This window comes from Hippopotamus amphibius, chromosome 1 (genome assembly GCF_030028045.1).
Source record: "Hippopotamus amphibius kiboko isolate mHipAmp2 chromosome 1, mHipAmp2.hap2, whole genome shotgun sequence".
In the NCBI taxonomy this organism is placed as follows: domain Eukaryota; kingdom Metazoa; phylum Chordata; class Mammalia; order Artiodactyla; family Hippopotamidae; genus Hippopotamus; species Hippopotamus amphibius.
The window spans coordinates 105,733,841-105,805,929 of NC_080186.1; the positions used below are offsets into that span (position 1 = coordinate 105,733,841).

The window sequence follows — 72,089 nt, forward strand, 5'->3', positions numbered from 1 at the left end:
TGCACCTCTGACCCTTGGAAATTCACAGGCCCTTGGAGACAATCCTCCCATGTGTCACCTGAAAGGAAAAGAGGGTGCGGTAGGACCAATCCAAGTTTTCCTTTGTTAATCCCTCCCAGAACTGATGTGCCTTCCTATCAGTGAGACCATCCAATGACCCAGACAATAAAGGCAGAAATCGTGTCCATGAAGGAGAGGTCATGTTTCTGGCTGTACCTGTGGATGCTGAGATGGCAGTGCTAGGTGCCAAGGTCCGTGAAAAGAGGAATCACCCACTTGAGTTTAGAGGGTTTTGGATGGCACATGAGATTGCATCTACTATTCAGTTACTAGCCTTAGTCCTGTAGCCGAGTGAAGAGGTTCTAGACAGGCCTCAAGGCCTGGGACAGAAAGAGTTGTTGATATCTACCCACAAGAATAATAGAACAAGGGAAGGAATATGGCCTAATGGCTTCAGGTACCACTAGAAAAGTGAGTTGGGTAACTAGAGTACATGGACCAGTTAAATGATTCCTTCACAGTTCTGGAGGCTTTTGAACTTGCTTGAAATTTTTGACTACAGTTCCACTCACCCATACATGTATATATTCTGTTGCCACATGGGGCAGAGTGGGGGTGGATGGTATCAGCAGATAGAAGCAGTTGTAGCAGAGGCCCGAATCCCTTATTGGAAGCTGAGGTACAGAAGGACTACAGAATCAGAGTGTTTGCTTCTTTAGGGACAATGTAACACAATGCACAATCCTTATATTACACTCCCCTCCAGTGGGGTCTGGGCAGTGCCTGTAACCAAATGTGTTGCTATTTCTCCTGTGAAATGAATACATATTCTCAGAACGTGGGCTAAGCAAAGATATCAAGTACCCTCATCCAGTCCAGGTCAGGCTCAGGTGGGGTTGTGCCCCACAGGACCTGCTCCACATTGCTGTGAGGCTCCCGTCTGGCCTCTCTCCTATACATCTGCATCCTCAACAAGGTTTGTTTAACTGTTTCTTTAAAGTGTCTCTCATGTATCTGTTACCACTGAGTCTTCCAGAGAGCATCTATGTCTGACTCTCATCAGTGATTCAGCCAATCTCCTTCTAACTGCTTCTCTGATTCTGTCCTCTCCACACCGTCAAAGGTCACCTGTCTTATTACCCCCAAATGCTGTTTCACCGCATGCTCCTCGGCTTGTGGAAATCCATCCTCCCTTCTCTAGTACACGAGCTCTACACTCCTCACCTGCCTTTGTAGTCCTCCTGTCATCTGGCTCCTCTCTCTTCTGCAACATCCCTTCCCACAACTGCCTTCTACAAATCCTCCCGGACTCAGGCTGGCCCCTCGTTGACCCCAGCCCTGCACCAGGAGCCTCTTTGAGCCTCCAGGGCTTTTTCCACAAGCACTTCACTCAGCCTGCTGTGCCCTTCATATTTCCAACAGGCAGAGTTTTTTAATCATTAATCATCAATTTTAGGACACTTAATCAGATTTTATGGTAATTCACATTTCAGATAGGTAAAACCTCTTAAATCAACAAATCCTGTGGGTGAAGGATGTAACAAAACCAGGTATCCCCATTCTCCAATCTGATTTTCAATCAAGATCTAGGATTGTTTTTAATGATCACTCCTTAATTTCATCATATATATTTAACCCTCTTCTCCAGACTAATGGGCTTTACTAAATGAATGCTTTGAATATTCTTTGCATGTGCATGGGAAAAGGACAAAACATTTTATCAAACATCGACACTATTGCCCAATATTATTAGTTTGGCATGTTGGGAAGAGCCCCTAAGAAAACCTCATGTTGTAATTTAAAAATATAGTGTTTGCACTGTTTCCACAGGGTTTCTCCTCATACAGAGAGAGGGTGGGGCAGACGCGACCACCTGTGCCCACACCGCTGCATCACAGCTGTCCACACTCTTATATCCACACTGTTCTCAGGGTATCATCAGAACCCAGACACAGGATGGATCCGTGGATTATTTAGATGTTCCACTCATTCCTCTCAGCCCATCTGTGTGGGTGACTTGGCCTCTCCGGGGCCGTTCTGAATGAGGGCCTGGCAGGGCTGGGCCACATCACACACATCTCACTTGTGAGACCTGTGTCTGAGCATCACTCATTCCTGTCAAGGACACTCAGCCCGGCTGCTGGTGTTTCTGAGACAGAGCTCTGCAGCTTTCTGAGGGCACCAGCACAGCCAAATTCAAGGCCTCCCTGCACCCGGAGTGAGAGCAGATAACCATGGCAGCAGGAGGTGGAGAGAGGCATGGACCCTCACCCTGGCTGATTTTCCCTGGAGAGCCTTAGGCAGCTGCGGCTCCGCCTGGAGGGGCTGGATGAGCCGCTGGCTCTGCTCACAGGACAAAGTGCACTGATGGATGAGGTGCTGGGATCTGAGCGAGGGACCACAGCGGTTCTCTGCATGTCTGGCAACTTTGTGTGTAAGATTGATAGTTTCAAATCATTTGGTTCAGGGCAAAACGGAAAAGGTGTGTGACATCCTCTCTTAGGCACTGACGGGTGCAACTGCTGAGAGGAGTGAACAGACCTGAGCTGTGGAGTCAGGCCAAGGAGAGGCCAATGTCCCACCTCCCAGTGGCTGGGAGTCTTGGGCAAGTGAAGTAACCCTGCTGAGCCTCAGTGCCCTTGGCTCCACCGTGAGCACCACACTTACCTGAGAGGGTCCAGGGAGGACTGAATGGGTTATGGCGCACATGGAGCTCACTTAGTAAGGGGCATGGTATACAACAGGTGCACAAGAACTGTGTGTTCCACTTCTGATTTGTGAGTTACTATGAGCCTTTGCTTCTTTGCTCCTCAGGGAGGAATGGGAAACAGGAATGAAATGGTTTCCAATGTGAAAAGGCACAAACTGACCAAGAATGACTGAGGGGCAATTTTTCACACCCAATTTCACTATTAAATAATGAGATTGAATCAGGAGCATCATGGAGTTTCTTGCACTTTCTACAAGATGATTTTATGAGTAAAGCTCCTAACAATCCAAATGTGTCTCCTACAATAAAAGTTCAAAAAATAACCTGAGAAGGAAAGAAAACTGGCCTTACATTTACAAACCCTATGAACTGCTGCCCAAGGGGATCTCGGTCAACAATTAGGCCAGTATCCCCATCAGGTGTGCAGGTTGTGGATGGTTTCTGTGAGAGGATACCACTGAGCGTACACACACGATTGCAGCTGTAACCCATCATGGGAGACTCATGATTGCTGCACAAAGGAGGAAAAGCAGGGCTGTTTCTGGAGGATGGAACACCAGAGGCCGATCGTTGGCTTCGTGGAAACCGCAGGGCATGGGCCCATTTTTATATTCAGGATCTGCTATCTAAATGCTTCACAGGGAGGTGGGCAGCCCAGAGGGAAAAGCCTGGAGCTGGGGAACCATAACAGGGAGCAGACTGCAAACAGGAATGCAAAGCCAGAGAGTTTGTAAGAACCTATTCAAGAAATAAAATTAGCAACATAATGTAAAGAATATAAGGATTCTTATCTTGGAAAAAGAGGTCTGTTACACAAATTCCTGCAGGTGAGATGGTGGCAGCCGAGATGTCGCCCTTATCCCTCCCCTTCCCCACTCTGGCCTGACCATACCAAATGCCTGCACTGGTGAGGGGGTCCAGGTGACAGAGGGTAGCCTGGGGCAAGAAGAAAGGAAAGTTATCTGACCCGCTTGATGCCTTTTAAAAATTAAATCCCAGAATCTAGTTCAAACCAACACAGGTCTGAGGGCCTGTTTACAGGGATGCCGCTCATAGCCTGTCCAGGTTGTTGGATACAAGCAATAGAAAGGCTACCTGGGGGCCCACTGGGAGTCGTATGCCCTTTACAAAGGAGTACTCACCATGTGCATCTGGAGCCGAGAAGACTTCCCGGTTATCCGATTGGAGTGAGGCACTTCTCTGAGGCCTACAGGAGTCTGACAGATGATGGTCAATAGAACCCACCAAATAACATTCGTCCAGTGAGTCCTGCTGGACTTCATTCTCTTCTCCCACCGGCAGCTCCATCCTGAGGCAGGTGGGATCAGAAGGACTGGTGATTACACAAGAGGGATTAGTGAACACAGAGTCCTAGGCGGTTTGGATGGGAGTTAAGGAACTAGTCTCAAAAAGCAAATGGGAAGTCCCCATAAAGGGAGACACAACAACCCTCCCCTATCTGGGGCTGGAGGGTGCTTGCAAAGGGAAAGGGGGGGGGGGGGCAGGGGAGAGTGAGGAGGAGGTACTTCCAGAACGGATCAGAAAGGAGCTCAGGAGGAGGGAGGCTGAACCACCCCCGTACACAACAGTCATCTCACACACACTCTCAGAAACCATAAAGGCAGCTTCAGCTCTTTTGCACAAGTCTTGTTGAAATTTACATGCAGCAGCCAAGTGAACACAGGCTCTGGCAGCATAATGGACTTCTAGAAATCCTGTATCTTCAGGGCCAGTTTCTCTAATACTGGGATGTGACCTGAACGTTTTTTTCTCACTGCTTTCCTTGCCATGAAACACCCGCTAGTGTGGTAAGGCCAAGCAGGCAGAGGCAGAGATGCATCTCATGCTGCTTTTAAGAAAAAGGGAGAACAGGAGCATGCAAGAGACCCTGTGACTGATTAGGACCCCTGCAGCAACTGACTGCAGGTTACTGTAACTGAGAGGGATTCACAAAGGGGCCCATCCAAGCACCACAGCAAAAGCAGACGACATCGTGAAAGGGACCCTTTGTGGTTGTCTGAGTGGAAGACACAGGCATATTCAGCACTTTCTGATTCCCCTGCAACTGAGAGGACCAGATGTCACCACTGAATTCAGACCCACACTTCTTTGAAGTTACCTAGAACAGATGAGGTCTTGGTCTTCCTCTTCCTCAAGAACAGTATGATTTTCTATGGATAAATTCAGAAACATTAAGCCGATCGTCCTGTGTACGTTAATAATCCAGTATCCAATACTACCATGGGGACCAAATGATCCCCAGTGGGACCGTAGGGTATTTTAAGAAGAAGATTCCAGGAGGCCTCAGGTTGGGTCTTGGGTACCTGCCTTGATTTGCTTTCCTGAGCCATCAGGCAAGCTCTCCCTGACCTGGCAGATCCCCACCACAGCATCCTCTTCCAATTCTGAGTAAAAACTTAAAAACATCTCAGACAGATGCTGGGCAACAGCTCACCTGCCTTCTAACAGAATCATATTCAGGCTTTTCTCATCATATGCTGGCTGGTTTAGCTGAATGATGATTGGAATCTACAAAACCTTGAATCCAAATGAATCTTTGCAGCTACTTTGAATCTTTGGCCATTCACCGGGTGGGGAAATGCCAGGACTCTGCCTTGGTTCACGGAAACATACAAGCAAGGTGAGGGTAGGGGTCTTCGTATCCTCATATCCAGATGATGGTTTTGCTAAGAGGACCAACTTAGAGGAGACAGACACTGGGGATGACAGCAGTGACACCAGGGAAACAACAAATCCAAAGATGGAGTTAAGGCTGTCAACATCGCTGGAAAGGCACAGACATCCAGGGATGTTTGGGGGTATGGAAATGGGAGCATTTGGGGTAAGAAGAGACATTTCATGGGTATCAGGAAAGAAGACAGTCATCTCTGCGTACTTGCACATTTGCAACTGAGTGAGTTTGTCACACCTACCTCGGGTCCAGTGATCTAACTCAGGGCCTGACCCACAGGCTCGGCCAGGATGAAGAAGAGACACTGCTCTCTGACCCACCTGATGTCTGTGCTTAAAACTCTATCATAAAGCCTGATTCAGATCACTCTGTCTACGGAGCTTGTACAGTGGGGAAAAATCTCAGCACCACCTGAGGCGTGGGGTACAAGGAATTCAGAGTGTACCTGGGAGTCCAGTTGGAGTTTTATCACATCGGCAAGAGAATACTCACTGCTTACATCTGGAGCATAGGGGACATCCACTTCCTCACATGAGAAGATGGCGGTGCTCCTATAAGGCCAGAAGGAGTCTGACCGACCAGGAAGCACTGAGTAAGTCAAGTGGTATTCATCCAGTGAGTCCCGTGGGACACCATTCTCTCCCATCTGCGGCAGCTCCCCGCTGAGCCTGGTGGGGGAGGGAGGACTGACGATTAACCCAAGAGGGATCAGCTATCCTAGAGTCCTATCTGGTTCTGATGGCATGTTTACGGGAGTGGTGAAGCAAGCCAAGGACCTGATCCACTAAAGATGGAGCAACTCCCTTTTGGGTGTGGGACAGAGTGTGTTTCTACAGGGGCAGGAGCTAGAAAGGACAGCAGGTGCTCAGTGCTCTGGCCAAATAACAAGCTGGTGAAGAAAGAGACTGAGTTATCTCCAGATGGTACAGCCATGACTCACAACATATAGGGTCACGTAACAGTGCCTTTCACCTTCTCGTTTACATTGCATTGAGTGTCACATGCAGGGGCCACGAGCATACAGCTTTTGGGGCATTCTGCTATCCCAGACATCTCATGCCACCAAGGCCTCTCTAAATATTGTAGCATTATATAATAATATTATTATCTATTCAATTTTCTTACTGTGACATACATGTCAACGTGCTAATACCAAACAGGCAGAAAAGAGCTATGCACTCACTCTCTAAACCATCCTGGAGATAACAAGTCTATGCAAGAAAATCACTCTCATTTAGTTCACCTGGGTCAACCGACTTGGGTTATGAACTTGAGATGTTACAAAGAAATGGAAAACAGTGTAAGTACCACAATGAAAGCAGAAGACATTATGATAAAGGATAATTCATGGTTGGCAACATTGATGATACAAAATATTCAGCACTTTCTGCTTTCCCCTGGATCAGAGGTCTGCAGATGTCATCAGTGTATGAACAGCCCACAAATATTCATAACTACCTGGGGGCAATAGCCTCTGGTCCTTCCAGGTCATCCTGATCACTTTGGTTTTCTGCAAATAAATTAACAGGACAATTACATGGGGCAAAACCCTTTCACAAAAGCCCAATTCGATGCCAACCTTCACACTGTCCTAACAGGCTTTGAGGGAAATATCCTAAGAGACCCCAGATAGAGCCTCATAAGAAGGCGCTGGGTTTCCTTCTTGAGCCATTGGACAAATCTGCTTGATATGACAGGTCATCAGCACAGTATCCTATGTCCTGAGTCTGTGCAAACAGCTAAACAAATCCTTTCCCTACAGATCCTGCGGAACTACCGAGCTACCTAGAGCACTGCTGTAACATTCAGGCTTTTTCTATCTGAAATGCTGTTTGTTAATGGGTTAGAAGAATTATACTTTGAGATTAGGTGGGAGTGGAATCCATACACCATCAAGTCAAAAGAATCTTCAGAGCTACAAAGAAACAGTGGCCATTCGTCAGGTTGGGAATTTCCAAGGCCCTGCCTTGCTTCAGAGAAACATACCAAAGATGACAGTGGGGCTTACGTTCTGGTTTCAGAAAACTCTGGACAAGATAATACAAATGAAAGGAGCTGGAATATGGGTTGACAGAAGTGAAACCAAGGAGTGGCAACTCCATAGATATAAACAAGACTGCCAACAGCCTCGGACAGGTAAGGGAACTCAGGGACATTGCTCAGGAATGAAAATTAGAGCATTTCATGTGATATAAAAGATTCATTCAAAATTAGGAGGCCTGAAAGGTACTTCCTATGCCACAATTGTAGTGGTACATGTGAGTCTGGCAGGACCACCTTGAGTCCAGTGATTTGCCACAGGGTCGTACATGACTAGCAACTGAGAAAACTTCACTGACCTGTGGAATGTCTTGTTTTAAATGCCATTGTAGTGCCTGGTTTGAACTTCAATATGTTCGTATACTGTCTATCTAAGGAGATTCATTCTCTCAAGTAGACTAACAAAGAGGATGCAGATTACCTGGAAGACCAGTTGGAATTTTATCCTCTTTAGCATGGGAGCAACCACAGGCTCCTTCCAGAGCAGACCCCACTTTCCCTTCATCAAATGCACATTTTCCATCACTGTAAGGCTGGTAGCAGTTAGCACCTTCCTGGACACTTGAAGGAGCCAAAACACATTCATCTTGGGATTCCTGGAGCACTTCCTTCTTTTCAACCTCCTGCAGCTCCACTCTGTGTCAGGTGGGAGAGGGGTGACAGAAGATTAAATGAAGAGGATCAGACACCAAGCCATCCTGGCCGGTTTTGATGGGAGGCAAAGGGAGTGGTCACAGAAAGCAAAGGCGAAGTGGTCTTAAAGACGGAAATGACTATCCTTCTGTGTGTGCAGTGGAGTGTGGCTTCCATGGGGTGGGAGAGGGAGAGACCAGCAGATGCTAAGTGCACTGGCCACACAACCAGCTGTTGAAGGAGGAGAATGAATGCTCCCTGCACGCTCTAGTCATGACCCCCAGCACACACGAAGAACTAAGACAGTGGTTCCAACTCTTTTGCATGCTTTGTATTGATCTGTACTTGCAGTGTCAAAGTGATACAGCTTTTGAGGAATTACAGACTCTAGATATTCTCCCTTCAGTAACTATTTTCTCAATATTTGGTTATAACATGAATTTTTTCTAGCTTCTTCACTTGCAGTCAAGTATTTACCAACATGCTGACGCCAAACAGGCACAAAGTAGGTGACTCTCGCCCTACTGTTAACCACACGGGGAAGAACACTTGATTACAGGAGCTCCCAAGTTTGCCTGTTCCACCTGGGTCAACTCACTGTACCTCACTGTACCTGAAGGATTAAGAAATTGAAACACACACAACTTCTGAAGTGAAAATAGACAATATTCTTAAAAGGGATATTTCGCTGTTGACTGAGTGGATGAGAGAGTTATATTTAGTAATTTCTCCCCCCTGGATCTGAGGTCTCCTGATGTCACTCTTGACATTCACAGCCCACAAATCTTCAGAATTACCTGGGGGACACTGGCTCTTGTCCATCCACTTGCACATGATCATGCTGATTGTCTAGTAAGAAATTCAGACACAGTGGGTCACAAGAAACAAATTACACCTCACACGTACCAACTCAGTGAACACATTTACCACAAGGACATTCATACTCTCAGTGCAAGAACATAATACGATATTCCAGGACACTTAACTCCTAGAATCAGGGGGGACCACTTCCAGACCCATCAGGGAAATTCTCAGGAGCGCTCTCCCAATATCCTTTGTTCTGAGTCTGTGGAAATAGTTAATTTTCCCCAGTGATCCTAGGAAGTGAGCTGAATTATTTTCTAGAATTGTTTCTACAATATTGGTTAGGCCCATCAGATTTTGTTGCTGTTGATACTTTAGAGAAATTTATCCTTAACACTAGAGTGATGGATGAATTTTATAAACCCTCAAACTAAAAAGAATCTTTGGTGCTACAAAGAAACCATGGCCATTCAAGGCTGGAGGGACTGCCAGAGGCCAGCCTTGCTTCATGGAAACATCCAGGCAAGACAATGGTACAGTTGTTTCTGTCCTGGTTTTCAGATGACTGCTTAGCTAAGAGAAGCCAACATAGAGAAGATGGAGACTGGGGCTGAGAGCAGTGATACCAAAAAGAGAAATCACCTCTCCTAAGGTATAAGCCAGTCTGCCATTGTGTTTGGATCAGAAGAGAAAGGCCAGGGACATTTACAAAAACAAAGTTAGATCATTGCAGGTGACAAGGCATATCTGATCTAAAGCAAGTCTGACAGACACCTCCTGTGGATGTCCACCCAAGGTGGGTGAGAGTTGTCACACTGATTTGGGTCCAAATGCCTGACACTGGGGCCAGGGTGACAGAGGCATGACCAGGGCCTAGAAAGGGGTGAAGGCTCCCTGGTCCACCCGATGTCTGTGTGTCTTAATAGATCCTTTTCCCTGGTTTAAATCAAGATGTGTCTATAGGGCCTGTCTTCAGAGACAAGCTTCCTCAGTCTACACAGGTTGTGGGGAGCAAAGAACATGGAGGCTACCTGGCAGATCGGTTGGCATTCCATCCTCTGCAGCATGGGAGCAACCACAGGCTCCGTCCAGAGCAGGGCCCACCTCCCAGGCATCACATGTGAATTTGCCATCCCTGCAAGGCTGGCTGCAGTCAGAACTTCCTGGGAGACGCGAAGGAGTCAAAACACACTCATCCTGGGATTCCTGACGCACTGCCTCCTTTGCAACCTCCTGCAGCTCCAAGCTGTATCAAGTGGGAGAGGGATGACAGAGAAGTAAACAAAAAGGATCCGACCCCTTGCCGTCCTGGTTGGTTTTGATGGGAGGCCTAGGGAGTGGTCACAGAAAGCAAAAGGGCAGTCCCCTTAGAGAGGGAAGGAACTATCCTGCTTATGTGAAGTGGAGTGTGGCTGCCATGGGGTGGGAGACGGAGACCAGCAGGTGCTCCGTGCACTGGCCACGTACCCTCTGATGAGGAATGAGACTCAACCCTCCCAGGATGGTACCTTCAGGAACGTGAAGCACAAATCAGCTTCCACGCCAGGTGCTACCCCCTGGTCCTACGCCATGTTCAATGTAAGATCAAGTAGTCAAGTGAATACTGCTATTAAGGCAGTATACACTCTCAGAGACGTTAGGCCTTCTTTTTAGGAATAGAAAGGCCTCCAAGGCCTCTTTCTCTTACTCTTGTGAAATAGCAACCAATGTTTTGTCTAGATAGTTTTCCTGATCTTTAGTTTCTCTAGTTACTTCTCTGCTAATTCCTTTGCTAGGTACCTTCCTCCCAAGGACCTAAAACAACTGTGTAGGAATAGATATTCATCTCCCCTTGGAGCTCCTTTAGGAGAGAACAGCTATCCTCTGTGTGTGCAGGAAATCCTAGGGATGGTGCGTTCAGCTTGGGTCACACGTACAAGTAGCACAGAGATCACAGACAACCAAGTTACCAGGCCATCTCCAGGTGGGTTGAGTGAAGTAACTCAGTACAGCCTGCAGGTTTGCTTATGCTTGCATCTGGCATCTGTGACTCTCTTGACCTCACTTACTCTTTCTGTGACCCTGTCCATATGTTACCTACACATTACCTGCTCCTGACAGTTCATTGGTACCTGGGCGTGAGTGTTTCTTCTGCTGGTTCATCTTCCTCATCTTCATCAGTTTCTACAAGCAAATTCAGAAATATCCAGTCAGCTTCTTGCCACTTCACCCACGACAGACACAGCAATCCGTATGGTCGTAGAGTCATGACTGTCTGTGTGTGAACTGGTACTGTGTGGAAGTTCTAGTGCCTTGTCTTTACACACCCCGCCCCCAGCATGGATTTCTGACCCATCAGGACGTCTGACTCTAGACCAGAGGATCACCATTGTGGCACCTTCTGCCTGCAACTGGGCAGACATTTAAAAGGTCTTTTCTTCCTTATATCACTGCACACTTGTCCACCTTCCATCTCGACCTCTACATCTGCATCATCCATCCTGCCACAAATTCTGCCAAAGACACAGGCTCTCTAAACCTTCTCAGCTCTCCCAAGATCCCTTCCTTCCTCTGAGGAGAGCAACCACGTCCCGCATCCCTCCACCTGGGAACATCCTGGGCTCTTCAAGGTGGCTTCTGTGTGTTATCAAGGGAAAGTCTCTCTATGGAAAGGGGTCCAGTCTAAACAACATTCCCAGCACCAAGGCTGACTATATCAAGTACCTTATCGGACACCACACAGTGAAGGGCTTCTTTTTCTGCTGTGCATTCATACATATTTCCTCATTTTATCACTAGAGCTACCATCAACAGATTATTTGATCTATTTTACAGAGGAGGAAAGAGACGCTAAGAGAGGAAAAGTCAATCACTCGCTCGCTGTTACTGAAGGCAGCACTCAGGCTAAACCTGGAAACTTGCATGCTTAGTCCAGGGCTCTTTCCACTCTCACAAGCTGCCTCCTGTCACATCGTCCTTTCTGTGCTTTAACACTGGGCGGATGCTGCCTCCTGCCCCAAAGGCCATGGTCCATCAGGAAGGAATCAGTTGCAATACTATGCCCTCTACCCTGTACATTTCTCCCCGTCCTCCCACTCAGCCAGTCCTGCTCCTCTCAGAGCCCCAAATGGGCCATGGAACAGGAAAGCTGAGAAAAAAGAAAACCACATCCTAGTCGAGGTGCAGAGTCTCTTGTGAGTGGCTCAGTGCTATCAGGTTCTGTGGGCCCCTTACCTGGGCTGAGCTTGCGGGCAAGGCGCTCTGCCAGCCTATGTCCCTCAGTCAGCTGCTCTCGGAAGCCCGGCCCCTGGTGGTTGTCAAGGTCATTGTGGGTGACGAGGTCCTTGAGGTGCTGCTTGAGTAGAACAGAGTCATCTTTCCCTTCCCGTAATGTCTGCCGTAACTGGGTCAGCTCTCGCGCCTGACTTCGAATTAGGATATCACACGTCCTAAGGTGGGACAGAAGATAATTTTAAAATGCAAAGAGTTGCATGATGACTGCGAGGGATTCCTGTGAGAACATCCTCAAGGAGCCATCGAAGCAGCATTGTGGCCCATATCTGGTGGCCAGCCTGTGCCAAAGAGAAAGAGGGACAACAAAGGACTCCCCTGAGACAGGGCGTGCTCCTATAAGATTGCCCATTCATCTTGTTCTGTAAACAAAACCTAGGGTCTTTCTAAACCTACATGAAGATGTCTCTTCATTTCCTCACTCAGCCATGCCCATTTCCATATAAAAATAGACAGAGGGCATGGTACAGTGGATGACACACAGCCACATATAGCGTGGACAGGTACAGCAGGTGTGAGTTGGAAAGAACAAGAGAATAACAGGGTCAAAAAAGGATGACAAGCTGTAGTCAGTCAGGAGGACATTGTGATTTAAAGGTCAATGAGGTACTGATTGAACAACACTGTGAAGGTACCAAATGCCACTGAGTTGACTTGTTCACTTGAATTTGGTGAATTTCATGCATGATATGTGATTTCAAATTAATAGTGTTTTTCAAAGCAGACTAACTGGAGCCCTGAATAAAATCAGAGTCCATAATTCACCAGTTGGTGTCCTCCACCTGGTTGATAAATATTGTGCCCATGTGCCTGCCACGCACATCTCTGACCTCCTTACCTCAGCCTCTCATCGAGCGTTGGCTTCTCTGCCAGCTTCTCTGCCAGCCTCAGCGCCTCAAACGACAGCTTCTCGCCCAGCACGGATTCAATGATGTCCTTACAGGCTTCACACTCTGAGGAAAGAGAGACGCTGCCTCAGGGGAAAGCTGGACCTGCTGCTGTGGTCACGGCCTTCAAGGGAGGAGGCAGGGTCCACCCCAGGGGCAGATGTAACTCCAATACCAGGCTCTATGCAGCGATCTCCACATCTGATCCCTCAGCCTCCCAACTGCGTGGCCTTCGGTTACTTCTTGTTTGAGAACTGAGGAAAGAGAAGCTCCAAGGCCCAGAAAGTAACTAGACAAGATGAACTGGCATTTGGCAAAGTCAGAATTCACATCCCCTGAGACTGACTCTGAATCCTGGGCCACTTTACCAAGACCTGCAGCCTCTTGGGTGACACGCGGAACAGGGCCATGAGGTGGCGATTGCTGTGTGGTTGGGAAGACGCCTGATGGGGTCCATGCAACTATAGGCCTGATGGTTCCCTTCTGCTGGGATTTACTAATGAACAAGTGTCTCAAAGGTTTTCACCTTTGAGTAAAAACTCACCTGGATGCACTTGTGTGAAATAGAATATGCGAAAGTATAAGGACCTAGAAAAAAATGTGCCCAAACACTATGAAAGCTTTTGTTATTAGAAATAGTATAGTGTGAATGTACTGTGCTTACACTGTGACAGGCACTATTTGCAGAGCTTTGACAGAATTTCTTCATTATTCATTACAACTGAAACAAGTAGCCCATAGTTTCAGTGAGGAGCAGCCCCCCCCTAAGCTCCTTTAAAGCAGATACTATCCTCTGCTTTCCCCAGTGTGTAACCACCACGTGACCCCAGTGTAACAAGCACGGGGCTTTGCCAGTGGGACCTCAGGGGAGCTGGGACTGATGCAGTTCATTAGTGCCAGACGTTCAGCCAACAGTGATGCAGGATCAGATACAGCACAGAAAAGATTCCAGGTGACACACTTTAGCTTGTTGCTGAGAGAAACAGGCGGTTCTGTGACTGCATCAGGAATCAATGTCTAGAATTTTAACTTGATGCTCACCCTACAACGCACCGCAAACTTGGAAAAGGGACTACACTCTTTGTACCTCAGTTTTCCCATCCTCAGGCAACTGAGGGTAAAACAGCCACTTCTACCTTTCCTGGACTGTGGTCAGAACGAAATTCAAAATGACAAAGGAAATAGGAGATAAAGTCTAGAGAGTTTAGTTTCTTGGAGGGAAGACGGTGATCATTCATCACTTTGGTGACCGTGACCCCTAGGACTTACTGTATTTCTGCAGCTGGTTGGCCAGGGAGTAGGCAGTTGCTTGGGATACAAGGAATTTCTCCGTGAGGTCTCGGAAGTCCTGCTTGTTCTTTGCCAGCTGCAACTGAAGCTCCCGGTTGATTTCCGTCAGTGTAAGTTCTGCCCTCGGATCAGATAAAGGGCCAAGAGATACTGCCATGGTGATGTGTGGTAGAAGGGGTAGAGCCAGGGGCTGGGGAAAAGAAAGCCAAACATATGTTGGATTAAAATCAGGTGAAATCACATAGGTTTACTCAGGACTGAGGGACGACAAAAACTGGCGTTCTTAACTTACTGTTGGGAACAACGGAGGGTTCACAACTGCAAAAATAAGGTTCAAGATGCCAGAGCTCAGAGCCAGAGGTACTGCCTGTAGCTCAGACTCAGACAGGAGTGACGGAAGGGGACCCAGTGTGCCAGGTAACCATCTGGAGTTGCAATAACAGAACTGGTAGGTGGGGGCGGGTCACGGAATCTTGGGGGCCCCTGCCTTCCAGTTGCCTTGGCCATGCTGGTACACAAGGCTGCCTGGGGTCCTGTGAAGGTCACCCCGGATAGCACCCAACCCCTCAGCAGCCACTCTTCAGTTGTCCACACATGTCCTGATACCACTTACCCGTCTCCTTCCAAAACATATCTAAGCTGAGTTCTCCCTGTTCATTCTTCTGTGCATAAAAAAAATTCATGAGAGAAATAGTTTGCCAACAAGTCTTAATTTCCATAGGGCTGTCATGAAGCCATCCCACCTTCTCTTTACATGGGTCTTAAGGTTTTTCCACAAGTGAGAGATGTCAAACTTTGAGACTGTCATGAAGTTCTTCACTGGGTCTTCTCCAGGTTTGTCTATATCCTGAAATCTGTAGGACAAAAAGCAGAGTATAATGCTATGTGAAAGCATACTTAATTTTTTAAACTGTTTTCTGTCCCAATGTAATATTCTTTTGCTGCATCACAGTGTTGTATCAGATTCTTATCTTCCCTGGGCAGCATGATGGCTTTAGAATAAACTTAAGTTTGACATCCCTACCTTCTAAGCTCCTCCTCTGTATGTGGGTTGCTCTACGTGTGGTTTTTTTTAAATGTCACTAAACAGGACAGTTCATACTTTCGCTTATGGATTTCCTTGTAGTCCCAGAAGAGCTCTTTCCAAGCTGTCAAAGTGATTAAAAGAGTTTACATGTATATCCTTGGCTACCTGGCATGACCATCTGTTTAGGAAAGACTTGGGAGCCTGAGGCTATTGATCTGTGTTGATTAAATTCACCCACATCATGAACAGACCAGGGATCCAGGGCGGAGTTTATGGGACACTGCTTGATAGATCTCTTTGAGTTGTCCTCCTGCCATTGACCTGTGGTTGTACTCCCAAAACAGCATATGGTTAAGTTCAAGATCATGGGTCAGGGATGGCTGATGATCCACAGGGAACATATGGATGTGTTCAGTGACATAAAAGCTGAGGTTGAGGAGAGAGGGACAGGCAGGCCCGAAGGGAGTTATGTTCTGAACCAACTCCACACTTCTTCAGCATCTGCTCCTAGCCGGGTCTTGTGAGCCTGTGACTTGGGAGACCCCTTTGCAACATCCGTCTCTTCAGTTTAGCTGCTGGTCTAACCTGGATTGAGGGTGAAATGGATGTGAGCATGGGTCATATGTGTCAAGGTAAAGGATGGAGGACTGGATCAACCAGTTATGAAAGTTCCTCGTCCCCGCACCCCAAGCCATACTCCAACTATCCTTCCTTTTTTTGTTTTTAATTCTCACCTTTTTACAAAACATATTTATTTATATCTTTTTGGCTGTGTTGGGTCTTCATTTGCTGTGCACGGGCTTTCTCTAGTTGAGGTGAGTGGGGGCTACTTTTGGTTGAAGTGCACAGACTTCTCATTGTGGTGGCTTCTCTTGTTGCGGAGCATGGGCTCTAGGCACATGGGCTTCAGTAGTTGTGGCATCTGGGCTCAGTAGTTGTGGCAAATGGGCTTAGTTGCTCTGAGGCATGTGGGATCTTATGGAGATCAAACCCATGTCCACTGCACTGGTAGGCGGATTCTTAACCACTGCACCACCAGGGAAGTCCCCTACCCTTCTTAATGAGACTGGTTTGTGAGATTAAGCAAATGCATTAAGGAAATCTATTTTCTGGTGTCTGTGGGCCTGACATTCTGTGGGGGAAAGAAAAATGTATCACATTCCTTCATTCAAATAATCATGAAATGGAAGGCTCACAAAAGGTACCTGATGTACTTGAAGTCAAACACGGATTAGCTTTTACAGGGCTAATAAAAGTTATCACAACAGTTCTAGTTCATTGACTGATATTGGGGTCAGGCAATTTGTATAATCCTGTGATTATGATATTTTATTTTCCTTATAATCATCTAAGGTAATATGATTGTGCTAAGTAAATAATAAGAAACGTACAGAAGAGGACATTAAATAATCTATCTGGCCAAATCAAGAATTGAAGAAAATGCTTTTTATTTACCAAAGCAAGTAAGCTATTGCTTTGTGTTTTGTAAGTAAAGGAAACTTGCTTTCATCTTTATCCTTCATTTGTGCCACTTAGTTCTCCTCTTTTCCTCTGTAACCTGGCTTTGTTCCCAGACCCCTACTTTTGTCTTACGAAACCATTTCTATACACAGTCCAATGCAGAAGTGATGGCTGGGCCCTTGCAAAGGCTCCCTGAAGTGGTTACAGGTGTCAGGACACCAAAGTCTGGAGGCAAAAGCAGCCCATCTTTTAGAATGGCTGCTTTCCCACCTCCTTGAAGTTGACATGATGTCCCATGACAGAAAGGGATCATCTCCCTTTAACTTGGGAGCCTCAAATCTCAGGGACTGTAGTCTATTGGGCTGACCTGTGCTGAAACTGAATGCACCTGCTAACGTTCTGGTTTCTTGTTAGGTGGCTAGAATATTTATAAGGTTTTCTAACAAACATCTTTGTAAAAGGTTGCATTTATAGCAATACGATTTATTTGTGTAAAGTGGCAGCTTGAAGAAGACTGGTCCCATCAATAAGGAAAAAGAAAAGGTAAATTGAACTTTCACTCGAAACCAGCCTGAATTTGAAATTAGGGCTCTCACTTTTCTCAAGGTGGGTGGTCAGGTGCCTCAGCCATGTGTCCCCAAGGGCTTATGTCTCCGCTGTAAACTGGACAAGGGTAAAATGGGGTCAGATAGGCCAGGTCCCTTCAATTCTAGAGTCCTCCAATAGCTCTCGTCTGCTTTAGTCACTGGATTGGAAATATCTTTGTTCTTCTGCTCTGTCCTACTTCTGTGTTTTGGGTAAATTTTATGCAGCTCGGTCGGTTCTGCCCTCAAGTTGATCCCTGTAAGAATCACCTGGGAGAGTTAGTACCCATACAAGTTCACAGTCCTCATCTGTAGCAATCCTGATTCATTGGGCTGAGGTGGGACCTGGAATCTATTTGATAAAGTTACTCAGATGTGCAGTTAGATTTACCCACTGATTTCAGTGACCTTCCTCATGATTTGTGGGCATGATTATATCATATATATGAGTAATTCTAGTCTTCACAACTGACTTGTGCAGAGATCATTACTCTCTGCTGCTTTGCAGATGGAGAAACTGAGGCAGAGAGAGGGTCTATCACTGGCCAAGGCCCCCTTGCTGTAAGTGCTGGAGCCAGACCCCAGGTAGAGTGCCCCTCCACCCCAAAATCCCATCCCACATTGTCCAGTTCAATCTTTTGTCAGATCTTTCCAAGTAGATGCTTCCTTCACCTATACTGCATTTCTACCAAAAACTGTCTACATTTACTTTTTGTTTTTTTTCTGATATCTTTCTTCTCAACAGGCTAACAACATCACATTCTGGTCACTGGCTATTAATTTGAGACACTGGTTAATGAAACTACAGGGCATGGATCCTGCAAAGATGCATTGTTGATGATGATGATGATGGCGGCATAATTCATGCACCATAACATTCATGTTGTGTACAAGTCAGTGATTTTCAGTCTGTTTACAAGGTTTGCACCACCACCACTATCTAATTCCAGAACAACTGCATTACGTCCCAAATAATCCTTGGTCCTATTAGCAGTCACTCCCTATTCCCTCCTTCTTCCAGCCCTTGGAAACCACTAATCTCCTTTCTCTCTGTATGGATTTGCCTTTTCTGGGCATATCTTCAAAATGCAATCATCAGACATATGGCCTTTTGTATTTGGCTTCTTCATTACCATAACGTTTTCATGGTTCATCCATGTTTTTGCATGTCTCATTATTTTATTTTTTTTTACACCTAAATAATATTTCACTTTATGACTCTACTGCATTGTGTTTATTCATTCCTCAGTTGGTGGACATTTGGTGTTGTTTCTACTTTTGACGTCTATGAATAATGCTGCTTTGAGTATTCAGGTGCAAGTTTGTGACCATATGTTTTCAATTCTCTTAGGTACAAACCTGGGAGTGGAACTGCTCCCAGTATGTCAGTGTCAACTCTATATTGAATTTGAGAAACTGATAGCTGTTTCCAAGACAATTGCAACATTTTATATTCCCGCTAGCAGTGTAAGAGGATTCCAGTTTCTGCACACCTTTCACATCTTCCTGTGTATGTTTTTATCACAGTCATACTAGCGGGGGTGAAGTGGTACCTTATTGTGGGTTTCATTTCCATTTGCTTAATGACTAATGGTGTTGAGCATCCTTTTCACATGCTTACTGGCCATTTTTAAGTCTTCTAAGGAGAATGATTGTTCAAATCCCTTTTGCATTAATATATTCGGTTTTTTCTCCTTTTCCTCTTGAATTGTAAGAGTTCTTTACATCTTGTGGATACTAGACACTTTGTCAGATATAAGTTTTGCAACACTTTTCTCTGCTTGTGTGGATTGTCTTTGCACTTCCTTGTTAGTATCCACTGAAGCACAAAAGATTTTAATTTTTTTTTTTTTTATAAATGTGTGCTGTTTTAATGTGTTTTGGTTTGTGGTATTCTGTTGTACAATAGATAAAGAACACAAGAGGTATGGCCTCTAAAATCCCCAGACCCGCATCTCAAAATTTGGAACTTGAATGGATCTGAAGGCCACTTTGTCACCTTTCTTGTTCAAAAATCCTAACAGAGGGCTCTGAATGGCCCAGCTTGCATCAGGTTTCCACCCTACTAATTACCAGGGAGGTTGGAATCAGTAAAAAGATAGCAGTCCCATTCTGAATTAAACAGAATATTTTCCAGAATAAGAGCAAGAATGGGCAGGCAGAACAATAGGTGTTCATTGCAAAGGATGAATCATATAAACATGTTATTTTCTCATAATCCAGAGGTAGATATAAATGAGTTAATAGTCTATGAAAATGCAATAGTTTATGGGTTGCAGTTCAGGAAGTACCGGTCAGAAAAGGACCTTTCACACAGGCTTGAGAGTCAGGAAAGAATTTCCAGGCAAAGTGACAACAAGATAGACCCTGAAAACTGAATAAGAGTAATAAATAGGTAAATAAAGGGCAGGTAAGAATGTCTCAGACACAGGGAACATCATGTAGAAAAACCCAGGAGCCAGAGAAAGAATGAAGTGTTTGGTGACTTCAAATATTTTTAATCAGTCAGATCATAGCATGAAGCACGTGGGGAAAGGGCCAAGAGGGAGGCTGAAGAAACTTGTCAGGGCTGGAAAATAAAGACCTTGTATTGGTCAGCGTTCTTATTGACAAATCATACCACTCCCCTCGGTAGCTCACAGGGTTAAGACACCATGAAGCACAAAAGATTTTAATTTTGATGAAATCCTTTGATCTATTTATTCACTGTTGTTTTTGCTTAAGATGTCATCTAAGAAATCATTACCTCATCAAAGATCACAAAGATTATGCCTGGGTGTTTTCCAACGCATTGCTTCGAATGAGAACTTCCTTGGGTTTTTAGCATGGGGGACATGTTTGAATTTTGTTTCCTATCAATGAATATATATACATTGTATATATACAATGACAGACCTGATTGATATCCACAGGCTTGTCACCCACCGCAGTGGAGCCTTCATGTGCTATAACAGCGATCTGGGAAACCGTATTAATATCCTGGCTGTGATTCAAGTGAGAGTTCTGGTGATGTGGTTCAGTTTAGCCTTGACCCCTCCTGGTTTCAAAAATTGTTCAGTATCTTTAGCGTGGAACAACTGATTGTTTTTCTGAGGAACACTTGGGAGTCAAGGTTGTTCTAAAGCTATAGTGGACTTCCTCATTTCATTCCAGACAGGGAAGACTGCAGGGGTGAGCCCTGGTCAAGACTTTCATCTCTCTTTTAGAAGGAAACTAGCCATGCTCCAGGGTTGAAGGATGGCTGTTCAAAAGGCTCTTGTCCCTCTCCAATTCTTTCTACTATTAACAGGACTTCTTTCTAGAAATGGTGGGAAAATAGTTGTTTTAGGACACATTATGTGTTCTCTGCCAATTGCATTCTATCAGTTTAAGGTGAATAAAGGAGAACAAAGTCAAGTATGTTCTTAGCACTTGTTATAGTTCAAGTGATCATATTTAATCCTCTGAACAATCTTATAAGTCAGGTGTTGTTCTTTTCCTCATGACACAAAAGCTCAGAATGGTTATAAAACTTCCTGACATCAAAATTTGGCAAGGAGAGGTTTGATCATTAGAAACCATTTCAATTTGTCCTTCAAAGGCAACCCTGTACCTTTATATTAAACTGAATGGCAGTACTCTTACAAGACTACATCTGCATTTGTTGTTCTAGGGTGATTTTTCCCAAGGGGGCAGTGTGTCATTTTAATATCATTTGGACTTTTAAATTTTATTACTTTTCTCATTAAGTATACTTTTGAGTGTTTGTTTTGTTCAATTGCTTTGGGTTTCTTCTCAAGGGAGCCTGTTATTTATATGTTGAGTATCTCATCTATTTTCTGTCATTTATCACTTGTTTTACCCTTTGTCATCCCTCTTTTCAATGCCTTCAGTTCTACATTGAGGTGTAATTTGCCTAGAACAAAATGCACAAAACCTAGAAGTACAGATCAGTGAATTTAACATACGGATGCATTGTATCATCACCATCCAGATCAAGGTATAGAACATTCCCCACCGTTCCCCAAAGTTCTGTTGCGTTACTTGCCAGTCCATCCCCTTCTGCCAAAGACAAATATGTTTTGATCTCCTCATCAGAGATAATTTTGTTTACTCTTGCACTTCATATGAATGGCATGATGCAGTATGTTCTCTTTTTCCTGGGTTCTTTCACACGATATCTGGTTTTGAGGTTCAATCTTAATTGGCCACGTCGATAATTTGGCTTTATTTTTATGCTAAGAAATATTCTGTTTTATGATTATAGCACAATTGGACTATCCATTTTTCAGGTAATAAACAGATTTGTTTTTGGCTACTCTGCACAAAGTAAGTATGAATAATGGTGCACAAATTATTTTGTCCACATATCCACGTGTTTCTCCTAGGTACATACACCTAAGAAGAGAATTGCTTGGTCAATGAATGGAAACTGACACAGAGGTTGCAAAATAGTTGCGTCATTTTACATTTCTCCCCCCAATATAGAGCTGTTCCAGTTTTTGTATGTTCCCACATACTTTATATATTCAGTCTTTTAAATTTTAGCCATTCTGATGTCTATAGTGGCTTCCCATTTCGGTTTCCAAAAGCTGATTGGTCATTTGGCTATCTTCTACTGAGAAATGCTGCTTCAAATCTCCTGCTCAAAAATACACTACATTGTTTGTAATTTTCTTTGTGATATATAAAAGTTCTTTATATATTTTACAGAAGTCTCTTGTCAGATATATGTATTGCAAGGAATAACTGCGGGTCTATGGGTTGCCTTTTCACTTTTTAAATGGAAATTATGGGAAGTTAAAGATTTAATAATTTATGAAATCCAGTTTATTCAATTTTTTAATCTGTGGTGAGTGCCTTGGCATTTTGTATAAGAAATTTTTGTCTATGCCTTAGTCAAGAAAACATTCCATCATTCTTTAAAAAGCATTGCAATTTTAAAAAGAACATCTCCAATTAACTTTAGTATGTGGAGAGAAGTGATTTTTTTTTTTTTCTGTTATCCTGTCCCATGTGTTGGCTGGAATTCTTTTTTTTTTTTTTTTTGGGGGGGGGTACACCAAGTTCAATCATCTGTTTTTATAAAGAAGTGATTTTTAATATTAAATTATTTCTAAATGAATAGTCATTTGTTTTATCATATTTTGCAGAAAAGCTTTTCATTACTCTGCTATGCATATTGGTGACTTTATTTAAAAAATCAAATAATTGCATACGGATGTGGGTAAATTTTTTACTCTCTACTCTTTCACATTGATATAATTGTGTTGTGTTTACATACACCAATAGTATAGTGTCTTAATTACTATAGTTTTCACCTGAATTTTGAAATCCAGTAGAGTAAGTCTTCCAACTTAATTTTTCTTCAGTGTGTCTTGGCCAATCTACATACTTTGACTTCATATACATTTCATAATTAGCCTGCAAATTCCCCCACAAAATGCCTGCTGCAATATTATTCGGAATAACATTGATTTGACATTCTAAAAATATTGACTCATCTAATTTATGTATATGACATATGTTTCCATTTATTTAGGTCTTTAATTTCTCTCAGCAATGGTTTTCAGGAGTCTTCAGTATATGTGTTCTTAAGCATTTAATGATTATGGATGTGAATCTCTATTATGTTTCACTGAATTTTATTTTCTAAACACTGCTAGTATGAAGAAAGAATTGCAGTAGATTTTTATATGGATCGTCTTGAGATATGATACAGGTAGAAGAGACTGCACCACTTTAAAGTATACAATAAGGGACTTCGTAGGTGGCGCAGTGGTGACAAATCTGCCTGCCATTGCAGGGGACACGGGTTCGATCCCTGTCCCAATAACATCCCACATACTGTGGAACAACTAAGCCTGTACAACACAACTGTTGAGCCTGTGTCCCACAATTACTGAAGCCTGCGCACCTAGAGCTGTGCTCCACAGCAAGAGAAGCCACCACAGTGAGGAGGCTGCACACCACAATGAAGAGTATCCCCCACACACCAAAACTACAGAAAGCCTGTGTGCAGCAACGAAGACCCAACACAACCAATAAGTAAATAAATAAATAAGTAAATAAATAAGTAAATAAATAAATAAATAAATTTTTGCCAAAAAAAAAAGTTAGGAATAGCTCTGTGACTTACTTTGGCCAAAGCAATATGCGTGGAAGTGACATGCTTCACTTCTGGGTAGATGCTGAAAAAAATAAAGTATACAATTCAACGCATTTTGATAGATGTATATACTATTAAAACCACAGCTACAATCAAGATCCAGGGTATTTCCCTTCTGTCACAACTTTCCTGTGCCCCTTTGCAGTCCAGCACTCCCTCAACTCTCAGCCACAGGCAACCACTGCCAGAATAGATGAATCTGCCTTTTTAACAACTTTATATAAGTGGATCCATATACGTACTCTTTTCTGTCTGCTTTCCTTCATGCAGCATAATGATTAAAGTATATCCATCTTACTATATGCATCAACAGTGCGTTCTTTTTATTGCTAAGTAGTATTCCATTTGTATGAATATATCAGCTCTGTTTATACATGCATCTTTTCTTTTTATTGGTTATTTTTTATACACCTTTATTGGAGTATAATTGCTTTACAATGTTGTGCTAATTTCTGCTATACAACTAAGTGACTCAGCTATATGTATACATATATTCCCATATCTCCTCCCTCTTCAGCCTCCCTCCCACCCTCCCTATCCCATCCCTCTAGATTGTCACAGAGGACCGAGCTTATCTCCCTGTGTATGCAGTAGCTTCCCACCAGCTATCTATTTTACCTTTGGTAGTGTATATATGTCAATGCTAATCTCTCACTACACCTCATTTTTCCCTTTTCCTTCTGTGTTCTCTAGTCCGTTCTCTACACCTGCATCTTTATTCCCACTCTGCCATGCTATTCGCCAGTATTATTTTTCTAGATTCCATATATATACGTTAGCATACGGTATTTGTTTCTCTCTTTGTGACTTACTTCACTCTGTATGACAGTCTCTAGGTCCATCCACCTCACTACAAATAACTCAATTTCATTCCGTTTTATGGCTGAGTAATATTCCATTGTATATATGTGCCACATCTTCTTTACCCATTCATGTGTCGATAGACATGACACATGTCCTGGCTATTGTAAACAGTGCTAATGTTTCCACGTACTGGCTATTGTAAACAGTACTGCAGTGAACACTGTGGTACATGTATCTTTTTGAATTATGGTTTTCTCAGGGTATATGCCCAGTAATGGGATTGCTGGGTCATATGGTAGTTCTATTTTTAGTTTTTTAAGGAATCTCCATACTGCTTTCCACAGTAGCTGTATCTATTTACATTCCCACCAACAGTTTACTTTCCCTTTTCTCCACACCCTCTCCAGCATGTGTTGTTCCTAGGGTTTTTGATGATGGCTATTCTGAGCAGTGTGAGGTGATACAGCAGGTTTGATTTGCATTTCTCTAATGATAAGTGATGGGCATCTTTTCATGTGCCTCTTGGCTATCTGTAGGTCTTCTTTGGAGAAATGTCTATTTAGGTCTTCTGCCCATTTTTGGATTGGGTTGTTTGTTTTTCTGATATTGAGCTGCATGAGCTGCTTGTATATTTTGGAGGTTAATCCTTTGTTAGTTGCTTCATTTGCAAATTTTTTCTCCCATTCTGAGGGTTGTCTTTTCATCTTCTTAACTTTCAAGTTTCATTAGGTCCCATTTGTTTATTTTTGTTTTTATTTCCATTCCTCTTAGGAGGTGGGTCAAAAAGGATCTTGCTGTCATTTATGTCATGGAGTGTTCTGCCTATGTTTTCCTCTAAGAGTTTTATACTGTCTGGCCTCATATTTAGGTCTTTAGTCTATTTCAAATTTATTTCTGTGTTTGGTGTTCTCATTTCATTCTTTTACATGTAGCTGTCCAGTTTTCCCAGCACCACTTATTGAAGAGGCTCTCTTTTCTCCATTGCATATTCTTGCCTCCTTTGTCAAAGATAAGGTGCCCGTATGTGCGTGCGTTTACCTCTGGGCTTTCTATCCTGGTCCATTGATCTATATTTCTGTTTTTGTGCCAGTACCATACTGTCTTGACTACTGTAGCTTTGTAGACTCATCAAGAAGGTGAGTCAAAAATTATCCGCGTTCTGGCTGTAGAATTTAGTTTAACTTTTAGAAAAGACAAATACATCATTTTCCAACATAATCTCCTTGCTTTTCAATACACTTTGTCCGTGTGTTAAAAAACTTTCATATTCCCTCATTAAAAAATGTTTTAGGCTGAGCTGCGAGCCACGAATGCACCATTGTCTTCACTTCTTCATCAGAAGTGAATCTTCGTCCTCATAGGGATGTTTTCAGGGGACCAAACAGGTGAAAGTTCAATGGAGCAAGATCAGAACTATAGGGAGGCCACTTTAACACCTCAAAACGAAGTAATCCATGATAGACTTAGGTTTCAAAAAGTGTCTGTGAGATGGGTACCCAAAACAACTCATGGAACAGCATAAACAGAAGTGCTTGGATATCTGCAAAGAAAATTTGGAGCCATACTCTAAGGAAGGTGAAAGTTTCTTAAAGAGAATCATTACTGGTGATGAGCTGTGGATTCATCACTACGAGCTTCAGGGTAAATGGAAGAGGATGGAATGGAAACATCCTCAACCACTGACCACGAAAAAGTTCAAAACTCAACCATCATCAGGAAAATTGATGCTTACAATTTCCTGCAATTCCCAAGGGCCAATATTGGAGCATTGCCAGGAAAAATGTTCAACAATCAACAGTGCTCGTTACAGTGAGATGTTTATTGAAGAGCTGAAGCCTAAACTTCAGATTAAATGCAGAGGACTGCTATCCAAGGGCATGGTAATCTTGCATGACAATGCACATCTGCACATTTCTGCCCACACTGTCGAGACTCTGCAAAACCTTCATATTTCATCAGGTCTTTTGACCAATTCTTTTTATTTATTTATTTATTTATTTATTTATTTATATATTTATTTTAATATTTTTAATTTTTTTAGAGCATTTATTGAAGTACAATAGACACACAATAAACTGTCTTTCTCCTTGGCAGCTTTCCTCCTTCATCCCTCTCAGACTTGCCCCCTGCACCCGCAGGCTGAGGCCGCCTCACTGTCTTGGATGGGGAGCTCAGAGCCGATCCAGGTGGTGCCCTCTTGGACTTTCTAGAACTTTTACCTGGTTCTAAATCCACTGCCAGAAGAAAGGTTTTGAAGAGCAGCCGATTGGAAAACTCTAGGTTCCTCTAGGATGAAAAACTTAGAGGTGGCATAAGAATTCTCGGTGGACCCACCACCTCCGGCCCCTGCGGCGGAATGCATCCTCAGCCAGACATTTATTGGGCACCTGCTGGATGCCAGGCCCTGCTCCGGGTGAGGGGCTGCCTGGGGCGCAAACTCCAGGTCGTGCCTCATGGAGCCCTTCTCTGGAAGCGCCGAGAGGAGGCAGCACGGTGGGGACACAGCCGGTTGCTGTCCTTTCCCCCACGCGACCACCCGGGCCTGCGGGTGGGGTGGGGTGAGGGGGGACCTGCAGTGAGCGCGAAGAGTGAGGCCGATCATGAGTGGGAAACGGGAGACTTGGGCCCGAGAGAGCCTGCAGTCGTCCCGCCTAGAGGGGCCGCTTTTGAGGCAGCCAGGAGCAGGCAAGGATGGTCGTGGGCCCGGCGTTGTTTCGTCAGAGCCCGCAGCTGACTCGGGCTCGGTGTCCACGGCCGGACGTTCCTGAGGGACGAGACTCAATGCCTCTGGCACCAGTGAGGTGGGACAAGATAGAGGCATGTGACTCTCTTTGCCGCTGGATTGGAAGGGACGGAGAATGCATTCTGATTCCAGGATGTTACAATAAAACCTCGCAAGCGCTTGTCTCTGTGGCGCAATCGGTTAGCGCGTTCGGCTGTTAACCGAAAGATTGGTGGTTCGAGCCCACCCAGGGACGGGCTTGGCTTGGCATCTGATTAGCGAGGTCTCAGCCGCCGCTTTTATGCGTCTGCCCTTGCAGTGCCTTCCCCCCGCGCCCCTCTCCCGGAACTCTCCGGGAACCTCCACCCAGCCGATCCCCAACACGCTCTCCTTCCTCCCGGTTTTTAACCCTGGTGCCCAGGTCTCTTGGCACCCCCTGGAGGGCTGCCCTCGCTAACTCATCCACCCTGTGCATTCCAGGGCAGCTGCCAGAGGATGAAGGCACAGGCACACGGGTGGGGGGAATCTCTTACTCAAGCTCTGACGTCGGCAATCAGGCTCTGTGCACCACCTGCGCGGCACCCCCAAAGCGGAGTATTCACCGCCCGGTCTCAGGGCGCCTGCACCCTTTCATTTGGGACTGTGGCTTTCCACTCAAAGTGATCTGCAGAGTCAATGCAATTCCTATTCAAATCTGTGTCTTCTGAAGTTCGTTACAGAAAAACCCGAACCAACTCTTTGGCCAACCCAATATAACTGAGTCCCTGCGTGGTACACCTGAAACTAACACAACACTGTAAATCAACTACACTTAAAAAAAAAAAAATTATGTCATGGCCAATTTGGGAGGCAATGAGAAGAAGCCCTCGCTGGGATCAGGGCACCTGCTGGGGTGTGATGAGGAGGGGACACAGGCTGGATTAGACAACAGTGAGGGCCTCACAAAGCTGCACTGGTGCAGGAGGCAACAGGCAGACCCAAAGATCTCTAAGTGGTGATGCACTGAAAGTGGTGGATAATCTAGCCTTCCAGGAAGAGCACCTACATCTCTAAGCATGCCTAGAAAACTGCCATGCCTTGGTCTAAAGAGTACCTTAACTCCTTCCAGCTCCATCCAGAACTGGGGGGGAAAAAGAGATGGAGATGCCTGCATTCCCTCTCAGACATGATTCTCCTCACAGCAGCTGTTTTACAGTGGGCTCAACATGATGACTAAAAATAGCATAATCTGTCCTCAGGCCATTCCTTAAATCCTGGACTTCAGAGGACCCACACCCTTTCGTGGGTAATGCTTCATGACGTCACCACTGCCAGCACTCACTGGGCTGGCACCCCACCACACCGAGCCACAGACCAGGCCTTGACTGGATGACTAGGAAAACAGAATCACAGAAAATCTTTGCATTCCCCTCTGAGGAGCTGGATGGACCTCCTACATTACTGCCAACCCAAGACAAAGTTCAACTCCTTGCAAATGGGGCCCACATTATTTCAACCTGGGTATTTAATACAAGAACTCCCTGGTGGGCGAGCCCCTTCCTTGGTGGCATCTCAGAGCTGTGCTCCGTGCTGGATAAGTGGGTGCTGCCAGGAACCTTTTAGGAAGCTGCCTGTGCACCTAATGAACTCATTAGAAGGGTTTGCTCCTTCCTCTGTACTTAAGTCAACAATTACTGTTGTTTTGCCACCTTCAAAAAAAAAATTTGTTTCTTCTGGTCCATTTCTCCATCTGTCTGGAAGGACGTCATCGTTGAGCTGTCAAGGAGAAAAACTACCATGGCTTCCAGTTCTTTGATGAAACCTCAGATGCGTGGCCTTCTGGCCACGCGTCTGCGATTTCATATGGTTGGAGCATTCATTGTCTCCCTGGGAGTTGCAACTTTGTGTAAGTTTGCTGTGGCTGAACCAAGAAAGAAGGCATATGCAGATTTCTACAGAAATTATGATTCCATGAAAGATTTTGAGGAGATGAGGAAGGCTGGTATCTTTCAGAGTGCAAAGTGATTTTGGAATATAAAGGCAGACTGTTTCTGAAGGAGCATTCTAAGTGCCATATAATTTCTTTGGGTTGAGTTTCATGGAAGTTTGGCACTTACCTGTATTCCTGAACTGTGAAACTGTGAACTATGAATATCTGGGCTAAGGAATAGTTTCTCTTGATAAATAAATGATTTTAAAAAAATTTTGTTTTCTGCATTTTCTAATTGCTCGCTGTTAATCCCTTGCAGTATGTTGTAGTTTTCATCCCTCTTATTATTATTATTTTTTTAATCTCTTGAAGTTCATTTGCGTCTTTTTTATGTTTCCCATGTGTCTACTGAACTGTTTGAAGTTACGGAATACAGTTGGAATAAATGTTTTAATGTCCTTCTCTGGTGTCAGCTCTGGGTCGTTTGCACATGATCGATGTGTCTCTGCATTATGGGTCATTTGCCCTGCCTGTTTGGATACCTCCGAATCTCTGATGGAATGCCAGATAGTGTGAATGTTGCCTTGTTGGATGATGGAGAGTTGTGTGTTCCTGTAAACGCTGGGCTTTCTTCAGGGATGCATTCAAGTTACTTGCAAACAGTTTGATCCTTTCAGGTCATGCTTTGATGATTCACTAAGTGGTTCTGAGCAGCACTCAGTTTATGGCTAACTAGTTGCCCTCCTGAGGCAAGACATTCCTGAGTACTCCACCCCACGCCCTCATGAATTGAGAGGTTTTGTCTGTCTGTTTTGTTTTCTTCCTTGCAGTCTATCTGTTGGGGACAAGCACTATCTGTGTGAGTGCCAGGCACTGTTCTCTGATCCTGTCAAAGCTCTCCCCCTGACCTTGGGGAGTTTCCTGCCGGGGCTGCACTGATCAGTACTGTGCTGCACGCAGGAGGGATCTCCTCTGTAGTTCTCTCTGATTTACTTTCAGCATCTCTCTCCCCTCTGGGAGTCTGTTCTGTGGACCCTAGCTCCTTTGGCCTCCCTGGACTTCAGGTTCAGTGTCCTCAACTCAGCAAGGTCCACCGGGCTGCTTTTCAGTGTGCCCTGGAGTGCCTTGCTTGGAAACTCTCTGCAGACAGTAAATTGGAGCCATTGTTTCCCACCACCTCTCCAGAACCACGCACTGTCCTTTTTCACCTGATGCCCCAGTCTCTTCAAAGTCTTTGTTTCACGTTTTCTGTTGTTGTTGGCAGGAGGATAAACCCAGGTCCTTATGAGTGTGTATGGTGGGCCACCCCTACTTTGAAGTCCAAGTTGGAAACACCGGTGAAGATTGTGCAAGATTTTTGCAGGGTATAGAACAGAGCTCCACAGTCAGAATGAAATCCTGAAGTAGGAAAACCCCTTGAAGCTTAAATCTGCAGAGAAACTTATATCTGCAGTGGTAGCAAAAGCCTGTGTTTGGTTTGTGCAGGGAAAGAAAGAACCTGGCTAGGCATTGGCCGGCCGTGATGCAGACCTCCCAGTTTTCATTGAAGCATTGCTGGTTTATCCACCACCTTTACCCAATGCGCTAGAGAAAAAGATTAAAAAAAAAAAAAAAATGCAAAACTCTGGGATAAGCGAGAAGGTCACAGTTCTTGCTCAATCGCTTTTCCACCCACTATCTCAGTTGCTTGGATTTATCTGTCATTTTGTACCCATTGCCAGGGGAGAGCGCGAACGCAGTCCCCCACTATCACAAACTACGCAGTCGAGTTTCCGGCATTTGGGGAAATCGCATAGGTCAGCACACCCCCAGTGCAGTGGGTGAGCCTCGCCCTGGGGAAACCACCTTCGTGATCATGGTGTTTCCCCTGCCAGGTAAGTATGAATGTTTCGCTCCCCGTCCCCGCACAGCCTTAGGCTCTTCCACTGTACACACACGCTCACTTTGCCACAACCCCCACCCCAGCCCCTCCACCACCCCCCGCACCCCCTCCTCTTCCACGCCCCTCCAAACAACTCTCCTAAGAAAATCCGAGCTACATCTCCGGAAAACTTCCACAGCCCGGGGAGTGGCTGGCCAGGAATGGCACCCCTGCGCTGCAAGATTTACATAAGCCAAGCCCCATCCCTGACCTCTAAGGCGGCTCCCCTCCTCCCACCCACGCCGGGTCCCTGGGCCGTCATCTCCCCTCCCACCCCTGCCCAGACGACCAATGGGCGCATCGGCTGCCGAAAGGGGACGTGACGTCGTGATTTCCGCCCACGTAGGTAACGGACCTCTAAGCTTTCATCTGAAATACTGGCGGGTTCTGCCAGCCTCCTGGCATTCTTCCCTTCTGTCTTGCGTTACACACCAAGGAAATGAATTCTGGCATCGTGTGTTACTGACCCAAAATGTTTGTTAGTAATAAAGAAGTCGTAAAGCAAAGGGTACAGGTATGTATTTATAGGAACACAATGAAAGCACATGTCTGTGTCCTGTGCATAGACACACAGATTCAGGGTTGCCTCTCACAGTGCTGCTCGGTGTATTGTCTGTGCACGTCCTTCCTGCTTGGTTCTCATGGTGCCCCAGGGACCGTGCTTTTGCTTTCCTCACCGAACAGAATATGAGAAATGAAGATTCTGAAAAAGAAGCGGATGACCAAAAGAAGGGATAGAAAGATGACGTGTTTGCTCGGAGAGTGCGGTTGGTTTGTTTGTTGATTTGTTTTCTCTTTCTGGGTAAGACTGGTTCGCCCTGCGGGTGGGGGTGGGGGCCGGGGCCGCGGAGGCTGGAGAAGGAAGCCAGCTTGTGTTTTCAGACCAGAGAGCAAGGAGTGGAGTGACTGGATCCTTGAGGGTGCCTCTGGCTTAAGGGGGAAAGTGACTCTTGCGGAGAATCCTAGACGCAGAGGAACTCAGCACCCAGCCAACTTCCAGGAAGAAGCTTCCTTTCCTCCTCCCTGCTTTCTCCCTTTCCCCTCCTTTCTCTCTCTGCAGCCATCAGAAATAGACTCTGGCTCCTTTCCTCTGAAATATACTTTCTTCAAGGGATAGTGCTAGCTCAGAGACTCTCCAGCCAACTGGAGAACTAGGCTCTACAAACAGGGAGGAATAAACAAGGCCAATGGAAGGGAGCACACAGACCAAATGGGAAGGGCACGGGTGCCCCCTGCTGAGTGACAACCCCTGTGGCTCTGCACAGGTGACACTACTGGCCCTGGACACTAGACACCGCCAATGGCTCTGCGACTTCTGCTGCACCTGGTCGGTGTTAAACTAAGGATCTGGAGGTGGGGAGAGTCTTCTGTTGCACGGGACAGGAAGAATTTCCCCAGGGCCTACTCCTTGTGTCTCTCAACTCCTGTCAAATGCTGGGGTCATTGTTACTCATGGGGATTGGCCAGCTCTTGGTAATAGACCCACATCTTAGCCCCTAGGAAAACTGTGAAAGCCAGTATGTGATCCTTAAAAGTTGCAGAATGTGGGAAGCTCCTCATACACAGGCAGGGGGTTCAGATAAAACCCCCTGCAGCTAGCCCTGTGGAGAACATTGTAAATCCAGTGCCCAAGGCCATGCAACCCTGTCTCAAATATACACGCGTGTACCACCCAGCCTCGGAGCATACTAGATGTTTATCCCTGAGCCCAGGGTGAGGGTTTCAGCCTCTTATAAGGGGATGGTTTGGTACACCATCCAGTATTATTTACATTATCTCCACTGAGAATTGACAAGCTTGAAAGTTCACGTTTCTGGGGCTAGAGTAATTGGTCTACAGCCATGGTAACAAATGGCCACCGATGTCCACTGTAGGAGTTTCCTGTTGCTACTGTAACACATTACCACACACTTAGTGAATTAAAACCACGCACATTTATTATCTTATGCTCCTGGAGATCAGAATTCCAAGATGCATCTCACTGGGCTAAAATCAATGTGACAGTGGGGTTGAGGTCCTTTCTGGAGGCTCTAGGGGAGGATCTCTTTCTTTGCCTTTTCCAGCCTCTGGAAGGTGCCCACATTCTACTCTCATAGCCCCCTTCCGTCTTCAGAGCCAGTCACGGCTGATCAAGTCATTCTCAGAACGCATTATTCTGACCCCAACTCTTCTTCCTCCCTTTCACTTACGCGGACCCTTGGGATTCCATGGGGCCCTCCAGGACAACATCCCCATCTCAAGGGCCTGAATGTAATCACACCTGCAAAGTCTCTTTCGCCATGTCAGGTAACATGTTCACACACTCTAGGGACCAGGATGTGGACCTCTTTGGGGAAGCATTATTCTGCCACCACAGCCCGTCTCCTCAGTGAACACATTTCTGCAAGCATATCAGTCAGTGGTGGCCCCTGTCTTCTGAAAGTCATCCAGGTGAATGCAAGTCAGTCCACTGCCTTTGAGTGTCAGCCAGGCAACAGCTGTGCCTCATGTGGAGGCATCTGAGTCAGAGAGAGAGAAGGAGGATGTCTGTGAGGAGAGGAATAGGAGGACCCAGTGCCTGGGAAGTTCCCAGTGAGCAGAGCTAAGAGACCAGAGCCTTCATGGGAGGAGGAGGCTGTGGAGGGTGTTATGATCTGATTGTATGTATCCCCCCCAAAAAATTCCTATCTTGTATCCTAATCCCCAGTGGAGCTGTATTTGGAGAAGGGGCCTTTAAGGATAATTAAAATTAAATGAGGTCATAAGCTTGGGGCCCTGATCTGATAGAATTAGTGTGCTTAAGTGAAGAGATACCAGAGAGCTTGGGCTCCTGCCCTACCCCAGCTCAAGCAAGGAGAAAAGGCCTTGTGAGGACCCAGGGAGGCATCTGCTTTCTGCAAGCCAGGTAGAGAGCTCGCACCAGAAACTGAATTGGCAGGAACTTCTGATCGTGATATTGGGCTTCCAGAATGTGTGAAAAGAGATTTCTGGTTAAGCCACCCAGTCTGTAGTATTTTTCTCTGGAAGCCTGAGCTGACTAATACAGATGATTACTTAGCCATTGGCCTAAGCTGCTTCTCCTACCTGGGCCTTTGTGGGATCTGCCCCAGTTTTGTTCATTTCCTTTAGTTAATACCCACAACCTGCTTGCCCTTCTTAACGCTGATCCATGATTTTGGAATGAGGATTGATCACCTGGTTTAGGATTTCATCGCATAATTTGCTACAATGACGTGCACCAAGGATCTTCTTAGAGTTTCTTTCCAAGAAGTTTGACATCTTCAAAAATGTCAACCTAGAATGACCTGGGATAGCTGGATTCACATTCTTCAGGGTGACCCCATGACCCCATGTGGCCTGCGTTTCCTCTTCTCCTGGATGACTTCTCTCCCTTGGACTCTCCAGATCCACAGACGAGCATTTGGCTGCTGGTGAGGAATCTGTGCCTAAATCTGGGGAAACCCAGAGAAAAAGGAAATAATTCCCAGAATCAGAGCATGGGAGGGGGCAGGGGCTAAGAGGCTGTTCTGTGAAAAAACGAGGTTGGAGGATGAGAGAGGAGGCTGGTGTGTGTGTTTGTGTGTGTGTGGTGTGTCCAGCATGAGGTCAGGGGAAGTTCAAGAGAGAGCAGCTGCCATTCTGGGATCAGAGACTGGAACCTCCTTGGCATTCACACTCTTCCTCTGCCTCCATTTTCCACTCCTCCTCCCCATCCTCCCCTAGCATCTCCCCAGGCTTTTTTTATTCTCACTCCTCCCCCTGGTCCCTGCTCCTCTTGCTCTCATCCTCCCCACCCCTCCCCCACTCCCACAAAAAGCAGGCCAACATAGGAAAGGGCTGCCCCAGTCCGAGAGGAAGAGGAGGCGTGTTTTCCACCAGCCTAAGAAGCACGATTACATTTCTTTCTGGTCAGATCCTGGTTTGGAGGAGACAGAGCAAGATGGCTCCACCTGAGGAGCTCAGCCTCCACAGCCAGCCCAGGCAGCACGGGCCTTAGGCCAACCCGGGGATGTGTGAGCAAAAGTCAGGGAGCTCTCTACACAGAAGGCCAGCATCTGGTCCACAAAATCCCAGAGAAGTTAATATCTTGGTGCCTGCCTTCTTTACAAGGCAAGTTCCAAGGGAACGACCACGTCGCCTCTTCCTGGCAGCCTGGAGAAGGCACAGGAGGATCCCTTTGTTCAGGCAAGGGTAGGTGTGGGAGAACCCTTCCATCTATTCCATTGAGACCAGCTGAAAGTTTAGAGTTAGAAGTTAGTGGGGTCCCAGGTGCGCCACTCCACCACCACCTTCACTTCCTCCACCACAGGCTTTTATCTCGGATGAGATTTCTCCCATCAAAATCAGCCTTAGAGGGGGGAAAAAGCCACGTTTGGGGGAAAAAAACAACAAACAATATAAAGAGACTAGTACTTGTGCAATTTTATGGACATCAGTGAAGCACTTCTAGGGTTCTAAGTTGACTTTGTCTTGATTTGCTTTAGGTAATGTCTTTGCTTGACTGTGCCTTCAGGTAATGTCCTATTTTTACTAAACTTTGTTGAAATTAGAGAAGTTCTTCTTTTCTTAGTTCCAATATTAGTTGGCATCTCAGTTAATAGTGTTGTGACTAGCAGAATAATACTGTCTCCCCAGGATGCTCCTGTTGTAATTCCCCCAACCCGTGAATATACTACATCACATAGCAAAGGCGACTTTGCAGATGTGATTAGGATAAAGACCTTGAGATGAAGAAATTATCTTGGACTATTCAAATGGGCCCCATGAAATTATACAGGACCTTAGAATTGGGAGGCAGAAAAGAAGGTCAAAATGATGTGAAATTAGAAGGACTCAGCCTTCTGTTCTAGTTTTGAAGTTGTAGGAAGAGGGTCAAAGCCAAGGGATGTGGTGGCCTCTAAAAACTTTTTAGGAAGGCAAGGAAAGAGATTATCCTTTAGAACCTCCAGAAGGTAAGGCAATCCTGTTGACCCCTTGATTTTAGTCCAGTGAGATTTTTGTTGGACTCCTAACCTACAGAACAATAATATAATATAATATAATTAATATAATATATAATATAATATAATATAATATAATATAATATAATTAATATAAAAGTGTGTTCTTTTAAGACACTAAACTTATGGTCACTGGTTACAGCAGAAATAGAAAACTAATTCAATAAGTGCCTAGCGTATTCACTTTAGAAGTAATAAAATCTGGCAGATATAATAAACCCTGCATAAATTCTGCACGTTGTTTTTCTGTCTTAAGTTGACAGATCAAGAGATAGTTGTACATGTTTGAATCATTACATTAGGTACCTGCCATCTTTCTTCCTTTCCATTTTTTTCTTAAAGGGTTCTCACCCTATTTCCTGCCCAGAACCCAACATGGTTCTCATTTGAATTATGGCAAGTTGGAAGACATTGATGGTCATGTAGGTTGATTTTATTTTTAAGAATGAATTCTGCTTCTGACATATAGAGGAAAATAATATAATTTATGAAAAGTTAAATATTGGAGAATCTTCCATTCCAAAGATAATTTTTTTGCAACTTTTTTAATAGGGTAAAGAACTACTTTTCAAAGGGCGAAACACAAGAATGGCTGTTAGGAATTTTCCCCATAAGCAAGTTGTGACTGGATCCTGAACAGATCTGAGATTTATATGATTAAATTCTGTTGCTTTCACAAATGTTATGTCCGTAAAATGAAGTTCTTATAAATAATATTTGAGTTCTCCATTGATTACTGATTATATCATCAATGTCTTCCAGCCCTGGAGGCACAGGGATGAAGGAAGAATTGCTGGGATACTTGAATAACTGCAGGGCAAGAGGTCCTCGATGTTTCCTACTTTATCTTTGAGTAATACTTCATAGTTTGACTGACTTTTCATCCATTCGGCTGATTCTGCCAGAGGCGCTCATGGAAAATACTTAAACAACCAAGTGTAAAAGCAGAAGTCAAAATCAATCCATCTACCATGGAAATGTCTACCTCAGGCCTGAGTCTGTTGATGGATATTTTTGCTATTGGTGGTGGTGGTGGTGATCATGGTTGAATTTTTTGTTTGTGTTGTTGTTTGTTGTAACTTATTACTGCCTCTAGGATATAATTGTGGAATGATAGCTTTCTTTTAGTTCTGGAATGCAAAAGAACATCACTAAGAACTTTTCCCAAAGGAAATCTTAAGATCATTATGTCAACATTTATGGTGGGACTTAAACACTTTTCAATTAAAACTTATTAATTAAAGGAAAAGAAATTTATAGTTTTGATTCAGTGTTATAGAACAATGTGTTTTAAACTGTGATCTGCAGCCCACCTGCATCAGAAACATCTGGTTGTGTTTTTGTAAAACATGCAGACTCTAGGGCCCCATATCAATGAAATTTCTTGGGATTGGAGCCCAGGAAGTAGCTTCTATAATCTGCAAAGCTGATTCTAAGGCACTCTAAATGTAAGAACTACCCTTTTATATTTTTAGACTGGAGATTTTTACAAAATGACAGGAGAATAAATCATTCTTTTAAACTCAGACTTTAAGCATTGTCTAGTGAGGTGAGCTCTTAGTGACAGTTTGTCTTTCCTATTCTCACCCTCTCAGTGTAAGGACTAGTGCAGAAATGGGAAACAAAACAGGCTGTGGAAACTTTTTATTTCTTTATATACATTTTCCTTTAATAGCCACCAAAAAGACTTTCATTTCCTCTCACTGACCCTGTCCATCAGTTATGTTGGCCTTTAACATATCGCTATAGCAACATATATAAATATATGTTATACATTTTACACACATACACACATTCTAAGCATTGTGAAGACAGACTAGGCTTTAGCACAATGGGGGACCTCACATATGTCACTTAAAAATGATCACTGGATTGCTTTACACAAGACTTCCAATGGGCTTGGTGTGGCCATTAGTCCCCAAGTTCCAGAGTGAAGTTAGGATGACAAAATGAGACAGCATATTTAGAGTGAGGTCAGTACACTCCTTAGAGATCAAAAAAGAACAGAAATGGGAGGTCTAGGCTAAGCATGAGATGGCATCGTGGAGTCACTGCTCTCACCATGCAGATTCAAAGAACTCAGGTGCTGCCGTGTAGACTGACACCCAGCCTGACTGCAACCCAGCTGCACTGACCCAGGTCAGGTCGTCGGGCCCCTGCCAACACTGTCCTGCAGGGCACTGCTGCTCAGTGCTGTGCTTTTAGATCTGCCGTGGAGCTCCAGTGTCGGGACCACATGCTCCACTGCTGGGGAGCAGGGCCCATCTCCCCTGAGTTGATCCTCTGGGGGTAGGTGATGAGGGGTGAGAAATGTGCTGTTGCTGGTTCCCATGCCCCTGGGGCGCTCACAGGCCGTGTCACAAGGTCCTTACACACTGTGCCTGTTTTGCTTCGTGCTGGGCCCAGTGGTCCTTGGCTGGTTATTCCTCAACCGCAGGAAAGCCCCTCTGCCTTTCACCCTGCCCCCGCAGGCCACATCTGTGACTCCTTCCAGACCCTCCAGCAGGTTGGAGGAGGGGGGCCCAGATCCTCCTCAGCAGACAGGGAGCTGTGAAGAAGGGGGGCAGGCCCCTCCTTCCTGCTGTTTGAAGGACCTCCGGTGGCTTCGCTTCTTGCCTGGCTCCTGGAAGGCAAGGGTCACAGGACTGGAGTGCGTGGCAGAGCCCTTAGGGATTTCAGCTGGAGGCCAAAAGAACACAATCAAATTAAGAGTCCACTATCAGGCCCTGCTGGTGGCTGAGGCTGGAGCGAGCGCTGAGTGGTGACAGCAGCCAGGAGCACGGTGAGAGCCTGTCAAGAGGATGAGCTGAGGGGTGGGCTGAGGTCTGGAGGAGCAACTGGTGCCACCAGGTTAGAGGACAAGCTTCCCACCACCTCCTGTGGTCATATCTCTGCTCAAAGCCACTGCACACCAGGTGGCTGGATCCCTCCACTCCCTCTTCTGGGGCCAATTCACTCTCCACTTCACTTTGGAGCAAAAGGATGGCCTTTGTGTTTTCCCAGGAAAAGAAATGTTTAGTATGAAACAGGCACATATAGACATCCTGTTGTAGGAAGGAGAGGACATTTTGCATGGAGGTCCCCCTGTTACTTTCACGTTCTGTTTACTTGATGAGGAGAGAGAGGGGCCAGGTCAGCAGGGACCTTGGAGATCATCCAAGTCTAGTGCCCCGTCTTACAGATGAGGGTCAGTGGGCTCATAGAGACTGGGTCCAGCCAAAGCCACACAGCCAGTTAATGACAAGCCTGGCGTTAGAACCCAGGCTTGGGGCCTTTCCGGGGACCTTGCGTTAGTAGAGGGGAGACTTCCAAACTGGTGAAGCCGGTGGGTATGAGAGGTTCTTGGGTTATCTTTGCTGGGGGACAGGAATAAAGCTTTACAGAGGCAACGTTGTATATGTATAAATACAGCCAATTCACTTTGTTGTGCAGCAGAAACTGGTACAACATTGTAAAGCAATTATAGTGCAATAAAGATGTGAAGAAAAAAAATAAAAAGGTTCAGGAAAGAAAGGAATCAGCAGAGGAAAACATAAGGAATTACAAAAAAAAATAAATAAGTAAAGAAGAATCATGGCCCAAGCCATTTTCACACTGCAGGCTCCACATTCTCTGCGGAACATTTAGGAACATTCTTGGAATGTGCTCAATAGCTTACGGTTTAAGGTAAAAGCTTTAGGTTCCGATTTTTTCTTTTTTCTTTTATTTTAATTGAAGTATAGTTGATATACAATGCTATGTTAGTTTCTGGCGTACAGCAAAGTGATTCAGTGATATATATTCTTTTTCTTTTTTTTTAAATTAATTAATTTATTATTTTATTGGCTGTGTTGGGTCTTTTTTGTTGTGCACGGGCTTTCTTCTTTAGTTGAGGTGAGTGGGGGCTACTCTTCGTAGCGGTGTGGGGGCTTCTCATTGCCGTGGCTTCTCTTGTTGCAGAGCATGGGCTCTAGGCATGTGGGCTTCAGTCGTTGCAGCACATGGGCTCAATAGTTGTGGCTCATGGGCTCTAAAGCACAGGCTCAGTTGTTGTGGCGCACAGGCTTAGTTGCTCCACGGCATGTGGGAGCTTCCTGGAGCAGGGATCGAACCCGTGTCCCTTGCATTGACAGGCGGATTCTTAACTACTGTGCCACCTAGGAAGTCCCCCTCTTTATATATTTTTTAAATTTCAGTATAGTTTTTTTTCTTCAATATTGTGTTTCAGATATACAGTAAAATTATCCAGTTATACATATATACATTTTTCAGATTCTTTTCCATTATAGGCTATTACAAGGTATTGAATATAGCTTCCTGTGCTATACAGTAAATCCTTGTTATCTACTTTATATATAGTAGTATGTATCTGTTAATCCCAAGATCCTAATTTATTCCTCCTCTCTTATTTCCCCTTTGGTAACCATAAGTTTGTTTCTTTGTGAGTCTATTTCTGTTTTGTGAATAATATTTTTTTAGATTCTACATATGTGATATTGTATAATTGTTTTTCTCTGACTTCACTCAGTATGATAATCTCTAGTTTCCTCTGTTGCTACAAATGGCAATATTTCATTCTTTTTCATGGCTAATATTCCATCGTGCATATATTATATATACCACATCATCTTTGTCCATTTGTCTGTTCATGAACACTTAGGTTGCTTCCATGTGCTGTCTATTGTAAATAGTGCTTCTATAAGCATTGGGATGCAGGTATCTTTACAAAATAGGGTTTTCAACATTTCTGAACAAATACCCAGGAGTGGGATTGTTGGATCATATGGTAGCTGTATTTTTAGTTTTTTAAGGAAACTGCATATTGTTTTCCATAGTGGCTGTACCAATTTTCATTCCCACCAACAGTGTAGGAGTCCCTTTTCTTCATGCTCTCTCCAGCACTTAATATTTATAGACTTTTTGATGATGGCCATTCTGACCAATATGAAGTGAGACCTCATTATAGTTTTGATTTGCCTTTCGCTAACAATTAGCGATGTTGAGCATCCTTTCATGTGCCTGTTGGCCATCTTTAGATAAATGTCTATTTAATTCTTCTGCCCATTTTTTGATTGGGTTGTTTGTCTTTTTGAATTATAGGAACTGTTTGTATATTTTGGATATTAACACCTTGTGAGTCATGCCGTTTGCAAATATTTTCTCCCATTCTGTAGGTTATCTTTTCATTTTGTGTATGGTTTTCTTTGCTGTGCAAAAGCTTGTAAGTTTGATTAGGCCTCATTTGTTTATTTTTGCTTTTATTTCTTTTGCATTGGGAGACTGATCTAATAAAATATTGCTACAATTGATGTCTGAGAATGTTTTGCCTATGTTCTCTCCTGGGAGTTTTATGGTGTCATGTCTTAAATTTGGTCTTTAAACCATTTTGAGTTTATTTTTGTATGTGGTGTGAGGGAGTATTCTAATTTTATTCATTTACATGAGGTTGTCCAGCTTTCCCAATACCACTTGTTGAAGAGACTGTCTTTTCTCCATTGTATATTATAGCCTCCTTTGTCAAAGATTAATTGATCATAGGTGTGTGGGTTTATTTCTGGGCTCTCTATTATGTTCCATTGATCCATATATTTGTTTTTGTGCTAATACCATGCTGTTTAGATTACTGTAGCTTTGTAGTATTGTCTGAAGGCCAGGAGGGTTATGCCTCCAGATTTATTCTTTGTCCTCAGGATTGCTTTGGCAGTTGCGGGTGTTTTTTGGTTTCATATAAATTTTAGGATTATTTGTTCTAGTTCTACGAAAAGTAGGGATTGCATTAAATCTTGTAGATGACTTTGGGTAATATGGTGATTTTAATGATATTAATCCTTCCAATCCAAGAACATGGAATATCTTTCCATTTCCTTGAATCATCTTCAGTTTCCTTTCTCACTGTTTTATAGTTCTCAGCATATAGGTCATTCATTGGTTAGTTTTCATTCTAGGTATTTTTTGACGTGATTTTAAATGGGATTGTGTTTTAACTTTATTTCTTTCATTGTAAAGGAATGCAACAGATTTCTGTATATTAATCTTGTATCCTGATGCCTTGCTGAATTCACTTATTACTAATTGTTTTTGTGTAGAGTTTTTAGGGTTTTCTACATGGAGTATCATGTCATCTGAATATAAACACAATTTTACCTCTTCCCTTCCAATTTGGATACCTTTCATTTTTTTCTTGTCTGTTTGCTGTGGCTAGGACTTGCAACACTATGTTGAGCTGTAGTGAGAGTGGGCATCCTTGTCTTGTTCCAGAATTTAGCAGTAAGGCTTTCAGCTTTTCACCATTAAATATTATATTGGCTGTGGGTTTGTCATAAATGGCTTTTATTATGTTGAGATATGTTCCGTCTGTACCCACTTTGGTGAGTTTGTGTCATGAACGGATGCTGAATTTTGTCGAAAGCTTTATCTGAATCTATTAAGATGACCATTTGGTTTTTGTCTTTTGTTGATGCAGTGTATCACATTGATTTGCATATGTTGAACTATGCTTGTGACCTTGGAATGAATCCAAATTGATTGTAGAGTTGATCCCTTTTATGTGTTGTTGGTTTCAGTTTGCTAATATTTTGTTGAGGATTTTTGCATCTATATTTATCAAAGATATTGGCCTGTAATTTTCTTTTTTTTTCTTTTTTTTTTTTTTTGGTATTGTCTTTGTCTGGTTTTGGGGTCAGGGTGATAGTGGCTTCATAGAATGATTGTGAGAGTGTTCTCTCCTCTTCAGTCTTTTAAAAGAGTTTGAGAGGGATCAGTATAAGTTCTTTGTATGTTTGATAGAATTCCCCTGTGAAGCCATCTGGTCCTAGACTTTTGTTTGCAGAGAGTTTTTGTTTGTTTGTTTTAGTTTTTTATTACAGATTCTATTTCGCTTCTAGTAATTGGTCTGTTCAAATTGTCTGTTTCTTCTTGATGCAGTTTTGGCAGGCTGTATGTTTCTAGAAACTTGTCCATTTCTTCTAAGTTGTCCAATTTGTTGGCATAAAAGTGTTCATAGTATTTTCTTATGATTTTTTTGTGTGTTTCTGGAGGATCATATATTTCGTCTTTCCTTAATTTTTTTTGGGGGGGTGGGGAGTGTCTTCTCTCTTTTCTTCTTGGTGAGCCTGGCTAGAGGTTTGTTGATTTTTGTTTATCCTTTCAAAAAATCAGCTCTTGGCTTTATTCTTTTCTATTTTTTATCTCTATTTCTTCTCTGATCTTTATTATTCACTTCCTTCTGATAATTTTGGGCTTTGTTTGTTCTACTTTTCCTAATTCTTTTGGGTTGTACATTAAGTTGTTTATTCGAGATTTTTCTTGGTTTTTGAGGAAAGCCTGTATTGCTATGAACCTCCCTGATAGAACTGCTTTTGCTACATCCCATAGATTTCATATGGTTGTGTTTTCATTGTTGTCTGTATGAAAGTGTTTTCTTATTTCGTCTTTGATTTCATCATTGGCTCATTGGTTTATATATATATATATATATATATATATATATATATATACACTTATTTATTTATTTATTTGCTACGTTTGGTCTTTGTTGCTGCACAGGCTTTCTCTAGTTGCAATGAGCAGGGCAACTCTTTGTTGTGGTGCACAGGCTTCTCATTGTGGTGGCTTCTATTGTTGCAGAGCATGGGCTCTAGGCACACAGGCTTCAGTAGTTGTGGCATGTGGGATCGGTAGTTGTGGCTCACGGGCTTAGTTGCTCCATGGCATGTAGGATCTTCCCAGACCAGGGATTGAATCCTTGTCCCCCGCATTGGCAAGTGGATTCTTAATCACTACGCCACCAGGGAAGTCCCAAGCCCATTGGTTTTTGAGTAGCATGTTTTTTATTCTCCATATAATCTTTATTTCTTGTTTTTCTTTCTGTGGTTGATTTCTACTTTCATACCGTTTGATCAAAAGAGATGCTTGAAATAGTTTATCCTCTTAAATTTGTTACATTCAAACTTGAAAGAATGTATATTCCGTTTTTTATTTTTTTGAATGTAGGTATGAGTTAAGTCCAACTGGTCTATTGTGTCAATTAGGATCTCTATTGCCTTATTGATTTTCTGACTAGAGGATCTGTCCATTGATATTAGTGGGGTGTTAAAGTCTCCAACTATTATTGCATTCCTGTCACTTTCCCCTTTTATGTCTGTTAGTCTTTGTTTTACGTATTTACTGCCCCATGTTGGGTGCATATATGTTAACAAGTGTACAATCCTCTTCTTGTATTAATCTCTTTATCATTATATACTGTCCTTTTTCTTTCTTTATGATTTTGTTTTAAAGTCTATTTTATCTGAGTATTGCTACCCCCACTTTCTTTTTTTTAAATTGAAGTATAGTTGATTTATAGTGTTGTGTTAGTTTCAGATATACAGCAAAGTGATTCAGTTATACACACACACACACGTGTGTGTGTGTGTGTGTGTGTGTGTGTGTGTGTTTGTGTGTGTATGTGTGCGTGTATAAAATTCCCTGTGCTATGCAGTAGGTCCTGGTTGGTTATTTTATATACAGTAGTGTGTATATGTTAATCCCAAACTCCTAATTTATTCTTCCTCCGCAAACCCCTTTGGTAACCATAAATTTGTTTTCTATGTCTTTTGGTCTGTTTTGTATATGAGTCTACTTGTGTATTTTTTTAGATGCCACACATAAGCGATATCATATGATATTATTTTTTTCTGTCTGGCTTACGAAACTTAGTATAATAATTTCTAGGTCCATCCATGTTGCTGCAAATGGCATTATTTAATTATTTTTTATGGCTAAGTATATATAGTCCATGGTATAAATATACCACATCTTCATTATCCATTTATCTGTCAGTGGACATGTAGGTTGCTTCCATGTCTTGTCTGTTGTAAATAGTACTGCAATGAACATTGGGGTGAATGTATCTTTTCTAATTATGGTTTTCTCTGGATATATGCCTGGGAGTGGGATTGCAGGATAATGGTAGCTCTATTTTTAGTTTTTTTAAAAAAAATTCATTGGAGTATAGTTAATATACAATGTTGTGTTAGTGTCAAGTGTATAGCAAAGTCAATCAGTTGTACATATATCCACTCATTTTTAGGTCCTTTTCCTATGTAACTTTTACAGAGTATCAAGTGGAGTTCCCTGTGCTATACAATAGGTCCTTATTAGTTATCTGTTTTATATACAGCAGTGTATATAAGTCAATCCCAATCTCCCAATTTATCCCTCCCCACATTTTCCCCCTGGTAACCATAAGTATGTTTTCTACATCTGTGACTTTTTTCTGTTTTGTAAATAAGTTCATTTGTATCATTTTTTATAGATTCCACATATGAGTGATATCATATGATATTTGTCTTTCTGACTTCATTTAGTATGATAATCTCTAGGTCCATTCATGTTGCTGCAAATGGCATTATTTCATTCTTTTTATGGCTGAGTAATATTCCATAGTATGTATGTACCACATCATCTTTATCCACTCCTCTGTTGATGGACATTTAGGTTTCTTCCATGCCTTGGTTATTGTAAATAGTTCTTCATTGAACATTGGGGTGCATGTATCTTTTCAAATTATGGTTTTCTCTGGATATATGGCAAGGAGTGAGATTGATGGATCATATGGTAATTCTATATTTAGTTTTTTAAGGAACTTCCATACTGTTTTCCGTAACGGTTGTATCAGTTTACATTCCTACCAACAGCATAGAAAGGTTCCCATTTCTCCACACTCTCTCCAGCATTTATTGCTTGTAGACTTTTTGATGATGGCCACTCTGACTGATGTAAGGTGATACCTCATTGTAGTTTTGATTTGCCTTTCTCTAACAATTAGTGATGTTGAGCATCTTTTCATGTGCTTTTTGGTCATCTGTATGCCTTCTTTGGAGAAATGTCTGTTTAGATCTTCTGCCCATTTTTTGATTGGGTCGTTTGTTTTTTTGATATTGAGATGCATGAGCTGTTTGTGTTTTTTGGAGATTAATCCCTTACTGGTTACATTGATTGCAAATATTTTCTCCCATTCTGTGGGTTGTCTTTTCATTTTGTTTATGGTTTCTTTTGCTGTGCAAGAGTTTCATTAGGCCCCATTTGTTTATCTCTGTTTTTATTTTCATTACTCTAGAAGGTGGATCCAAAAAGATATTGCTGCAATTTATATCAAAGAGTGTTCTGCCTATATTTTCCTCTAAGAGTTTTATAGTATCTGGTTTTACATTTAGAGCTTTAATCCTTTTAGAGTTTATTTTTGTAGATGATGTTAGAGTGTTCTAATTTTATTCTTTTACATGTCGCTGTCCAGTTTTCCCAGCACCACTTACTGAGGAGACTGTCTTTTCTCCAATGTATAGTCTTACCTCCTTTATTGTAGATTAATTGATCATGGGTGTGTGGGTTTATTTCTGGGCTTTCTGTCCTGTTTCATTCATCTATACTTCTGTTGTTGTGTGAGTACCATACCATTTGATTACTATAGCTTTGTAGTATAGTCTGAAGTCAGGGAGCCTGATTCCTCCATCTCCATTTTTCTTTCTCAAGATTGCTTTGGGTATTTAGGGTCTTTTGTGACTCCACACAAATTACAAAAATTTTTGTTCTAATTCTGTAAAAAATGCCATTGGTAATTTGACAGGGGTTGCATTGAATCTGTAGATTGCTTTTGATAGTATAGTCATTTTGACAATATTGATTCTTCCAGTTCAAGAACATGGTATATCTCTCCATTAGTTTGTGTTATCTTTGATTTCTTTCATCAGCATCTTGTAGATTTCAGAGTACAGGTCTTTTCCCTCCTTAGGTAAGTTTATTCCTAGGTATTTTATTCTTTTAGATGCAGTGGCAAATGGGATTGTTTCCTTAGTTTCTCTTTCTGTCTTTCATTGTTTGCATACAGAAATGCAAGAGATTTCTGTGTATTAATTTTTTATCCTGTAATTTTACCAAACTCATTGATGAGCTCTAGTGCTTTTCTGATAGCATGTTTAGGATTTTCTATGTAGAGTATCATGTCATCTGCAAACAGTGATAGTTTTACTTTTTTTTCCAATTTGGATTCCTTTTATTTCTTTTTCTCCTATGGTTGCCATGGCTAGGACTTCCAAAGCTATGTTGAATAAAAGGGGTGAGAGTGGACATCCTTGTCTCATTCCTAATCTAAGAGGAAATGCTTTGCTTCTCACCACTGAGAACCATGTTAGCTGTGGGTTTGTTGTATATGACCTTTGTTATGTTAAGGTAGGTTTCCTCTATGCTCACTATCTGGAGTGTTTTTAATCATAAACGGTGTCGAATTTTGTCAAAATCTTTTCCAGCATTTATAGAGATGATCATATGGTTTTTATTCTTCAGTTGGTTAGTATGGTGTGTCACATTAATTGATTTGCGTATATTGAAGAATCCTTGCATTCCTGGGATAAATCCCACTTGATCACAGCGTTTGATCCTTTAAATGTATTGTTGGATTCTATTTGCTAGTATTTTGTTGAGGATTTTTGCGTCTATGTTCATCAGTGGTGTTGGCCTGTAATTTTCTTTTGTGGTATCTTTGGTTTTGGTATCAGGGGTGACCTCAGAGAATGAGCATGGGTGTGTTTCTTCCTCTGAAAGTTTTTGGAATAGTTTCAGAAGGATAGGTGTTAACTCTTCTCTAAATGTTTGATAGAATTCACCTGTGACACCATCTGGTCCTGGACTTTCATTTGTTGGAAGTTTTTTGATCAGTTTCAATTTCAGTGCTTGTGATTGGTCTGTCCATATCTTCTGTTTTTTTCCTGGTTCAGTCTTGGAAGAATGTACCTTTCTAAGAATTCGTTTATTTTTTCTAGGTGTCCATTTCTTTGGCATATAGTTGTTTGTAGTAATCTCTTGTGATCCTTTGTATTTCTGTGGTGTCAGTTGTAACTTCTTTTTCATTTCTAATTTTATTGAGCCCTCTCCTTTTTTTTTCTTGATAAGTCTAGCTAAAGGTTTATCAACTTTATCTTTTCAAAGAACCAGATTTTAGTTTCATTGATCTTTTTTATTTTTATTTTTTGTCTCTATTTCATTTCTTTCTGCTCTTATCTTTGATTTCTTTCTTTCTACTAACTTTGGGTTTTGTTTGCTCTTTCTCTAGTTGATTTAGGTGTAAGGTTAGGTTGTTTGAGATTTTTCTTGTTTACTGAGGTAAGATTGTATTGCTGTAAACTTGCATCTTAGAACTGCTTTTGCTTCATCCCGTAAGTTTGGTATCATCTTGTTTTCATTGTCATTTTTCTCTAGGTATTTTTTTTATTTCCTCTTTGATTTCTTAACTGATCCATTGGTTGTTTATTAACATATTGTTTAGCCTCCATGTATTTGTGTTTTTTACATGTTTTTCTTCCCTGTAATTTACTTCTAATCTCATAGAGTTGTTGTCATAAAAGAAGCTTGGTATGAGTTCATTTTTCTTAAGTTTACCAAGGCTTGATTTATGGCCAAAGATGTAATCTATCTTGAAGAATGTTATGCGCACTTCAGAAGAAAGTGTATTCTGCTCCTTTTGGATGGAATGATCTAAAAATATCAATTAATTCCATTTGGCCTAATTTGTCATTAAAGTCTTGTGTTTCCTTATTGATTTTCTGTCTGGATGATCTGTCCATTGGTGTAAGTTGGGTGTTAAAGTCACCCACTATTATTGTGTTACTGTTGATTTCCCCTTTTATGGCTGTTAGCACTTGCCTCATATATTGAGATGCTCCTATATTGGGTGCATAGATATTAACAATTGTTATATCTTCTTCTTGAGCTGATCCCTTGGTCATTATGTAGTGTCCTTCCCTGTCTCTTATAACAGACTTTATTTTAAACTCTATTTTGTCTGGTGTGACTATTGGTACTTCAGTTTTCTATTGATTTCCATTTGCATGGAAAATTTTTGGCATCCACTCAGTTTCATTCTATATGTGTCCCTAGGTCTGAAGTGGATCTCTTGTAGACAGTGTATATAGGGGTCTTATTTTTGTATCCATTCAGCCAGTCTATGGCTTTTGCAGCATTTAATCCATTTATATTTAAGGTAATTATTGATAAGTATGTTCCTATTCCCATTTTCTTAATTGTTTTGGATTTGTTTTTATCAGTCTTCTTTCTTCCCTTGTTTTGTTCTCTTCTCTTGTGGTTTGGGTCTGCAGTGTTGTGTTTGGGTTGCTTTATCTTTTTTGTGTGTATCTATTGTAGATTTTTGGTTTGCAGTTCTCATGAGGTTTTGATATAGCAGTCTATATATACACAAAGTTGTTTTGAGTTGCTTGTCTCTTAATTTCAAATGCAGTTCCCATTTCCTGCATTTGTAATCTCCTCTTCTCATGGTTGCTTGTTTTGTTATCCTATTTGCATCTGGATGATTTTTCTATTATTACTTTATGTTTGCCTTTACTGGTGAGCTTTCCCATTTGTGATTTTCTTGTTTCTAGTTGTGCCCTCTTTTTTCCCCCACCTAGAGCATTTCCTTTAGCATTAGCTGTAAGGCTGGTTTGGTGGTACTGAATTCTCTTAGCTTTTGCTCGTCTGTAAAGCTTTTGATTTCTCTGTCAAATCTGAATGAGAGCCTTGCTGGGTAGAGTATTCTTTGTTGTAGGTTTTTCCCTTTCATCACTTTAAATATATCATGCCACTGTTTTCTGGCCTGCAGAGTTTCTGCAGAAATATCAGCTGATCACCTCATGGGGATTCCCTTGTGTGTTATTTCTTGCTTTTCCCTTGCTGCTTTTAATATTTTTCTTTGTATTTAATTTTTGTCATTTTGATTTTTTAATACATTTATTTAGTTAGTTATCGGCTGCATTGGGCCTTCATTGCTGTACATGGGCTTTCTCTAGTTACAGTGAGTGGGGGCTACTCTTCATTGTGGTGAGCAGTTGCCTCATTGCAGTGGCTTCTCTTTGTTGCAGAGCAAGGGCTCTAGGCATGTTGGCTTCAGTAGTTGTGGCATGCAGGCTCAATAGTTGTGGCTCATGGGCTCTAGAGCACAGGCTCAATAGTTGTGGCTCATGGGCTTAGTTGCTCCATGGAATGTGAGATTTTCCTGGAGCAGAGATCAAACCCATGTGCCCTGCACTGGCAAGTAGATTCTTAACCACTGAACCACCAAGGAAGTCCCTGTCATTTTGATTAACGTATATCTTGACATGTTCCTCCTTGGGTTTATCCTGTATGGGACTATATGTTCTTACTAGATTTGGGTGACTGTTTCCTTTCCCATGTTAGGGAAGTTTTTGGCTATAATCTCTTCAAATATTTTCTCAGGCCCTTTCCCTTTCTCTTCTTTTGGGACCCCTTTAGTGTGAATGTTGGTGCATTTAATGTTGTCCCAGAGGTGTCTGAGACTGTCCTCATTTCTTTTCATTCTTTTTAATTTATTCTGTTCTGTGGAAGTGATTTACACCACTCTGTTTTCCAGGTTACATATTCATTCTTCTGCCTCAGTTATTTAGCTATTGATTCTTTCTAGTGTATTTTTCATTTCAGTTATTCTGTTGTACATCTCCATTTGGTTTTTAAATCTTCTTTCTCTTTGTTAAACATTTTTTATCTTCCCAGTCTGTGCATCCATTCATTTTCTGAGATTTTGAATCATCTTTGCTATCATCACTCTGAATTCTTTTCCAGGCAGATTGCCTATCTCCTCTTCGCTTAGTTCTTGTGGATTTTTATCTTGTTCCTTTTTCTGTAACATATTTCTCTGTCATCTCCTTCTGTCTACCTTTCTGTGTTTGTGGTCTCTTTTCCAGAGGCTGCAGGATCATACTTCCCCTTGCTTCTGGTGTCTGAACCTCTGGTGGGTGAGGTTGGTCCCGGGGCTTGTATAGGTGTCCTATTGGGACTGGTGCCTGCCCTCTGGTGGTTGGAACTGGATCTTCTCCCTCTGGTGGGCAGGGCCATGTCAAGGGGTGTATCTTGAGGAGGCTTTGAGCTGAGTAAGACTTTAGATAGCCTGTCTTCTGATGGGTGGGGTTGTGGTCCTATCTTGTTGGTTGTTTGGCCTGAGTCTTTCCAGCACTGGAGCCTACAGGTTGTTGGTGGGGCCAGGTCTTGGTGCCAAAATGCAGACCTCTGGGAGAGCTCACACAGGTCAATATTCCCTGTGGCCTCTCCTACTGGTCTCCTTTACTCCACAGTGAGCTACAGCCAACTTTTGCCTCCCCACAAGACCCTCCAAGACATCTAGGTATGTCTAGCCCAGGTTGCTATGGAGGCACTGCTTTGTGCTGGGTCCCAGTGCACATGAGACCTTGTGTGCACCCTCCAAGAGTAGAGTCTCTGTTTCCTCCAGCCCTGTGGAGCTCCTGTACTCAAGCCCTGCTGGCCTTCAAGGCGGAATGCTCTGGTGGCTCTTTCTCTTGACGCCAGACCCTCAGACTGTCTTGGAGGGCTATTTTTATGTTGGAACATCCCTGTGTAGTCTGTGTAGGTTTAATATTTTTTGCTGCGAGGGCAGTTTTTAGTACAGATGTCTGCCACCTCTTTTCTCAGTGTATACAGGCCATTATCCCGTTGATAGATGTGACTCATGCTGTGATAACCAGAGCCTGTACTGCATATTAAGCAGGCCCTTCCCTTTGCTCTGTGGTTGTCACTGCCTTGTCAGTGGTGGGGGTTGCTCCCTACTTGTTGGAGTGGAGGCCCCGATATCTATTTCTTAGCTGTGTTTCTGACCTGCTGTGTGAGGTAGGGGGATTGGAGCACACCCACTGTGAGAGAAGCCACTGAGTATTCCTCCTCTGGAGTTGTTCATCCATGGATGTGCTCTATTGTCAACTTTCATCCATTATGTGGGCTCTCAGATTGCACTGCTGTTGGTATTGCTCTCGGCCCCACCTTAACTGTGGTTATGCAGGCAATTGGTCCTGGTGCTTCTCAGGTGTTGTTTTCACCAGACCACCAGTGTAGATCTACTGAAGTCAGGTCCCAGGATTGCAGTAATCATGGATCTGGACCTGCTGTAGGCACTATGAGGGCAGCTCAGACTCTGGTCTGACCCAACCCCATTGTATATGTGCTCACAATGTCCATACACACAAAAGCTAAAGCTAGACCCCACTTGGCTGCTAAAGCTAGACCTGTCTTGACTGTGGGAGCACTCATTGTATGTTCAGATGTTCTACAGGTACTGAGTTTACAAAGCCAGTTGCGAGGGTGTAAATCTGCAGTTTGTGCAGTTGTGAGGAGAGATTTCAGTACTTATTCCTTAGTTGCATGGCCCCTGGGGATCAGCTGTGGTTTCAGCCCTACCTCTGCCTGTGGGCCATCCACAGGTGTCTGCTCCTGAGGCTGCCCTGGAGCACATGAGCCCACCCCAGCAGGGAGGGGGAGTGGAGGCAGTGGCAAGTGGGGGCACAAGAGCTCACCCCTGTGGGGAGGGGATATGGAGGAGGTGGTAGCCAGGGACATGAGAGCCCTTCTTGGTGGGGATGGGGTGTGGAAGAGGTGATAGCTGGGGACACAAGAGCCTGCCGTGGTGGAGAGGGCGCACAGAGGAGGCAGTTTCCTGGGGTGCAAGTGCCCACCCCAGTGGGAGCCCTTCTTAGTGCCAGGGAGGCACAGGCTGGTGCATGGGGAGAGAGGTCACAATGGTGGCTCTGCCCTTTGTGCATCACTCAGCAATAGTGCTTCACTTCTATGGTGGTCCAGGCTTCCTCCACAAGCAGTTGTGGAGGAAGCCTGGACCACCAGTTGTGGAGCTCCTCACTCCCATCCCCTCATGTTGTCTCCTCATAGCCAACATCAGTCCTCTCCCTGGGCCTGCCCCACGTTCCAGCACACAGCCCCTGACCACACTGGCAGACACATGTCTCAGGCTAGTGCATAATGGGCTGTGGCACAGACCATCTGTGTAGGTCTTACTCTGTCATGCCTGCAGCAGACCATTTGCTCTGCTTTCCTCCAAGCCCATGAAGCTCTCCTTCTGTCTCAGCCAATATCCCCACCAGTGTGGGGACTTCCCAGATGCAGGAACCTCTCCTCTCCTTCAGCTCCCCACACCAGGGATGCAAGTCCCATTCCACTTCCTCTCCTTTTCTTTTTTCCTTCCTACCCAGTTATGCAGGGATCTTTCCTGTCCTTTTATGTGTCCAAGGTCCTCTGCTAGTGTTCGGCAGGTGCTCTGTGAGAATTTTTCCATTGGTAGGTGTATTCTTTTTTCTTTCTTTCTTTCTTTCTTTTTTTTTTTTTTTTTTTTTTTTTTGGATTGGGTTTTTTTTTTTTTTTTTTTTTTTGATATTGAGCAGCATGAGCTGCTTGTATATTTTAGAGATTAAACCTTTGTCGATTGCATTGTTTGCAAATATTTTCTCCCATCCTGAGGGTTTTCTTTTCATCTTGTTTATGGTTTCCTTTGCTGTGCAAAAGCTTTTAAGTTTCATTAGGCCCCACTTGTTTGTTTTTGTTTTTATTTCTGTTACTCTAGGAGGTGGGTCAAAAACGATCTTGCTGTGATTTATGTCAAAGAGTGTTCTGCCTAGGTTTTCCTCTAGGAGTTTAATAGTATCTTGTTTTACATTTAGTTCCTTAATACATTTAGAGTTTATTTTTGTGTATGGTGTTAAAGAATGTTCTAATTTCATTCTTTTACATGTAGCTGTCCAGTTTTCCCAGCACTGCTTATTGAAAAGACTATCTTTTCTCCATGTATAGTCTTGCCTCCTTTGTCATAGATTAATTGACCATAGGTGCATAGATTTACTTCTGGGGTTTCTATTCTGTTCCATTTATCTATATTTCTGGGTTTTTTTTTTCAAATACCATACTGTTTTGATTACTGTTGCTTTGTAGTATAGCATAGTCTGAAGTCAAGGAGTCTGTTTCCTCCAGCTTCATTTTTCTTTCTCAAGATTGCTTTGGCTATTCAGGGTCTTTTGTGTTTCCATACAAACTAAAAAAAAAATGTTCAAGTTTTGTGAGAAATGCCATTGTTAATTAGATGGGGATTGCATATAATCTGCAGATTGCCTTGGGTAGTATAGTCATTTTGACAATCCAAGAACATGGTATACCTCCATCTGTGTCATGTTTGATTTCTTTCATCATATAGTTTTCAGAGTACCAGTCTTTTGCCTCCTTTGGTAGGTTTATTCCCACGTATTTTATTCTTTTTGACCTGATGGTAAATGGCATTGTTCCCTTAATTTCTCTTTCTGATTTTTCATTGTTAATGTATAGAAATGTAGGAGATTCTTGTCTATTAATTCTTTTATCCTGTGACTTTACTGAATTAATTGATGAGCTCTAATAGTTTTCTGGTAGTGTCTTTAGGATTTTCTATATATAGTATCATATGATACGAAAAGAGTGATAGTTTTACTTCTTTTCCAATTTAGAATTCTTTTATTTCTTCTGTGATTGCTGTGGCTAGGACTTCCAATACCATGTTAACTAAAAGTGTGAGAGTGGGCATCCTTGTCTTCTTCCTGATCTTAGAGGAAATGCTTTCAGCTTTTTGACACTGGGCATGATGTTAGCTATGGGTTAGTCATATATGACCTTTATTATGTTGAGGTAGGTTCCCTCTATGCCCACTTTCTAAACAGTTTTTTTAATCATACATAGATGTTGAATTTTAGCAAACATTTTTTCTACATATTGATATGATGATATGGTTTTCATTCTTCAGTTTTTTTAATGTGGTATATCACACGGATTGATTTGTGGATATTGAAAAATCCTTGCATTCCTAGGATAAATCCCACTTGATCATGGTGTGTGATTGTTTAATGTATTGTTGGATTTGGTTTGCTAGTATTTTGTTTAGAATTTTTACATTTATGTTCATGAATTATATTGGCCTATAATTTTCTTTTTTGTGCATGTGTTATCTTTGTGTGGTTTTGGTATCAGGGTTATGGCAGCCTCATAGAATGAGTTTAAAAGTGCTCATTCTTCTGAAATTTTTTTGGAATAGTTTCACGTATGGGTGTTAAGTCTTCTCTAAATGTTTGATAGAATTCACCTGTGAAGTTACCTGGTCCTGGACTTTTGTTTCTTGGGAATTTTTATATTACTGATTCAATTTTAGTACTGCAATTGGTCTGTTCATATTTTCTATTTCTTCCTGGTTCCATCTTGGGAACTGTATATTTCTTAGAGTTGTGCATGTCTTATAGGTTGTCCATTTTATTGGCATATACTTGCTTGTAGTAGTCTCTTATTGTCCTCTGTATTTCTGTGGTGTTTGTTGTCACTTCTAGATTTTCATTTATAATTTTATTGATTTGAGCCCTCTCCCTTTTTTCTTGTTGAGGCTGACTAAAGGTTTATCAGTTTTGTTTATCCCAATCTACATGTCCATCAACAAATGAATGGATAAAAAGACGTGGTACATATATACAATGGAATATTACTCAGCCATAAAAAGGAATGAAATTGGGTCATTTGTAGAGACATGGATGGCCCTAGAGTCTATCACACAGAGTGAAGTAAGTCAGAAAGAGGAAAACAAATTTTGTATATTAATGCATATATGTGGATTCCAGAAAAATGGTACAGATGAACCTATTTGCAGGGCTGGAATAGAGACATGGACATAGAGAACAAGCATGGACATGGGGGAGGGGTGTTGGATGAATTGGGAGATTGGGGTTGGCATATATACACTGCCATGTGTAAAACAGATAGCTAATGGGAAGCTTCTATATAGCACCTGGAGCTCAGCTCAGTGCTCTGTGGTGACTTAGATGGGTGGGATGGGGGTGGGGTGGGAGGGAGGTCCAAGAAGAAGAGGATATATGTATACATATAACTGATTTACTTTGTTGTATAACAGAAACTAACACAACATTGTAAAGCAACTATATCCCAATTTAAAAAAAGAACCATCTTTTAGTTTCATTGCTCTTTTTTTTAAATTTTATTTATTTATTTATTCTTTTGGGGGGGTACACCAAATTCAATCATCTGTTTTTATACACATATCCCCGTATTCCCTCCCTCCCTTGACTCCCCCCCACCATCCCCCGAGTCCCCCCGACCTTCCCCATCCCAGTCCTCTAAGGCATCTTCCATCCTCAAGTCGAACTCCCTTTGTTATACAACAACTTCCCACTGGCTATCTATTTTACACTTGGTAGTATATATATGTCTGTGCTACTCTCTCGCTTCATCTCAGCTTCCCCTTCACCCCCTGCCCCCTCCCAAACCTCGAGTTCTCCAGTCCATTCTCTGCACCTGCGTCCTTGGTTTTGTCACTGAGTTCATCAGTACCATTTTTAGATTCCATATATGTGAGTTAGCATACAATATTTGTCTTTCTCTTTCTGACTTACTTCACTCTGTATGACAGACTCTAGGTCTATCCACCTCATTACATATAGCTCCATCTCATCCCTTTTTATAGCTGAGTAATATTCCATTGTATATATATGCCACATCTTCTCTATCCATTCGTTTGTTAATGGGCATTTAGGTTGCTTCCATGTCCTAGCTATTGTAAATAGTGCTAAAGTAAACATTATGGTACATGTTTCTTTTGGGATTATGGTTTTCTTTGGGTATATGCCCAGTAGTGGGATGACTGGATCATATGGTAGTTCTATTTGTAGTTTTTAAGGAACCTCCAAATTGTTTTCCATAGTGACTGTACCAACTTACAGTCCCACCAACAGTGCAGGAGATTTCCCTTTTCTCCACACCCTCTCCAACATTTGTTGTTTCCAGATTTTGTGATGATGGCCATTCTGATCGGTGTGAGGTGATACCTCATTGTGGCTTTGACTTGCATTTCTCTGATGATGAGTGATGTTGAGCATCTTTTCATGTGTTTGTTGGCCATCTGTATGTTTTCTTTGGAGAAATGTCTATTTAGGTCTTCTGCCCATTTGTGGATTGGGTTATTTGCTTTTCTGGTATGAAGCTTCATAAGCTGCTTGTATATTTTGGAGGTTAATCCTTTGTCCGTTGTTCCATAGGCAACTATTTTTTCCCATTCTGAGGGTTGCCTTTTAGTCTTGTTTGTGGTTTCTTTCGCTATGCAAAAGCTTTTAAGTTTCATGAGGTCCCATTTGTTTATTCTCGATTTTATTTCCATGATTCTAGGAGGTGGGTCAAAAAGGATGTTGCTTTGATGGATGTCATAGAGTGTTCTGCCCATGTTTTCCTCTAGGAGTTTTATAGTGTCTGGCCTTACATGTAGGTCTTTCATCCATTTGGAGTTGATTTTTGTGTATGGTGTTAGGAAGTGTTCTAATTTCCTTCTTTGACATGTTGCTGTCCAATTTTCCCAGCACCACTTATTGAAGAGGCTGTCTTTTTTCCATTGTATACTTGTGCCTCCTTTGTCAAAGAGATGGTGCCCATATGAGTTTGGGCTTACTTCTGAGTTCTCTATTCTATTCCATTGATCTTCTTTTCTATTTTTGTGCCAGTACCATACTGTCTTGATCACTATGGCCTTGTAGTATAGTTTGAAGTCAGGAAGCCTGATTCCACCAACTCCATTTTTCCTTCTCAAGATTGCTTTGGCTATTCGGGGTCTTTTGCATTTCCATACAAATCGTAAGATTTCTTGCTCTAGTTCTGTGAAAAATGCCATTGGTAATTTGATTGGGATTGCATTGAATCTGTAAATTGCTTTGGGTAGTCCAGTCATTTTCACGATGTTGATTCTTCCAATCCAGGAACATGGTATGTCCCTCCATCTGTTTGTGTCATCTTTGATTTCTTTCATCAGTGTCTTAAAGTTTTCTGCATACAGATCTTTTGCCTCCTTAGGCAGGTTTATTCCTAGGTATTTTCTTCTTTTGGTTGCAATGGTGAATGGGAGAGTTTCCTTAATTTCTCTTTCTGCTCTTCCGTTGTTTGTGTATAGGAATGCAAGAGATTTCTGTGCATTAATTTTGTATCCTGCTACTTTACTAAACTCATGAATTAGTGCTAGCAGTTTTCTGGTAGAGTCTTTAGGTTTTCTATATATAATATCATGTCATCTGCAAAGAGTGACAATTTTACTTCTTCTTTTCCAATTTGGATTCCTTTGATTTCTTTTTCTTCTCTGATTGCTGTGGCTAACACTTCCAAAACTATGTTGAATAATAATGGTGAGAGTGGACACCCTTGTCTTGTTCCTGTTCTTAGAGGGAATTCTTCCAGTTTTTCCCCATTGAGAACGATGTTGGCTTTTGGTTTCTCATATATGGCTTTTATTATGTTGAGGTAATTTCCTTCTATGCCCATTTTCTGGGGAGCTTTTATCATAAATGGATGTTGATCTTTGTCAAAAGCTTTTTCTGCATCTATTGAGATTATCATATGGGTTTTATCCTTCAATTTGTTGATAGGATGTATCACATTGATTGATTTGCGTATATTGAAGAATCCTTGCATCCCAGGGATAAACCCCACTTGATCATGGTGTATGATTTTTTTAATGTGCTGTTAGATTCTGTTAGCTAGTATTTTGTTGAGGATTTTTGCATCTATATTCATCAGTGATATTGGTCTGTAATTTTCTTTTTTTGTGACATCTTTGCCTGGTTTTGGTATCAGGGTGATGGTGGCCTCGTAGAATGAGTTTGGGAGTGTTCCTCCTTCTGCAATATTTTGGAAGAGTTTGAGAAGGATAGGTGTTAGCTCTTCTCTAAATGTTTGATAGAATTCGCCCTTGAACCCATCTGGTCCTGGGCTTTTGTGTGTTGGGAGATTTTTAATCACTGCCTCAATTTCCGTACTTGTGATTGGTCTGTTCATGGTTTTATTTCTTCCTGATTTAGTCTTGGAAGATTATATTTTTCTAAGAATGTATCCATTTCTTCCAGGTTATCCAATTGATTGGCATATAGTTGCTTGTAGTAGTCTCTCATGATGTTTTGTATTTCTGAGGTGTCCGTTGTGACTTCTCCTTTTTCATTTCTAATTCTGTTGATTTGCATCTTCTCCCTTTTTTCCTTGATGAGTCTGGCTAATGGTTTATCAATTTTGTTAATCTTCTCAAGGAACCAGCTTTTAGTTTTATTAATTTTTGCTATGGCTTCCTTCCTTTCTTTTTCATTTATTTATGCTCTGATCTTTATGATTTCTTTCCTTCCGCTCCCTTTGGGGTTTCTTTGTTCTTCTTTTTCTAATTGTTTTAGGTGTAAGGTTAGGTTGTTTATTCGATAATTTTCTTGTTTCTTAAGGTAGGACTGTATTGCTATAAACTTCCCTCTTAGAACTGCTTTTACTGTGTCCCATAGGTTTTGGGTTGTTGTGTTTTCGTTGTCATTTGTTTCTAAATATTTTTGGATTTCCTCTTTGATTTCTTTAGTGATTTCTTGGTTGTTTAATAGTGAATTATTTAGACTCCATGTGTTTGTATTTTTTGCAGATTTTTTTCCTGTAATTGATATCTAGTCTCATGGCGTTGTGGTCAGAGAAGATGCTTGATATGATTTCAATTTTCTTGAATTTGCTGAGGTTTGATTTGTGACCCAAGATGTGATCTATCCTTGAAAATGTTCCATGTGCACTTGAGAAGAAAGTGTATTCTGTCGTTTTTGGATGGGATGTCCTATAAATATCAATGAAGTCGAGATGGTCTAATGTGTCATTTAAAGCTTGTGTGTCCTTATTTATTTTCTGTTTGGATGATCTGTCCATTGATGTAAGTGGGGTGTTCAAATCTCCTACTATTATTGTGTTCCTGTCGATGTCCCCCTTTATAGCTGTTAGCATTTGCCTTATGTATTGAGGTGCTCCTATGTTGGGGGCATGGATATTTACCATTGTGATATGTTCTTCTTGAATGGATCCCTTGATCATTATGTAGTGTCCTTCCTTGTCTCTTGTAATAGTCTTTACTTTCAAGTCTAATTTGTCTGATATGAGTATTGCTACTCCAGCTTTCTTTTGACTTCCATTTGCATGGACTATCTTTTTCCATCCCTTTCCTTTCAGTCTATATGTATCCCTTGGTCTGAAGTGGGTTTCTTGTAGGCAGCATATAGAAGGGTCTTGTTTTTGTATCCATTCAGCCAGTCTGTGTCTTTTGGTTGGAGCATTTAATCCATTGCCGAGACCAGCTCGGCGACTCGAGGCGAGTGATGGGTGCCGCAAGCTTGAAGAAGACACAGACACAGACTGAAGGGAAAAGTGGGACCGGGGGGCTCAAGACCTCTCGGATCAAGAGCGCTGCTGACTCATCCCAGGTTGCTTTTATTGAGTTCCTCAGCTAACATTCTCAGGTTACACTCATAAACAATCAAAGGCCTCACATGACTGGGGCAATGATCCTTGTTTGCCTCCTGGGTCCGAGCTGAGCAGGTGTGGATTTGAGCTGGGTGTGGAGAGCAAAACAGCCCTGGGGGCAGGAGACCTCTCTCAGATATTGGGGGTCTGTGCCCCACCCGTGTTGGCCCCTCTGAGACTGTGCCTGTCTTAGGTTGTTCCTCCCTTGAGGAATCTTACCCATCTCTGGCTAACCAGCCATCCTTCAGGACCAAACAGGGTGATATTAGTCTCCACGCCCCGCACCCTCAGCTCCTCCACTGCTCAAGCAGGACATTCTGAATCCCATCGCTCAGCCCACATACTTCAACATTTTCAAGGTTACAAAAAGTTTCCCGAATGTCTTCTCACATCTCCCCCTTTTTGTTTTCGTAGGAGAAGATAAGCCTGTAGGAGAAGATAAGCCTATTCGAGTTATTTCTTTTTCAGTCAATCCTTGGAGCATTCCTCCTGTGCACCTGAGAACTTAAACATAGGATAATTAAAAGACAACAAAAAGTATCAAAATGCTTAGGAGACTGCTATTCATGCCTTTTATCCAATCCAATGGATGCAATGCTTTTAATCCACCAGCTATACTTTGTAAAGTAGCACTTTGGTGTAGAGACTGCAAAAATCATATTGCATGCCAGTTATTTTAGTTTGTAATTGTTGTATGTCCAGTGTGAGACCATCCGCTCCATATCCCAGCAGATGTGTCATTGGCATCATGGCCATTCCAGATTTGTAATGTTCTTAAACTTAAGGGAAGTTTCCATATTTCTGTTTGAGCTCTGCCATTCTCTAATTGAGGCAGCAAAGGCAATTTGCCAACTTACACAATTTTGGAAACAAGCCTGAATTTCTTTAGTAGTTAAATTAATAATTATATGTGAAGGGTCAGTTCCAATTAAATGCTTACTTCGATTTCTTCCCTTCAGAACCAACTGAGTTAATAATTCTAAATAAGGTGACAAGGATTTTACCATAGTATTTGCTAAAAACAACCATTCCACAATTCCTTCATTTTGCATTAATATCCCCGTAGGTGAATGAGGAGAAGGTAATATAATTAATTGCAATGGCTGATTAACAGTTACTCTCTGTAATTGAGAAGAATGAATTTTATTTTCTACAAGTTTTAGTTCCTCTAAAGCAGCTGATGTTAAAGTTCTTGGACTATTTAATTTTGAATCTCCTTTTAACAAAGCAAATAGGTTAGACAATGCATAGGTGGGGATCCCTATGCATGGGCGAAGCCAATTAATATCTCCTAGGAGTTTTTGCAAATCATTAAGAGTTTGGATTTGATCTGACCTCAGTTCCACCTTTTGTGGTCTAATAGTTGTTCTATCAACTATTGTGCCCAAATATTGATATGGGCTATGCATTTGTACCTTTTCCGGAGCTATTTTAAGTCCTGCTTTATCAAGGCAAAGCTGCATGCTAATATACACAGAAGTAAGTAAATCTTGATTAGGAGCAGCACACAAGATATCATCCATGTAATGGATAAGATAACAATTAGGAAATTCTAGTCGTACTGGTTCAAGGGCTTTAGCAACAAAATTCTGGCAAATAGTAGGGCTATTCAACATGCCTTGAGGTAACACCTTCCATTGAAACCTTTTTCGAGGGTCTTTATTATTTAGTGCAGGCACAGAAAAAGCAAATTTTTCTTTATCCTTGGGATTTAATGGAATGGTGAAAAAGCAGTCTTTCAGATCAATAACTATGAGAGGCCAATTAGCAGGGATCATATTAGGTGATGGGAGGCCTGGTTGTAAGGCCCCCATTGGTTGTATAACTGCATTGACTGCTCTGAGATCTGTTAATAAACGCCATTTACCAGTTTTTTTCTTTATTGGAAATACTGGAGCGTTCCATGGGCTAAAAGATTCTTCAATATGTCCTTTTTCTAACTGTTCAGTCACTAATTCTGTTAGAGCTTCTAACTTTTCTATGGTTAAAGGCCATTGCTCAACCCATACAGGTATATCAGTTTTCCAGGTCAATGGGATTGGTGCTGGGGGAAGCAGTAAGCTTTTACGAACAGTGGCCACTAGTGAAAAGATTGATATCCAAGACCTTCTCTATTTGCATTACCTTCAGCTGGAATGGGAAATAGTTTCTCTTGATGATATTTACCAAGACCTAACCCTGGCTGATATCCTTGATTTAATAGCATTTCTTGACTTTGCATACTATAAGTATCTATCGTTGGAATGTGGATTTCAGCCTTCCATTGTTGCAATAAATCCCTTCCCCATAAATTAATGGGAAGGTCTGCTATATAGGGTTGTAAGTGGGCTGGCTGCCCATCTGGGCCAATACAAGGCAATATTTTAGCACTTTGCTGCAAGCCATGAGCTCTACCTAAACCTACCACTGTAATGTCTGCAGGACAAGTAGGCCAGCGAGAAGGCCAGTGATTACTGCTTATAATTGAAACATCAGCACCTGTGTCTATTAATCCTCTAAAAGCTTTTCCATTTATAGTTACTGAGTACGTCGGGCATGTTTCTAAAATTTTTTCAGAGAGGAAAACTCCAGCCTCTCCTGTGCTTCCAAAGCCTCTCGTTCTCCTTACTTTTGTACTATTGCCAATCTTATAATATGGCAGAATAAGCAACCGTGCTATTCTATCACCTGGATGGGCTTTCCATGGAACCGAAGTTGATATCATCACTTTAATTTCTCCAGTATAATCATTATCAATTACTCCAGTATGAATTCTAATTCCTTTTGATGTTAAACCAGACCTTCCTAGTATTAAGCCAATGGTTTCTTTTGGCAAAGGTCCAGTAATTCCTGTCCTGACCAATGTTGGAGTTTCTCCAGGCACTATAATAATAGATTCTGCACAAGGAAGGTCTAAGGCTGTGCTGCCTGCTGTGGCTGGTGATAATTCCATGGCATTTCAGAGTATTGGGCCATTTCTGCCTGTTTCTAGATCTGATAGGCTCCCTTTGGTTGTGGGGCTAGGAGTGAGCCCCATTGATAGTTTCCCGACAAAGGGGTTCCATCCTTAGGGAAGTTAGATTTACACTGGCTTGACCAGTGAAATCCTTTTCCACATCTTGGACAAAGTCCAGGCTGTTTTTGCCCTTTGATTACATTATCTTGAAAATTAACAGCCCTTCTATCCACTCTCTTCCTACATTGTTTCTTTGTATGTCCTTGTTTACCACAGTTAAAGCATTTCCCTGGAAATTGGTTATTTATTTTCAGTCCAGCCATAGCTTGTGCCATCATTGTTGCTTTAAAGCTCTCAGTTCCCACTCCCTGACACACTCTAATATAATCATTTAATGTTCCCTTTCCTTTCATAGATCCAATGGCCTTCTTACAATCTGTATTCGCATTTTCAAAGGCCAATAATTGCAAAATAGTATCAGCAGCCTCAGCATTAGTGATCTGCCGCTTGATAGTCTCCTGTAATCTGGCAATAAATTCAGTATAGGGCTCTCTTGCCCCCTGCATGATCTTTTGAAAAGAGACAGGAGCTTGCCCTTTAGCTTCTATTTTCTCCCAGGCTCTTAAACAACAATGTCTCACCTGTTCTATGGCCTGATCTTCCATCAGAATCTGATCTTGAACTCTGCCCCAATTTCCACTACCTATCAATTGATCCAAGGAGATAGGAATCTGCCTTGCTCGATTGTGGTTTGCCATAGTTTCAGCATGATCACACCACCAGGTTTTGAATTGTAAAAATTCTCCCAGGGCTAGTACTGCACGAGCCAACGTTGCCCAATCAGCTGGAATCAAACGAGAGCCTTCGGCTACTCCCTGTATGATACCTATGGTGAATGGAGAATTTACTCCATAATTTTGTACTGCTTGTTTTAATTCTTTCAATATTTTGAAGGGTATCGGCTCATGTACTGCCTCATAAATTCCATTGGGATTATTAGGATCCACTCCAGGTGCCACCCTTTCATAAATAGTCACTGGAAATGCCATTTGCATAGCTTCCAGATCTCCCTCTTGTCTAGCCTGTAAAATACCCTTCTGTAAGGGTGATAAAACTGAGTGTCCTATAGACACAGGAAAGGCATAAACTCCCCCAGGCGGCATTAAAGAGGGTGGAGGAGGGGGCAGTATAGGAAGTTTGCCCTCCTCCACAACTGAGGGAGCCGAGGATCTTAATCCCTCAGCCATTTGTATTCCCTTTTGTTTTTCAGTTTCGTTTGGCACCGCACATGCCCATCGGTCCTCTGACGGACCAGCTTCTTCATCAAAGCTATCATCTGAGCCTTCAGGAGCCCGTAGAGGCTCTAATAGAGACTCTAATACTGACTTAATCAGAGACCACATTTGACCGAACAGAACCTGGTATGGGAGTCCCTTTAGAATGCAAGTTTTTAAGTTCGTTCCCAACCTTATCCCTAAGTACATAAACCCAGTGTTAGCCTAAAGAAGGAAACCACATACAGTATTCTCAACTATTTGCAGAATTTCTAACAATCGACCTTCACTTGCTTTTTACAAGACCTTCACTTGCTTTTTACTCCACCTGCCCTTAGGAGCTGCCGTAACAGGCATACATCTGGTCGATATTAATCTAAACTTTTATTTCCCATATTTTACCCCGAACATAGACTACCCAAAAGATTTACTTACTGGCAGGATTTTCTCAGAGGCCTCTTACTCTCCTCTTGGGGGCTTCATGGCACTTCCCAATTCTTTACTTTTATCAATTTCACTTTCCGTGAACCTTCGTCACTCAAGCCTTTCGAGCCCCACGTTGGGCGCCACTTGCCGAGACCAGCTCGGCGACTCGAGGCGAGTGACGGGTGTCGCAAGCTTGAAGAAGACACAGACACAGACTGAAGAGAAAAGTGGGACCGGGGGGCTCAAGACCTCTCGGATCAAGAGCCCTGCTGACTCATCCCAGGTTGCTTTTATTGAGTTCCTCAGCTAACATTCTCAGGTTACACTCATAAACAATCAAAGGCCTCACATGACTGGGGCAATGATCCTTGTTTGCCTCCTGGGTCCGAGCTGAGCAGGTGTGGATTTGAGCTGGGTGTGGAGAGCAAAACAGCCCTGGGGGCAGGAGACCTCTCTCAGATATTGGGGGTCTGTGCCCCACCCGTGTTGGCCCCTCTGAGACTGTGCCTGTCTTAGGTTGTTCCTCCCTTGAGGAATCTTACCCGTCTCTGGCTAACCAGTCATCCTCTAGGGCCAAACAGGGTGATACAAGGAAGGCTCTATGCACCACCCCTGTTGGCCCCTCTGCGGCTGTGCCTGTCTTAGGTTGTTCCTCCTCTGAGGAATCTTACCCGTCTTTGGCTAACCAGCCATCCTTCAGGACCAAACAGGGTGATATTAGTCTCCACGCCCCGCACCCTCAGCTCCTCCACTGCTCAAGCAGGACATTCTGAATCCCATCACTCAGCCCACATACTTCAACATTTTCAAGGTTACAAAAAGGTTCCCGAATGTCTTCCCACAATCCATTTACATTTAAAGTGATTATTGACATGTGTGTTCCAATTACCATTTTCTGAATTGTTTTGGGTTTGTATTTGTAGGTGTTTTCCTTTTCTTGTGTGTCCTACTTAGAGAAGTTCCTTTAGCACTTGTTGTAAGGCTGGTTTGGTGGTGCTGAATTCTCTTAACTTTTGCTTGTCTGTAAAGCTTTTGATTTCTCCATGGAATCTGGCTGAGATTCTTGCTGGGTAGAGTATTCTTGGCTGTAGGTTTCTCTCTTTCAGGACTTTCAGTATGTCCTGCCATTCCCTTCTGGCCTGCAGAGTTTCTGTAGAGAGGCCAGCTGTTATCCTTATGGGTTTTCCCTTATATGTTATTTGTTGCTTTTCTCTTGCTGCTTTTAATATTTTTTCTTTGTGTTTAATTGTCATTAGTTTGATTAATATGTGCCTTGGTGTATTTCTCCTTGGGTTTATTCTGTATGAGACTCTCTGTGCTTCTTGGACTTGGTTAATTATTTCCTTTCCCATGTTGGAGAAGTTTTCCACTATAACCTCTTCAAATATTTTCTCAGACCCTTTCTTTGTTTCTTCTTCTTCTGGGATGCCTATGATTCGAATGTTGGTATGCTTAATGTTATCACTGAGGTCTCTGAGACTGTCTTCTATTCTTTTTGTTCTTTTTTCTTTTCCTGCTCTGTGGCATTTATTTCCCCCATTCTATCTTCCAACTCACTTATTCGTTCTTCTGCCTCAGTCATTATGCTGGTTATAGCATCTAGAGTATTTTTAATTTCGGTTATTTTGTTACCCATTGCTGTTTGTTTTTCTGAGTTCTTATGAACTGTTTCTTGTACTTTCTCTATTTTGTTATCGAGATTTTGTATCATTTTTACTATCATTACTCTGAATTCTTTTTCAGGCACTTTTCCTATGTCCTCCTCATTTATTTGGTCTTGTGGGGTTTTTTTCCTGCCCCTTTGCCTGCATGGTGTTTCTTTGTTTCCTCATGGTTGTCCAAGCTTTTGGGGTTGCTTGTCCTGGCGATAGAGGTGTTTATAGAAGACTGTCCAAGCCTCAGACTAATGTCCAAGGATTGAATTAAACAAATACTAAGTCTAGGAAACACATACATGTATATGACACACAATTACTGAATCCATTAGGACATAAGGCTCTGGAAAGACCTGACAGAACCCCAGTATGCTATCAGATATTCATAAAGAAACCCAACAGAAATTGACAACTGAAACAGAACAAATCAGAGACAAAAGCAAAAGCAAGCAAACAAACAAATAACACCTTACACATACAAACACTAATCCAGGGAGATTTTGTAAGCTAGGATCAAATATAGAAAAGAGCTAGGGTACCACCAGACAGAATGGAGATTCTCAGAATGAAATTAGACAGTTGTACTAAGAAGTAAGATAAAGACAAAAACCTAATATTAAATACCAAGGTTGTGCATCATCTGGAGAATAGAGCAAGGAGTCTGAGCAAATCGATAGTGTTGCTTATAAGTATGTAAAGAGAAAATAAACTTAAAATGGCTGGAAGAAAGGGAAACAGAAGAGCACAGTGTGGTTGGAAATATGGAAATAAAAAGAAAGGAATAGAAATGTATAAAAGATAGGGATGAAAGGAAAGTATGTGAACTATATTGTCCATACTACCAAAAACTTAGCTAGATACAGAAGTATATAAAAAGGCAAAAAACTGAAAATAGAATAAAAATATCATTAAAAAATTATGTTATAAAACTTGTAGATCCCTTAGGACTAAGATTGTAATTAATAAAGAAAAAAAAAAAAGAGAGAGAAGAAAAAAAAAAAAATCCAGAACTGATCCCAGAATGGAACAGTTCAATAGGATCAATACAAATATTTCTGTTTCCTTAGAGTCTCAGCTGTAAGTGTCCTTCTACTCGCCTTGAGTTTCTTTGCATATTCTGTGACCAGCAGAGGTTCCTTTATTGTTGTCTGTAAGCGTCAGTGTGTGGGGAGGGAGAGGGTACAATAGTGGCTCCTTCCCCTGGGAGTGAGTGAGCAGTGGTGCACTGTTGTTTCAGTCGGGCTTGGAGGTGCCTGTTGCAGAGGGACGCCGGTGGCTCAGGTGTAAACAGAAAGTCTTAGAATTGGGCCTCTCTCAGGTTTTTTTTGTTTGTTTGTTTTCTCGGCAGCCTCCGTGCTGCCGGCTTTCCAAGGGGTTTTAATCTAGCCCCGCCCAAGTGCCTGAGGGTGCTTGTTATCTCTGAGCACCTTAGGTGGTCCGCAGGGCGTCTCTCCACTGCCCGCTGCAGAGGTGCCCGAAAGAGAGAGAGAGGCTATGTGTGCGGCTCCTCCCCACCACCTGTGAGCCTGCAGCTTCCAGCCGCCATCATGGCCAGGCAGCTCTCAGGGATGGGCACTCCTCGCCGCGGACCTCTTCCCTCCTGTCCTCTCGGCCCATCACCTTATTGGCAACAATATTTCTCACCCTGAACCAGCTCTCCGGTTCCCACGCTCCCTCTCCTGGACCCTCTGTTCAGCTGTAAGTCTATGTCTCAGTCTGGGAACGCTGAACAGTGGTGCGGACCTTCCGTATGTTTCTCACTCCTTCCCATCTGCCACAGCTCTGCCGCTTCACCCTCTTTGAGCCATCGTAGATGCCTCCCTACCAGTTATGTCGGGCTCCTTACAGTCCTTTCTGGTGTCTGAGGCCGTCTGCTGGTGTTCAGCTGGTTGTCTGTGGGAATTATTGCGTCCTTCTGTGCATTCCCAATGCATCTGTGGAGAGGGATGCATTCCACGTCCCTCTACTTCGCCGCCATCTTTTTCCATCCATTGCTCTTTTCCATTGTTTTCTTCATCTCTTTATTTCTGCTCTGATTTTTATGTTTTCTTTCTTTCTACTAACTTTGCATTTGTTTGCTCTTCTTTCTCTAGATGCTTTACATGTAAAGTTAGGTTGTTTATTTGAGATTTTTCTTGTTTACTGAGGTAAGATTGTATCACTATAAACTTCCCTCTTAGAACTGCTTTTGCTATAGGTTTTGGATAATTGTGTTTCTGTTTTCATTTGCCCCTAGGTATTTTTTGATTTCCTCTTTGACTTCTTCAATTATCCATTGGCAGTTTAGAAGCATATTGTTTAGCCTCCATGGGTTTGTGTGTGTGTGTGTGTGTGTGTTTTGTTTTTGTTTGTTTGTTTGTGTTGCAATTTTTTCTTGTAGTTTATTTCTAATCTCATAGTGTTGTGGTCAGAAAAGATGCTTGATATGATTTCAATTTTCTTAAATGTACCAAGGCTTCCTTTGTGGCCCAGCATGTGATCTATCCTGGAGAATGTTCCATGTGCACTTGAAAAGAATGTGTATTCTGCTTTTGGATGGAATGGTCTAAAAATATCAATGAAGTCCATCTGCTCTAATGTATCATTTAAGGCCTGTGTTTCCCTACTGATTTTCTGTCTGGATGACTGTCCATTGATGTAAGTGGGGTGTTAAAATCCGCAATATTGTGTTACTGTCAATTTCTCCTTTTACGCCTGTTAAAATTTGCCTTATATATTGAGGTGCTTCTATGTTGGGTGCATATATATTTACAGTTGTTATATCTTCTTCTTGGATTGATCCCTTGATCATGATATAGTATTTTTCTTTGTCCCCTCTAAAGTCTTTATAAATTTATTTACTTATTTGCTTATTTATTTATTTATTGGCTGCATTGGGTCTTTGTTGCCTCACACAGGCTTTCTCTAGTTGCAGTGAGTGGGGGCTACTCTTCATTGTGGTGCATGGGCTTCTCATTGCAGTGGATTCTCTTGTTGTGTAGCATGGGCTCTATGTGCATGGGCTTCAGTAGTTGTGGCACACAGGCTCAATAGTTATGGCTTGCAGGCTCTAGAGCACAGGCCTAATAGTTGTGGCACATGGGCTTAGCTGCTCTGCAGCATGTGGGATTTTCCTGGAGCAGGGCTTGAACCTGTGTCCAATGCATTGGCAGGTGGGTTCTTAACCACTGTGCCACCTAGGAAGTCCCCTAAAGTCTGTATTTTAAAGTCTATTTTGTCTAATATGAGTATTACTACTCCAGCTTTCTTTTGATTTCCATTTGCATACAATACCTTTTTCCATCCCATCATTTTTGGTCTGTATGTTTCTCTAGATCTAAAGTGGGTCTCTTGTAGGCAGTGTATATATGGGTCTTTTTTTTTTTAATTCATTCAGCCAGTCTATGTCTTTTGGTTGGAGTATTTAACCTGTTTGCATTTAAGGTAATTATCCATATGTATGTTCTTATTGCCATTTTATTAAATGTTTTGGATTTGTTTTTGTTTGTCTTTTTTCTTTTCCTCTTCTGTTCTCTTCTCTTATGATTTGAATACTATCTTTAGTGTTGTTTGGATTCCTTTTTCTTTTCTGTGTGCATATCTATTATAGATTTTGGGGTTTTGGTACCATGAGAGTTTGTTTGTTTGTTTATTTTGCCATACCATGCAGCTTGTGGGATCTGTTCCATGACCAGGATTGATCCCAGGCCAAGGCAGTGAAAACCCAGAATCCTAACCACTAGGCCACCAAGGAACTCCTTACCATAAGGTTTTGATATAGCAATCTATATATATACAACATTGTTTTAAATTGCTGATTTCTTACTTTCAAATGCATTTCAAATATCCAGCATTTGTACTCTCCTTTGTTGATTACTGGTTTTGATATATTTGTGTGTGAATGATTTCCTACCTTTATTGGTTGTTTGCATTTACCAGTGAGCTTTCTTATTTTGTAATTTTTTTGTTTCTAGTTGTGGCCTTTTCTTTTCTGCTTAGAAAAGCTCCTTTAGCATTTGTTGTAAAGCTGTGTTGTGGTCCTGAGTTCCCTTAGCTTTTGCTTTTCTGTAAAGCTTTTGATTTCTTCATCAGATCTGAATGAGAGCCTTGCTGGGTACAGTATTCTTGGTGTAGGTTTTTTCCATTTCATCACTTTAAATATATCATGCCACTCCCTTCTGGTTTGCAGAGTTTCTACTGAAAAATCAGCACTTAACCTTATGGGGATTCCCTGTAGATTATTCGTTGCTTTTTCCCTTGTTGCTTTTAATATTTTCTCATTATCTTTAATTTTTCAATTTGATTACTGTGTGTCTTATTGTATTCCTCCTTGGGTTAATCCTGGATGGGACTGTCTGCACTTCTTGGATTTAGATGACTGTTTCCTTTCTCACGTTAGGGAAGTTTTTGGCTATCACTTCTTCAAATATTTACTCAGGCTTTTTCTTTCTCTCTTCTCCTTCTGGGACCCCTATAATGTGAATGTTGGTGCATTTGATTTTGTCCCAGCAGTCTTTTAAACTGTCCTCATTTCATTTTAATCTTTTCTTTATTCTGTTCCATGGCAGTGGTTTCCACCATTCTGTCTTCCAGCTTACTTATTCGTTCTTCAGCCTCATATTCTGCTATTGACTTCTAGAGTATTTTTCATTTCAGTTACTGTATTCTTCAAGTGTGTTTAGTTGTTTCTTTATGTTTTCTAACTCTTTGTTTAAAAAAAATCTTGTAACTTCTCACTCTGTAATCCATTCTTTTCCTGAGGTCTTGGATTATCTTTAAGATCATTACTCTAAACTCTTTCTTAGGTTGATTTTCTTATCTCCACTTCACTTTGTTGTTCTTCTGGGGTTTTATCTTGTTCCTTCGTCTGGAACATATTCCTCTGCCATCTCATTTTGTCTAAATTTCTATTTGTATTTTTATGTGTATGGAAGGTTAGTTATGTTTTCAGCTTTGGAGAAGTGGCTCTTTGTAGGGATGTCCTGTGTGTCCCAGAAGTACACTCCCCTCTTGTCACCCAAGGATCAGGGGCCAGCTGTTCCCAGGGTAATGTCTGGACTGTGTTTGCAGACTCAGTTCTGCAGGCCTCAGGCTTGTAGTTTTCTTCTGGTGTTTTACCCTTGGTGGGTGAGGCTGGTCTAGAGGCTTGTGCAGGCTTCCTGATGGGAGAAGCTAGTGCCTGTCCACTGAGGGGTGGAGCTGGATCTTGGCCATCTGGTGGGCAGTGCTGTGTCAAGGGGTGTGTCTAGAGGTGGCTGCAGGCTCAGAAAGTCTTTGGCAGCCTGTCTGCTGATAGGTGTGGTGGTGTCTCCACCCTATTGATTATCTGGCCTGAGGCATACCAGCACTGGAGCCTACAGGCTGATGGGTGGGACTAGGTCTTGGTGCCAAAATGTCAGCCTCCAGGAAGGCTCACAGCAATGCATACCATTCTAGTGCCTCCACCACCAGTGTCCTTGTCCCCAGAGTGAGCCATAGCCACCCTCTGACTCCTCAGGACACCCTCCAAGACAAGCAGGTAGATCTGGTCCAGGCTCCTATGAAGTCCCTGCCTTTGCCGTGGCTCATGGTGCACACAAGACCTTGTGTACACCCTCCAAGAGTGGATTCTCTGTTTCTTCCAGTCCTGTGAACTTCCTGCAATCAAGCCCTGCTGGCCTTCAAAGCCACATGCTCTGGAGTCTCTTCCTCCAGACCCCACATCAGGCTCCCAGAATTCTCACTCCTGTGGGAGAACTTCATCCATATAAATGTTCTCCAGTTTGTGGGTCACCCACCCAGTGGGTACAGGATTTAATTATATTGCAAGT

At 42.5% G+C, this 72,089-nt stretch overlaps 1 protein-coding gene and 2 non-coding genes across 3 annotated transcripts; 2 read left to right on the forward strand and 1 right to left on the reverse strand.

Annotated features, from left to right (window-relative positions):
* The first annotated feature begins 27,254 nt into the window (after nucleotides 1-27,254).
* TRNAN-GUU (transfer RNA asparagine (anticodon GUU)) lies at nucleotides 27,255-27,328 on the forward strand. The gene has a single exon. It is a non-coding gene; the product is annotated as a tRNA-Asn (tRNA).
* Nucleotides 27,329-28,848: 1,520 nt separating this feature from the next.
* On the forward strand, nucleotides 28,849-29,085 carry LOC130844748 (cytochrome c oxidase subunit 6C-like). The gene has a single exon (XM_057720862.1). The coding sequence runs from the start codon at nucleotides 28,849-28,851 to the stop codon at nucleotides 29,074-29,076; it is 228 nt and encodes a 75-aa protein (XP_057576845.1). The 3' UTR covers nucleotides 29,077-29,085.
* A 1,614-nt stretch (nucleotides 29,086-30,699) lies between these two features.
* LOC130843658 (U1 spliceosomal RNA) lies at nucleotides 30,700-30,863 on the reverse strand. The gene has a single exon (XR_009051080.1). It is a non-coding gene; the product is annotated as a U1 spliceosomal RNA (small nuclear RNA).
* Nucleotides 30,864-72,089: the final 41,226 nt, after the last annotated feature.

Excerpts from the sequence above, each read along its gene's own strand:
- LOC130844748 (XM_057720862.1), top strand. The coding sequence starts at position 28,849 with ATGGCTTCCAGTTCTTTGATGAAACCTCAGATGCGTGGCCTTCTGGCC.